This window comes from Anabrus simplex, chromosome 5, assembly GCF_040414725.1.
Source record: "Anabrus simplex isolate iqAnaSimp1 chromosome 5, ASM4041472v1, whole genome shotgun sequence".
NCBI lineage: Eukaryota > Metazoa > Arthropoda > Insecta > Orthoptera > Tettigoniidae > Anabrus > Anabrus simplex.
In genome coordinates, this window is record NC_090269.1 from 258,684,673 (window position 1) to 258,756,761 (window position 72,089).

Sequence of the window (72,089 nt, forward strand, 5' to 3'; positions counted from 1 at the left end):
GTGTAACATTCTGCATGTTTTAAGTAAGTCACCTGCCAAACTTATACAGCACTCGCGTTGATTTCGTAATTTGATCAAAGCAATCGTTCCTTGGCATTGTACTAAGACATTATCTGAAAATTACTAAAGTATAAAAACTAACCCAAAAATTGAGTTTCATTTACCCCAGGAATTCTTTGTAAACCATGTCTGTGTTATTACCCTTTGGGGCTAAGACGACCATGCGACATGAAACTATACATCTGAGAAACAGACTTCTCTCAAGACGAAGAAATAAATACATGTTTGTTTATTTTAAAAGAAATTCCAAATACCTATTCCCACACCGGTATTTAACATCTTCAGTATTTGAGATATACATACGTATCCCCATAAAAAGAATTCAACCCCTTCATCAGTCCTTCCCCCACGCTCACCCCCATGTAAGTGTATTTTGCGAAAACAAAAGTACATGTTTCTTTATTTTTAAAGGAGATTCTAAATACCAATTTTCACGTCTGTAACATCTTCAGTTTTTTTAGATATAAGTAACCTCGTAGAAAATAATTCAACTATTTTTCACCTCTTTTCACCCACTGTTAAGTGCCTTTACCGAAAACAAAAAGGTACAGGTTCCTGAATTTTTAAAGGACTTTCCAAATATCAAGTTTCTTGTCTCTAACATGTTAAGTTCTTGACATATAATGTAGATATACCGGTACTCATTTTAAAAATTCACCCGCTTTTCCCGTTCTTTTCAGCCCCTTAACTGGATTTTTCGAAATAAAAAAACGTGTTTCATTATTTTTAAAGGTGATTCCAAATACCAGTTTTGCTGTCTGTACGTCTGTAACCCCTTTAGTTTTTAAGGTAAATGTATACTCATAAGAATAATTTAACTTCTTCTTCTTGACTTGTTTCACCCCTCTCCCGCCTGAAGTGGACTTTCCGAAAACAAAAAATACGTTTTCCTTTATTTTGGAAGGCAATTCAAAATACCAACTTTCACGTCTGTAGCATCTTCAGTTTTTAAGATATAAGTATCCACATAAAAAATAATTCAACTATTTATCACTTCTTTTCACCCCTCGTTAAGTGCCTTCTCCGGAAACAAAAAGGTTCATGTTCCTGTATTTTTAGAGGACTTTCCAAATACCAAGTTTCTTGTCTATAACATGTTAAGTTTTTAACATAATGCGGATATACAGGTGTTCATTTTAAAAATTAACCCGCTTTTTTAATTCCTTTCAGCCCCTTAACTGAATTTCCCGAAAACAAAAAAATACATATTTCATTATTTTTAAAGGAGATTCCAAATACCAATTTTCATGTCTGTAACATCTTCAGTTTTTGAGATATAAGTATCTTCATGCAAAGAATTCTACTAATTTTTCAGTTCATTCAGCCCGCTTAAGTGGATTTTCCGAAGACAAAAGAACACGTGTTTCCTTACTTTGAAAGAAGATTCTAAATACAATTTTTCATGCCTCTAACATCTTCAGTTTTTGAGATATATGTATCGTCATAAAAAGAATTCAACTCCTATTTCATCCCAGCCCGTTAAGTTGATTCCTCTGCTCCAAAAGATGCGTGTTTCTGTATTTTTTAAGGGGATTCCAAATACAAATCTTCACGTGTGTAACCTTAAGTTATTGAGATATAAGTTTTTCCATAAAAAGAATTAAAGGTTTTCACTTTCTTTCACCCTCCCCCTTAAATGAATTTTCCTAAAACCGAAAATACTTGTTTCTTTATTTATAAAGGAGCTTCCAAATGCCAATCATCACGACTGTAACATCTTCAGTTTTGAGTTATATGTATCCTGATAAAAAGGAACTAAACTCCTTTTCCGCCGCCCCCGCCCGCAAGTTGATTCCCCCCCCCCCCACTGCGTGTTTATTTTTAAAGGAGATTCCAAATACCAATTTCTCCACGTCTCTAACCTTCAGCTTTGACATACAAGTTTCTCCAGAAAAAATATTCAATTTTTTTACTTCCTTTCACACTCCCCACTCAAGTGAATTTTCAAAAAACGAACAATACCCGTTTCTTTAAAAGAGCTTCCAAATACCAATTATCACGATGGTAACATCTTCAGTTTCTGAGATACCGTATATGTATCCCCGTAAAAAGAATTCATCTCCGTTTTCGTCCCCCTCCTACCAAGTTAATTCCCCCACCAAATGCGTGTTTCTTTTTTTAAGGAGATTCCAAATAACAGTTTTCTCGTTCGTAACATATTTGGATTTTTTGGTATGTATATACATTCTCATACAAATAATTCAACTAATTCTTCAATTCTCCCCCCACACCCGTTAAGGGTTTCTCCCGGAAACCAAAGAATACGTGTTTGCTTATTTTTAAAGAAGATTCCATATATTACAATTTTCACGTCTGCAACATGTTAAGCTTCTGAGATATACTGCAGATATGCTAATTTTAAAAATTCACCCCCTTTTCAGTTCCCCTTAAGTGGATTTTCCGAAAAAGTATTTATGTTTCTTTACTTTTACATGAAATTCCAAATACCAGTTTTCAAATCTGTAATATGTTACATGTCTGAGATAATTTGCACATATATATTTTTAAAAATTCACCCCGTTAGTCACTCCTGTTCACCCCCTATTCATCGGATTATCCACAAAAATACGTGTTTCTTTTATTTTCAAAGGGGATTCCAAATTTCAATTTTCATATCTGTAACTTCAGCAGTTTTTGAGATATAAGTCTCCACATGAAAGGTGTTTAACCCTTCTCCCCCCTTTTTCACCCCTCTTAATAGGATTTTCCGAAAACAAAAATATACGTGTTTCTTTATTTTTAAAAAGAGATTCCAAATACCAACTTTTACGTTTTTGAGATATAGATATCCTCATTTACCGAGTTCGATAGCTACAGTCGCTTAAGTGCGACCAGTATCCAGTATTCGGGAGATGGTGGATTCGAGCCCCACTGTCGGCAGCCCTGAAGATGGTTTTCCGTGGTTTCCCATTTTCACACCAGGCCAATGCTGGGGCTGTACCTTAATTAAGGCCACGGCCGCTTCCTTCCCACTCCTAGCCCCTTCCTGCCTCATCGTCGCCATAAGACCTATCTGTGTCGGCGCGACGTAAAGCAAATAACAAAAACAAGATATCCTCATTTAAAAATTCACCCCCCCCCCTTTTGACCCCTTTAGCGACCGAATAGACAAAATTCCTTCCTTAGCTTACACCTACATGTTAATATGAATTTATCCCCAAAATTTCATTTCTTTATGCCCAGTAGTTTTGGCTCGGCGATGATGAATCAGTCAATCAGTCAGTCAGGACAAGTTATTCTTGTATATAGATTTGGGTAGCCTTCCGTTCATAGATTAAGAACAAACAGTTGTGAAATGCACAAATATAAAGAGATTTACGTAATATTAAACTGGAGTTGGACATAAAAATTCATGATTCAAGACAACTATGGTGCATTTTCCACGTAAAAGTAAATATTGCAATGCCGACATGCACACGTTAAAATTACACCACAGACAGTATCCAAATATCACGCACCAAGGATTTGAAAATTATTTTTCATATTCTTTCTTACTTAATCAGCTTACTCTCCAGGGTTGGTTTTTCCCTCGGAGTCAGTGAGGGACCCCCCCCCCCTCCATCCCCTCAAGGGCATGTCCTGGAGCGTGAGACATTGGGTCGGGGGATACAACTGCGGAGGATGACCAGTACCTCGCTCAGGTGGCCTCACCTGCAATGCTGAACAGGGGCCTTGGTGGGGGGGGGTGAGAATATTGGAAGGGATAGACAAGGAAAAGGGAAGGAAGCGGCCGTGGCCTTACGTTAGGTACCATCCCGACATTTGCCTGGAGGAGAAGTGGGAAACTACGGGAAACCACTTCCAGGATGGCTGAGGTGGGAATCGAACCCACCTCTACTCAGTTGACCTCCAGAGGCTTAGTGGACCCCGTTCCAGCCTTCGTACCACTTTTCAAATTTCGTGGCAGAGCCGAGAATCGAAACCGGGCCTCCGGGGGTGGCAGCTAATCACACTAACCAGTACACCACAGAGGCGGACTATTTTTCTTATCTCCTGTAAAATTTAGTTCCCTTGACTCGGCCCTCTTTTGTCGACGATATTCTTCAATTCCGAATTTCATATGGTGGTTAGCGTTTTTCGCTGGCAACTGCTTGCAAGTCAAAGCATACGCTTCTTTACAGTGTTACTTAAGTGAAGTGGTATCTGAAGTGATTTCAAGATAACATTCCAGTAACTGATTAGTAGATAATGGTTATCCATTGACAAATTAAGTAAGTAGTATCTATACAAAGCGCAATGTATTACTGAACGTAACAGTATCAACCGAGCTCGATAGCTGCAGTCGCTTAAGTGCGGCCAGTATCCAGTATTCGGGAGACAGTAGGTTCGAACCCCACTGTCGGCAGCCCTGAAAATGGTTTTCCGTGGTTTCCCATTTTCACACCAGACAAATGCTGGGGCTGTACCTTAACTAAGGCCACGGCCGCTTCCTTCCCACTCCTAGACCTTTCCTGTCCCATCGTTGCCGTAAGACCTATCTGTGTCGGTGCGACGTAAAACAACTAGCTAGTTAACAGTACCAAGTGGAGCTCTGAAGGCTGTATGAATCACGCTTTCCTACACGACCCACTGATAACTAGTTACCTGTAATTTTACCTTGAATGGGAGAGTGTGGCCATCCTACCGCTTACCACTCACTATTGTCACTAGATCATGTATTCTTGTGATATATTCTTTGTTTTTTTTTTGTTTTTTGTTTTTTGCTATTTTGCTTTACGTCGCACCGACACAGATAGGTCTTATGGCGACGATGGAATAGGAAAGGCCTAGGAATTGGAAGGAAGCGGCCGTGGCCTTAATTAAGGTACAGCCCCGGCATTTGCCTGGTGTGAAAAAGGGAAACCACGGAAAACTATCTTCAGGGCTGCCGACAGTGGGGCTCGAACCGACTATCTCCCGATTACTGGATACTGACCGCACTTAAGCGACTGCAGCTATCGAGCTCAGTGTGATATATTGTGTTACTTTCCTGGCTCGCTCTCCAGAATCTTACAACGCACTTCTAGCGTTTGGGAATACAACCATGAAGGTCTTATTGGTCATTTAAATGAGTTGTTGTTGCTTTACACAACAACCTCAAGTAAAAGACAACTCATTTGCATGGCAAATTATACTTTCAAGATTGTATTACAAAATACAGAAGCGTGTTTAAGGAGAACGGACACCAGAAAATGGCCAAATTATCATTTTTTTCCATTTGATCAACAATGTGTGCAAGAAACATTCCTATTGAGCATACAGAACGTCATTTCTTTCTCTGTCTGTCTATTTTCTGTAATGTTTACGGTAGGGTCCGATTTCCGTCAGGTTGAGAATATTTCCGAAGTCTGGTTTATTATTTTAACTCCAGGATTAGGTGTTTGTGTTTATCTCAACATACCAACCACCACAAGAACACGCAGTAATGAACTTAACCCGTCCAGATAGATAGATAGATAGTTAGATAGATAGATGTCTTTATTGACGTAGTTAAGGCTGTTAGGCCTTCTCTTACACTAAACCTATTACTATAAATTGGAATCAAAATTAACACTACCGTAATTAATACTAAATAATGTACAGTCATACTCAATATATTTTGTAGGAGGAATAAAATTCCACCCCAGTGAGACATACAATACATGCTACTACTACTACTACTACTACTACTACTACTACTAATAATAATAATAATAATAATAATAATAATAATAGTAATCCCCCTGCAGTAGCTATTGTGCGGTTTTAGTAGCTCAGTGGTTGCTATTGACGGTCCTAAGGCCAGATAAAATAGGAGGGTTAATCTCCGACAGGCATGAAAGGTGGTTGACCACAGACAAATAGTACACAATGCAAATGTTTCCACGCATCCGGAATAACCAATGGGGATCCAAGATGATGGTGAGAAGTGCCCTACTGGCCAAAGACCTTTAGAAAGAAAGGAAAAAAAATACATTTTACGCCGAGGAAAGAAACCGACACATGGAATGCGAGATTTGCACACCCTGGAACTTTTGTGTGTGCCACACCCAAGCAGTAAAACGCCGCTATTATCGCTGCGCACTCTGCACTCCTATACGACCGTAATGAATTCGCTTCATTCATCCTGTATCCCACGGGCGAATATACTGACATGTTCCTGATCTACGGGGAAGCAAGAGAGAATTCGTTACTGGCATTATGTCTGTATCATGTATCTGGGCAGGCGATATCCCACTGCAAAGGCTTTCCGCAGTGTTGAAAGACGTTTATGAAAAACAGGGGTACCGGTAGTTCATACTATACCACCTGCCTGAGAGAAGACCGTAACGTTTGGTGAGAATGAGGAGGCTGGTCTGGAGACGGCTCGCAATAACCCACACGCAAGTGGACGGGGAAGTGGACAACAGGCTTCCGTACTTTGAATACAGCATACGTATAAATATCACTCCTACGATCTACAGCTAACCAGGAACTCTTCAAGTGGCATTTCAAAGCTCGAATGTATTTCTGTTAGTGGCTTGTAGAAAATTCGGTAAATGATGCAGCATTCCTGTCGAAAACTCTGTTCTCGGACGAATCGTGATTCCACAATAATGGTACCGTCAAAGGCCATAGTATGCACCATTGGAGTGTTAATAATCCCCAATGGGTGGGACAGGTAGCCTATTAAGAGCAATGGGGAGTGAATGGATGGTATCTTGGATGATCGCTTTATTGGGCCGTATATTTTTTAGCGCCATTTAGCAGGCGAGCGCCAATTTCTGCGCCATGAACTCGCACTTCTGCTGGAGGATGTGGTTTCAACAAGATGGAGCTGCATCATACAGGACATTAGCTGTTCGTAACTACCTGAAGGAGACACAACCAGGAAAATGGGTAGGGATATGAGGACCTGTCTCCTGGCCCACCAGGTCGCTAGATTTAACGCCATTGGACTTCCTCTCGTGTGGGCATTTGAAGCAAACCCTTGACACCCAGTAGCCAGAAAATCCCGAGCGCCCTTAACAACTCATCGCTGAAACCAGCAGATCAATAACACCGGCTGCGATACAGCGAAGTAAAATATCCCGTCTTCAGCCGACCCCGATGACACATCGGCCCTTCTTAGGGCCACGTACACATTCATTCACTGAAAATATGCATAAAAGAAGATATTTCACGTACACGAATAAACGGTAAAGACTAAGTACATCAAAAACAAAAGAGTAACCTGCCCCGTACTCAAATCTATCGTATGTGAGACTGGCGCATCATAGCGTTCGGCTGCTCTTACCGTCTACGATATACTGCTCGGCATAGAAATGCGCGTAGATTACAGCTCATGTGATAGTTTAACACGGTCGTCATATCCACTTCGTGCTTCATGCTTCACAGACGTTTCATTTACATACTATATCATTTAGAAAGTGCTGTCGTGGTTTCTGTTATTTAGTCATATTATGACCTATCAGAATCCCATTTTTTTGAAGGCCGTAGGTACAAAGATACCGGTATCCGTTTATATTTACTGGGCATATCGGAAGGACAGATGTTTTCAGGACGTGTATAAAAGTGCCGAAAGCGAAGCGAAAACAAGTTATTTCATTCCCTCTCCTCAGGCGAGGAGGGGCGGGCCATCAGCTCAACTAAGGAGCTCTTCGGCCGTGTTGAGGAAAAATTGTTACAGAGAAGAGAAAATGTAGGGGGTGTGTGTTGGACACACCAGAAGGGGAAAAAAGTGAATGAATCTGGCGTAAGGGCACCAGCACAACAAGTCGGAATCCAGGGCGGAACCCGCAAAGCACCCCGCACAGGCAAACCCCTACGAACAGCAGGGTAATAGGGGGACTATGAACTTTATTGAAAACTGATGTATCTCGGGCGCGCGTTACAGAGAATGACATTTATTTACAGACATGTACAGAATCGGATTACATATACTGTGTGGGGAGAAAGGGGGTGTAAGGTGAGGGGTAGGACTGAGAGAGAAGGTAGGAAATGGAGGTGGTAATGTTGGTAAGGGAGGTGGCAAGAAGGCGGAGGAGGTCCAGGGTCGGGAGGGGTGGTAGGAAGAAGTTAGGTTGAGGAGCTGGTAAGGGGACCGCTTGCGGTGGCGGCGTGGGTGGCGGGGCGGACGGTGGGCTATGAGAAGTGGTAAGAGGAGGTGAACGAGCGGGGCGGGGCAGGGAGCGAGAAGGCTCCACTCTATATGTTCGCCCGCGAAATCGGACGCCGGTGGCGATGAGGCGGTCGACGTCGGCTGTGGAGGAGACTTGGAGACGAACCATGAAGGTCGGGCCGCTGGAGTTAAAGATGCGGAGCGCTCGACGGGCTGGAACGCCGGCGGAGGTCAGTTCAGCCAGGATGTCATGCTCGGTGAGTGCTGAGTCCAGGCCACGGATGACACAGCTCGATGACGGAGGCCGGTCCGGAGCTGGTACGGAGCAGTCTGCAGTGGCGGGTGAGAGTGGCGGAGCTGCAATATTGGCATCAGTGAAGTGAGCAGGCGGCGGCTGGGAGTGAGCAGGGAGGGAGAGAACGGGGCCAGACATGATAGAAGAGGGGTGATAAGATGAAACAGTGCAGGTGGAAGTGGACGGAGCAGAAGGGACAGAAGTGGTGATGGTGGTGGTGGTAGTAGTAGTAAATGTGGGGGTGGAGTGGGTAACGATGGGAGGTATGGTAGGAGAGATGGGGAAGTCAGGAAGGGAAAGCATTTACTGGAGGAGATGCTCCGGAGTAGCGACGGCAGCGTAGTCTGCATCATATAGACGTATGCCATTTTCAATGATGCCGAGCGGTGGGCCTGGAAAGCGGAAGAAGGCGACGACATCCGGAGAAGGTTGTCCAGAGAGGCCATCCTGGAGGCGAAGAACTGCGTCCACATATGTTCCACTGAGGCGAATTTCCTCACGGATGGAAGTCGGAGAATAAGATGTGTCCTCGCCCTTGATGAGGCAAGAGTACATGGTGGAGAGGGGAGGGCGACAGCCAACTAGGCGTCTGCCCGTTTGATTATTCTTGGGCCGACTGAGCGGAGAAGAGCGCCACCCAGCCGAAAAAAGAGCGTGGAGATGTGAAAAAGAGTGGTCACCGAAGCCCTGTACGTAGTGTGACCGGGAGTGTAAAAAAAAAAAGTGCCGTTTGCAAGAAGCAGTATTATTTAGGGCAACTGATTCACCTAGTAAAGTGGTTAATGTTTATTAAGTACCTAAAATTTGAAAAATTTAAAAAATGTTAATCGAATGCCATCTGCAGACTTTTAATTATTAATTAAAATGTCATATGCTAATACGACTTACAGAACGGCTATCCCAGTCAAAGAAAGACTAGCAGTACCGGTAATATGAAGATTTCTTGCGACTGGTGACTCGAACTCTAGTCTCCAGCCTCACTAAGCAAGCCATCAGTACCATTACTCAAGAAGTATGTCAGTACTTTTGTAGAGGCCAGGAAAGAAGAAAGTAAAGACGACGTTTTATTGCGGCCTTCTTACACCGTAACTGCCAGCTTAGAAGCCACTTTTTCCATGGCATTGTTTTCAAGAAAGATTGCGATCCCACAGTAATTGATAATGATGCCTGTTATCTAAAGAGCTTAACAATTAGGTCATCGGCCCCTACCACAGCAATTCGTTCTTCCTATGAATTTGAACCAGATGCTGAATCTTATTTTCTTTCCACTCCATTCCTCAATCAAGACGAGCGATGAGTGCGCAGTGGAATGCTCGAAGTCCCGTCCACTGCTTGCGACACTGCGTGGCGTAACACGATTTTACGTTCCGTCAGAAAACCGACAGCAACATGGATAATGACGCATCTCGACGTGCGCGGGAGCATGTAACAGAACTCAGATCATATACACGCATTTGCTCTGCGGCGTGGCACACGGCACGGTATTTGGCACACGTGTGTACCAGAGTAGTGGTTTATCACGGGTTCGGCCATCACCACCACCACACACCCCTGGGAGAGGCCTCCGCCTCATGGAATGTGCTGACTAAGAGTGCATACTTAACCTCCCATGACCTTGTTTGGCGGACGACTTAAAAAGTAGGGCGGTTCGCTAAGAGTGCGCCTGAAACCTTACATGACGTTACGCTAGTTACGTATATAGGCCTAACCTCACGGACCCTGAGTTCGACCCTAGACCTAAGCGCGTTAACATTACAGAACCAAGTTCGGTGCCCAAGAGTGCAAGCTTAACCTAACAGCCAACGTGTTCGTGGGTAAGAGTGCAAGATTAACTTAACGAGCATGACGTGTTCAGGTTTAACTTCACAGATGCCGGCTTCGAGTTCAGGCTTAACCTTACAACGGCGTTAACTTTACAGACCGGAGTTTAATGCAAGAAAAATGCAAGCTGAACCTAACTGCCAACGTTATTATGACCAAGAATGCAAGCTTAACCGAACAGGCACGGATTCGACTCAATGTTTAACTTCACAGGCACCGGATTCGAACCTAAGCTTAACCTAACTGCTAACGTGATTATGGACAACAGTGCTATCTTAATCTAACAGGCACAGATTTGCCTAACAACGGCGTTGCAGACTCAAATTTGAGATTCGATCCCAGGCTTAAAGTAAGTAGACAATATGAGACATAGTCCAGGGTAACTTTAGGGGGGACTTCGATGCTGAGCTTGGTGGAAGCTCAACTTGAAACAAGATGGCGGTTACACATTATACTGATAGGACTTGGGATGTGGCGTAAGGCTTAATGCATGTGCTTTATTCATAGGGGCCGTGACGTTCGAACAGAACTCGGAACAAGATGGTGGCTACACATTGTACTGATAGGACTAGGGAGGTGGAGCAAGGCTTAATACACATGATTTATTCACAGAACATAACGTTGAAAGGCGACCTCTGTTCTTGGAGCTGAGCTACCGCATAATGGGGAAAAAGGGCTAAAGGGGAAAAAGGGTAAAGGGCAACAGTGCAAGAGGTAAAAAGGGCAAAACGGAAAAAGGGCAAGGAAGCTAAATGCCAAAACGGCTAAATGGCAAAAAAGCAAAATGGCTAAAGGGGGAAAGGGCAAAAGGCAAAAGGGCTAAATGGCTAAAGGGCAAAGGGGGTAAAGGGCAAAGAGCAAAGGGGGTAAAGAGCGAAATATCTAAAGGGTAAAAGGGCAAAATGGATAAATGGCAAAGGGGATAATCGGCTACAGGGCTAAAGGGCGAAAGAGCAAAAGGACAAAAGGGGTAAATGGCAAAAGCGCAAAAGGGAAAATGTTCAAAATAGCTAGAAGGCAAAGTGGCTAAAGGGAAAAGGGCAAATGGATTAAAGGGCTTAATGGAATTATCTATGGTCTAGGCTTAGACCTGAACTTGGAACAAGAAAGTGGCACGTGACTAGGGAGAAGGCGTAAGGCTTAGTACATGTACTTAATTCATAGGGACATAACTTTAGAAAGCTACTTCAAGGTCTTGAAGCTGAGCGCCTGCAGGGTAAATGACCGTAGCGTGTAAGCTGATGCGGAACGCGCTGTTGGTTTTAGTGTTTGGAACACTGAATTTTTGATTGTAACATTTCGAGCTTACAAGTTTGAACTCTAGAGACTTATAGCAGCTTACAATCTTGTTGGCATTACTTAGAGATAAAAACTTTGTGTTCAGAACCGAAAAACAATTTCGCGCTACACATGACAGGGAATGGAACCTAAGGGGGAATTGAACTCATCACTCTCCTCGTAGGACTGCTGTTATTATAGTAACTAAATCATTGAGCGTTACATTCAAAACACTCAATCTTCGAGCTACAAGAAATTTAACAATTCACCGATCTGACTAGGAATTGAAATCGTGGCTACTCTAGGTGGGCAGGAAACAAGCGTGACTGTGCGTTAAAAGCTTGTTCGTTTGATGGAAACACCTGGTTTTAGCGCTACAAAATTGAAAGTTAAAATTCCCCAACTGAACTAGGATTCGAACATGGAGCTCGCTTCGACTCAAAACTAAAGAAATAAAATTAATAATCCTCAACCCCACTAGGATTCGAACCTGGAGCTCGCTCGGACTCAAATGTGAAGTTCTATTCAAATATCTAACTCCGAAAATTCAAGCATCTAACTCTGAGCAAAGAAAAAATCGCCGGCTCGGGGGTTCGAACCTGGAGCTTACTTGGACTCAGAACTAAAGAAGTTAAGTGCATAAGAAGAAAATCGTTATAAATTCTCAACCCGACCTGGAATCAGTGGCAAGCTTTTCTTCCAGTGAAGACAGTGTGAACGTTTAGTGCAAAGTATGTTAACTGAATACGGAGAGAGAATGCAGCAAATAAAGTAAGATCGTGGCTGTACGAAAAAGTTGATTAGACTTAGAAGTACTTGCTGAGACACGAAATACAAAGTTCATTGTTTTGCATTTAGCCTAGTATGCACATGTCAGCAAAAAATAAATTGGTGGAACGAGCAAGTTGAGTAGACTTGGAAGTAACTCACTTGCTGAGACAGGGAATACAGAGTTTATTGTTTCAACATTCAGCTCTGAGCTGTATATTTGAACCCTGGGGGTTTGTAATTGCCTGCTGTAACGTTTACATCATTAGCACTTCACGTATGAGCTACGAGAAATTAAAAATGCCTCAGTCCGACTGGGAATCTAACAGGGCACACTTTCCCTTGGACTTCTTACTTCATAGTAACTAAATGATTGTGTGTTAAATAAAAAATACTCAACCTTCGAGCTACAAAAATTTAAAATTAAATCTCCGACCCGACTATGAATCGAACCGGTGGCTCGAAAATAATAATTTAGAATTTCCTACCCACGTGCCTACTGAATACTAAACATGCATACACAATGAAAAGATAATCTGGTGCCGGGATTTAGCCCCGCAGGATTTCGCGTCTTATCATAGTCATCCAATAACGAATGAATTTCCCGACCCAGCTGGGAATTACAATAATCTACGACGTGTTCTACACTCAGTTGTAAGAGACCAAAGCTGTAACTGTTGCAATGATTCCTGCTCAAACCCTAACAGTTCTGAAAGTAAAGTAAAGTAAACTCTTGTCATCCCGAAATGGTGCAGATCTTTTCAGACACACCCCCAATGGAGGTGAGCTGCATGTGCCATTTTAACCACATACCAGCCTTCCTGCCATTCCTAAATTTCTGGCAGTACTGGGAATTGAACCCGCGACCATGTGGACGGCAGCTAATAACATTAACCGTTACGCTGCGGAGGCGGACAACAGTTCTGATGATCCCTGCGCACATCTAGCTTGCGAGGCCCGAAGAATTCAGTAACACGAACCTTTCCCCTTTGCTTGTCAGCGTTATTATTGCGAGCCTTATGGTTAGAAACTACAGTACAGTAACCCCTTTGGTCTTAGACAACAGAGTGTGGAACACGTCTTAGATTTTTGTAATTCCCGGCTGGGTCGGTGATTGTATTGTTTATTTCGTGTTTCTGATAAGACGCGAACTCCCGCTTGGCTGAATTCCAGTATCAAATCGTTCTTTTTTATTTATTTTGTAAGTATGGTGAGTATTCGGTACGAAGGTGGGTTCATCATGTACATTATTATTATTATTTTGTGTGCGTGGGTTCGGCACTTAATACTTGAATGTCGGGCTTCTAACCCCAACTTGACAGGTTCTATTCTGGCTCAGGCCGATGGTATATGAAGGTGTTCAAATACGTCATCCTCGTGTTTGAATCAGGGATTGCAATTTCAGCACTTAGCAAATTAATTGCCGAGCTGAGTAGCTCAGACGCTTAAAGTGGTGGTCTTTCCTTTCTTACTGTGCATGTATGTTGACTATTCAGCATGAAAGCGGGTTACATCTACAAAATTATTATTACTATTATTATTATTATTATTATTATTATTATGATTATTATTATTACGGAGTTTCCATGGTTCACAGAGAAATAAGAAGCGCGTGGGCTGAATCGCTGGACAAGGAATTAATGATAGCATAATTTATCACAACAAATTTGGAAATGTTACTTCTTTCCTTTTCTAAAATAGAGAGACAGAGAATCTGAATGAATAACAAACAATATTAATGAGCTCGTCAGCTCATATCGGGGACTAGGAAGTCCGAACATCAGGTACAAAACTTGCCATAATTACAAGGTAGTTAATTTTACATAGAGAAGAGCTTAATTGCTCCAGAATGGTAGAGCCATCTAACAATAGGAGATGAAATTTCTTGGGAGTTTAAAAGTTCAAGTCAGTTTGTATAGATGGGCGTAGAGAAGGCACGAAGTTCTGATAGCCATGGAGGGCGTACCCCAGGAGAAGTTATTATTATTATTATTATTATTATTATTATTATTATTATTATTATTATTATTATTATTTGTCAACTTATGAAATGTTTCGGTGTATTTAGTAAGACGTAAAGCTATTATTATTATTATTATTATTATTATTATTATTATTATTATTATTATTATTATTATTATTATTATTATTATTATTATTATTATTATTATTATTATTATTATTATTATTATTATTATTCCCCCCTCGAACGGAAAGCGAACTTGAGGTGTTTCAATTAAACACATAAGCTTTTAATCTACAGTCATTTAGTTAGCATACTTGTTTGCTGCCCAAGTAAAGGAACCACCAGTTCGATTCCTAGTCGCGTCGGCGATTTTATTTCTAATTTCTTGAAGCTCCAAGGTTGATTATTTTATGAATTTAACGCATAATCATTTAGTCATTATGATAGTAAACAGCCTAAGGGAAAGAGAGCCCAGTTTGATTCCCAGTCGGACTGGGGATATTTTTATTTTTCGCAGCTCAAACGTTACGTGCTAAGTGATGTAAACATTACAGCAGGTAATTACAAGCCCCCAGGGTTCAAATCTACAGCTCAGAGCTGAATGCTGAGACTATAAACGCTATATTGCCGTCTCAGCAAGTGAGTTACTTCCAAGTCTACGCAACTTGCTCGTTCCACCAATTTACTTTTGCTGACATGTGCATAATAGGCTAAATGAAAAACAATGAACTTTGTATTTCGTGTCTCAGCAAATACTTCCAAGTCTAATCAACTTGTTCGTTACAGTCACGATCTTACTTTATTTGCTGCATTCTCTCTCCGTATTCAGTTAACGTACTTTGTACTAAACGTTCACACTGTCTTCACTGGAAGGAAAGCTCGCCGTCGATTCCAGGTCGGGTTGAGAATTTTTAACAATTTTTCTTATGCACTTAAGCTCTTTAGTTCTGAGTCCAAGTAAGTTCCAGGTTCGAACCCCCGAGCCGGCGATTTTTTCTTTGCTCAGAATTAGATTCTTAAATTTTCGGAGTAAGATATTTGAATAGAACTTCACATTTGAGTCCGAGTGAGCTCCAGTTTCGAATCCTAGTTGGGTTGAGGATGTTTAATTTTATTTATTTTTATGCACTTAAGCTCTTTAGTCCAAGTGAGCTCCAGGTTTGAATCCTAGTCCTGTCAGCGAATTTTAACTTTCATATTTTTAACGCTAAAACCAGGTGTTTCAATTCAACGCACACGTTTTTAACGTACAGTCACGCTTGTTTGCTGCCCACGTAGAGGAGCCACGGGTTCGATTCCTAGTCGGGTCGGAGATTTGTTAAATTTCTTGTAGCTCGAAGGTTGGGTGCTTTGAATTGAACGCACAATCATTTAGTTACTATAGTAGTCAGCAGTCCCACGGGAAGAGTGTCGAGTTCGACTCCAAGTCGGGCTAGGATTTGTTAATTTTTCACAGCTCGAACTGTAGGTGTTTTGAATTAAAACGCACCCTTTTAGTGTGTAGTAATTAACTTAGCATAATGCTCAGCAGTCGAAAGGGAAGAGCCATAGTTTCCATTCCCTGTCATGTGTAGCGCGAACTCCTTTTTCGGTTCTGAACACAAAGTTTAAATCTCCAAGCGATGTGAACAATAGTGTAAGCTACTATAAGTCTATAGAATTCAAATTTGTAAGCTAGAAAGGTTACACTCAAAAAATCAGCGTTCCAAACACAAAAAACAACAGCGCGTTACGCATCACCTCACACGCTAGGGTCTTTACTCTGCAGCCGTTCAGTTTCAAGACTTGAAGTAGCTTTCTGAAGTTATGTTCCTGTGAATAAAGCACATGTACTAAACCTTACACCATGTTCCTAGTCCCGTGTCACCAACTTGTTCCAAGTTCAACCCATAGCCCTAGACCGTAGCTCATTCGCTTTAGTCCTTTAATCCTTCTGCCCTTTTGCCCTATAACATTCTTGTCCTCTAGCCATGTTTCCCTTTTGTCATGTATCCCTTTTGCCCTTTCTCCCTTTAGCTCTTTTGTCCATTATGCGGTCGCTCAGCTCCAAGACTTAAGGTGGCCTTTCAACGTTATGCCCCTGTGAATAAAGCACATGTATTAATCCTTACGCCGTCTCCCTGGTCATATCGGTACAATGTGTAGCCTCCATCCTGTTTCAAGTTAAGCTTCCACCAAGCTCAGCATCAAAGCCCCCTAAAGTATCCCTGGACCATGTCTCATATTGTCCAGTTGGGTTAAGTCTGTGATCGAACTTCAAACTTGAGTCTGCCACAACCTTGTAAGGTTAAGTCTGGCGTCAAATCCGTGCCTGTTAGGTTAAGCTAGCACTCTTGTAAATAAACACGTTAGCAGTTAGGTTAAGCTAACGCCATCACAAGGTTAAGCCTAGAGTCGAATCCATTACCTGTGAGGTTAAAATTCGAATCAAATCCGTGCCTGTTAGGTTAAGCTTGCACTCTTGGCCACAATCACGTTGGCAGTTAGGTTCAGCTTGCACTTTTTGGCATCAAACTTGGATCTGTAAGGAGAAGCCTGGGATCTAAGCTGGGATCTGTGATGTTAAGCCTGCACACACCATACCTATTAGGTTAAGCTTGCACTCTTGGTCATCGAACTTAGGTCTCTAAGGTTAACGCCCTTAGGTCTAGGGTCGAACCCAGGGTCTGTAATGTTAGGCCTGCACACTTAGCTAGCGTAACGTTATGTAAGTTTAAAGGCGCACTCTTATCGAACCTCCCTACTTCTCAGACTGTCCGCCAAGTGAGGTTAAGCATGCATTCTTAGTCAACACATTCCGTGAGCGAAGGCCTCTCCCAGGGTCGTGTGGTGGCGGTGGCGGCCGAACCCGTGGAAAACCACTACTTATCAGCGGCAGCGGTGATTGGAAATTAGAAAAGCGCGGGCAATAAAATGTACAGACAACAAAAATTACCCGGGTTTGTGGGGATATCGCAGTGAGGGGTGAGGAATACATCAAAACTGAAGGAGAACCCTACAAATGGCAAGTTGTTTTATGTTCTCTGAGCGAATTTCGACAGGGAGGTAAAAGTTGACAGTTTATTAATTTAAGTGCTGTAATAATAGTTTTTTCAGATTTTGATTCACTACTATACAATAAAACTTTCACCAAAAGGAATACTATTACACACGTATTACAATTAAATAGTAGTGCAGTGTGATTACACAAAGTATTTGACTACACGCTAAGAAACTAAAAGACTGAAGACAATACCAGACTGATGAATGCGTGCGGCATACCCCAGTGTCTATGACCTTGGCGAAAGAGTATAATCCTGCTACCCTTCATCACAGCACACGCAGTCTCCACTACTTGCTGTGGCGCTATACAAATCCGTTAGCAGCGACGAACGATATTTTGTGCGAATTTCCGCTAATAATTTTGTTAATAACTAAGAAAATAAAGAAAAGAATTAGCTGATAAGATAACAGAGCTTGTACAAATTGCTTTTTTAATAATTCCTAAAATTCCTAGTTTCAGCCGGCAAAAATGGAATAAAAATTTAATGTTTCCTCCACAAAGTGGGAGAGGGTGAGTGACCTCTCCCCTAATCGCCTCTACTGTGTACCAGCCTTTGCGGGTCGGAAGGCAACAAAGGAGGTCAAACAGAAAAGGAAAAGGAGGAATCTGTCACGGGGAAGAGAATGCAATATCTAGCTAAGCCGTAGTATCGTGATGCAGGGGACTGTTCAGAAGATAAAATCCATCATTGACAAGAAATGAACACACACATACTGTATATATAATGAAAGTAGCAAATAAAAATATTTATTCTCTATCAGTTGAGCATACATAAAAAGCAATCAGTGAGTTTGCAATCTTTTCAGTTGGGCACACCAAGAAAGTCGAGGATGTCCTTGAGAGTGTAGTGGCTCAAGATAGGGTTCACCATTCCCTTTACCGTGTCCGCGATGAGAGTGCTCAGTTCTGCTTGGTGCCCCTTAATGAACTCCGGAGCCGACTCACTGATCAGGCTGTTCACTAGTTCACCCAGATCACCACCTCCCATTAGATTCTCGAAGTTGGACTGTGAACACAAGGGGAATTGTTACAATCACTCCGATAATAACATGTCGTTGATGAACAGAATCCATTTTTAAATGACTGTTCCTTTCTTAGAATGGTTACCACGTTCTTCAATAAAATAAGATAAAAAGGAAAGGAAACATTGGACATTGTTGAGATCTTCAACAAGGATGTAGCAAAGATCAACATAATATATTTCAGTTTCACACATTTTCTCCGCTGCTCGGAAAGACATAGGATCATAGATAATGTTCTTGGGCTTAGAAGACGAGAGAGACAGTACAGATTATTTTGCTGTCACCCTCTTAGTATCCTGTTACGACAAGCAGGTGTTACCAATAATGCCTGTATTTATTTATTATAATTATTTATTTCCCTCTAGATCTACAGTATTTTCTACCTTAATGATCCTTAATGGAGAGAAATAACATTGCTCAACCTAGGCGAACATCTTCAACTATACTCTACAATAGATGAAAATAATAATGGAATAGTGGGCCCTCTCTACAATGATCACTGTCGTGGTATTCACCCGCTATTCGACGATTACCAGAGATTCACGAGGCTGCTCACGAATATGGTAGGGGTTTACCAATAATGCATACTTTGACTTCACCCACGGGGGATATTGAGAATCCCTACAAATCAATCAATCACTACTGATCTGCATTTAGGGCAGTCGCTCAGGTGGCAGATTCCCTATCTGTTGTTTTCCTAGACTTTTCTTAAATGATTGCAAAGAAACTGGAAATTTATTGAACATCTGCCTTGGTAAGTTATTCCAATCCCTAACTCCCCTTCCTATAAACGAATATTTGCCCCAATTTGTCCTCTTGAATTCCAACTTTATCTTCATATTGTGATCTTTCCTACTTTTAAAGACACCATCCAAACTTATTCGTCTACTGATGTCCTCCCACGCCATCTCTCCACTGACAGCTCGGAACATACCACTTAGTCGAGCAGCTCGTCTCCTTTCTACCAAGTCTTCCCAGCCCAAACTTTGCAACTTTTTTGTAACGCTCCTCTTTTGTCGGAAATCGCCCAGAACAAATCGAGCTGCTTTTCTTTGGACTTTTTCCAGTTCCTGAATCAAGTAATCCTGGTAAGGGTCCCATACACTGGAACCATACTCAAGTTGAGGTCTCACCAGAGACAAATATGCTCTCTCCTTTAAATTCTTACTACAACCCCTAAATACTCTAATAAACATGTGCAGAGATCTGTACCCTTTATTTACAATCATATTTATGTGATTACCCCAATGAAGATATTTCCTTATATTTATACCTAGGTATTTACAATGATCCCCAAAGGGAACTTTCACCCCATCAACGCAGTAATTAAAACTGAGAGGACTTTTCCTATTTGTGAAACTCACAACCTGACTTTTATCCCCATTTATCATCATACTATTGATTGTATCCACAAATGCAATCCACGAATTGTTAAGATGAAAATCAGCTTGGAAAATATACATCGAAAAATTACGGAAAAGTTTATCCGAATCACACAAACTTCACTGATTCTTTCTAAACAGTAGTGTATTCTGTATTTAAAAATCAAAGCCATCTCCGTAAACGTCATGAAGGCCCGTAAAGGAATGGAAGTCAAAGGATTCCATTATCCACTGATAAATTGGTTTGCTATATTCCCGAATACATTTTCCCTCAGGAGTTAAACTGGAACTCTATTTTAGTGGGGACTGAGTGAAACTCATGGCCTTGTGCCTCTCCTGAATTAGAAATATCGACTGCTTGACCGCAAATCGAACACACAACCTTCCGAGTAAATCGAGCACGCTTCTACCATCTTTTGTTTACAATTATAAATTGTGAACATCTTCATCAGGGCTGGTGGTAGTTATTTTTGTTTTAAGAGGAAGTACAACTAGGTTTCCTGCTAGTCCAGTGAACATGAACAAAATACTTCAGATCTCAACATATTCAGAATATATAAAATAATTATAATCACTAAGGTCTATATTAATGGACGAGTAGACAATTATAGTCTATTACCTAGCTCCATATTTACCTTAATTTAATACAATAGCACCATAGCGGTCAGCTAGTGAAGGCAAATATAAAGTTAGATTTAAAAAGTACAAACCCACTATCCCTTACTACAAATCCAAATACGACCTTCAGGAAATTTAAATAATAGGGATAATGGTCGGAGATCGTGGTAGTACCTTGTCACTTTGTCGCCAGGTGAAAGCGCTTCCAACTTCCAATGAAGCTCATCCCCGAAATTACGACCCTAAAGGGTTGGGGTGACCCACCTAGAGGGTTACGCCCTCTCTCTGGCCGAGAGAAAAGTGTTAACCGGGACTATGCTCGAATGCAATGTGACTGTATGAAAATCAATTCGATGGCCCTGTATTACCATTGTGGTTTACAAAGGAAAAGTATTGTGCGTACAATCACAGCCCCAGGGACTCTGAACTTTGGAGCGTGGGTTGGCGACCACGGGGCCCTCAGCTGAGTCCTGGCATTGCTTCCACTTCCTTGTGCCAGGCTCCTCACTTTCATCTATCCTATCCGACCTTTCTTGGTCAACTCTTGTTCTTTTCCGACCCCGACGCTATTAGGTTTGCGAGGGCTAGGGAGTCTTTCGTTTCCACGCCCTTCGTGGCCCTTGCCTTTCTTTGATCGATATCTTCATTTATTCGAAATGTCGGATCCCTTCCATTTTTCCCTCTGATTAGTGTTATATAGAGGATGGTTGCCTAGTTATACTTCCTCTTAAAACAATAATCACCACCACCGTACAATCACAGATATAACTCAATCCTACACCAAACACTGGCGTATATATAACGAGAAAATGATTAGTTAACAACATTGATGATATACTTTGAAAACCATGTGTATGAATACTTATTTTACCCACTGTAAACCTTTAGACATTTCTAAAGATTTAACATGGAAATCGTATTATAATTATTTCATTTTGAGAAAGATGGTATCTTAATCATCTGTGAAGATTTACTTCAGGGTAGTGATCAGACTTCGCAATACGAGCACTGAGCGTGGGGTGTACAAATACTGTAAATTGGGTAAATGTACATGAAAATAACAGACATACAGGGTCGTGATAGAGTGGCATCATCACTGACCTCTCAAAAACACGGCAGTCCTTCTAATCCCAGTCAATGAATGTGGGATTTTTGCAATGAAAAGTTACATCCCTGTGGTTCAGTTCTCACGTAAAGTGGAGAAGATAGAGGTAATGCGGTGTTATCACGATAGAAACAGTCATGTTGAACTTCATGCTTGCTTACATGCCTGGTGATCAGCAGTGTCAAACCTTAAGGCAAGGAAAAAGCAAATATTTCAATTTTTACTATTGGTAAGGGTGACTTAGTGTTCATAATGATTTTTACAAGAGAGGCATCTCTTACGAGTTCCATTTACGTTACATGATTATTTTTACGACCAAATTATAACATTAGCTTCATAGCTCACCTTCTGAGAAATATGAGAAATTTCGACAGATTCTGTCTGGTGAGGAATATTTACAAGATGGCAATATCAAGATGACAATACCTCAGTCTACTATACATTTTTATACATTGGCAGCGGAAAGTTATTATGTTAAGATTCGGATGTATGTTTTTCGAGAATGGGGAAATTCCCTTCGTATCGGCTTGTGAATTAAAATTTGAATGTTGAATATAACCAAAAAATATGCCTCCCCTTCATATTTTATTATTTATTATTAGTTAGACCGTGGAGACCACGTCGTAACAAAGCATTATTCTGTGATATTTTGGATCTGAAAAAAAGATGTTCTAGCAGTAATAGCTCGATAAACTCCGTTCTTTACGTACCGCCATTCCTTTCACGGAGAAGTGCACCAGTAACTTGTCCAACTCGGCGGGGCTATCTTTGCTGCCACTCTGACTGCTGAGGTAAACAGTGCCACCAACATCGAAGCCATCAACAACCAATCTGTAGAAATAAATTTTAGGTGTGATACTGATATTGATTCAACAGCCCATGGTCAGCTTATAGGAACGGTAAAATTGATTTCAAGTATCCACAATGTATGTATACAAACTCCAATAATATCCAAAGATAATATGTCAGTACAATACCCTACTTTCTGATTGACTAATTACTTACTTACTTACTTATCTTGACAAGATTAAGCTAAATTCTAAATTCCCATAGAGGGAATTAGATATTTTTCACCAATAGAGCATGTCAAAAACATATCAGATGTAAGGCTTTTCAGGCATTTGCTGGTTAATAGAGCAAATGCCTGAAAAGCCTTACATCTGATATGTTTAAGATTAAGCTAGGTGACCTCCTCTTATATCTAATTCAATTCAACTTCAATTCAGTTTTTATTTATTGTCTATAGAACTTTTCAGTTGTCAAACAACGTCAAGCTAAACCCTATGTGCAGCAAAAAACATATTTTCTCATTTATATACAAATGAAAATGACACATTCTGATTTATATTTCATTTTGGGATTACAGACACCTGTTAATTAGAATATCTTTTAATGACATTTGATTTTTTTTTTTACCAGACAAAATGTTTATATTCTTAGGCAGTTTGTTATAGAGTATATAGGTTCATAGGTTGCATCAAGTTATTAATAAAGATATCACGTTAAATGAAATGTGTGCAAACTGTTAGCAATACACATAAATCACATGAAAATTTTACTTGAACTGCTAAACGTTGTGAAATGAGATCTTGACAGCACGGACAGAATTTCAGTACAGTACAGTATATATGAATATATTGAAATATTAGGGTTTTGATACCTCTGTATTGTTCATAATCTTACTATATATAAAAATGGATGTATGTATGTATGTCAATGACACATCTCCTCCTAAACCACTGGAGCAATTTCAATCAAATTTTGAACACTTATTATTTGCTATCCGGAGACGAGCACTGTGGGGGTAAGCCACCTATAGCCCCCTTAGGAGTGGGGGTTTAGGGGGTCAGGTAAAAAAATAATCGAAAGTATCGAATCCGTAGTTTTTGGGGTCGCTGAGGTGAATAGTGACACTCCCGATTTTTTAAAAGTCAAATTTCTGCTCCCATTTGGATGGGGGACGAGGGGGTCTGATGATGGATGTATGTGTGTAAATGACACATCTCCTCCTAAACCACTGGAGCAATTTCAATCAAATTTTGAACACATATTATTTCCTATCTGAAGACGAGCGCTGTGGGGATAAGCCACCTCTAGCCCCTTAGGGGTGGGGGTTTAGGGGGTTCAGGTAAAAACATAATCGAAAATAGTGTCGAATCCATAGTTTTTGGGGTCGCTGAGGTGAATAGTGGCACTCCCGATTTTAAAAAAATCAAATTTCTGCTCCCATTTGGGTGGGGAGCGAGGGGGGGACTGATGATTGATGTATGTGTGTAAATGGCACATCTCCTCCTAAACCACTGGAGCAATTTTAATCAAATTTTGAAACTTATTCTTTGCTATCTGGAGACGAGCACTGTGGGGGTAATCCACCTCTAGCCCCTTAGGGGTGGGGGTTAGAGGGGTCAGGTAAAAAAATAATCGAAAATAGTGTCGAATCCATAGTTTTTGGGGTCGCTAAGGTGAATAGTGACACTCCCGATTTTTTAAAAGTCAAATTTCTGCTCCCATTTGGGTGGGGGTGAGGGGGGACTGATATATAAAATTAAACGAAAATAGTGGCGAATACATAGTTTTCGGGGTCGTCGAAGTGAATTGTACACTCCGGATTTTTAGTATCAAAAGACAAACCACGTGGGGGTAAGACAGCCAAGGAAACCTTAGGGGCGGGGGGCAAGGGGGTCAGATATACAAATTAATGAAAATAGTGTCGAATCCATACTTTTCGGGGTCGCTGGGATGAATAGTGACACTCTGGGTTTTTTAAAGTCCAAGTTCAGCTCCCTTTGGGGGTGAGGGGGAGAGTGATATATAAAAATAAACGAAAATGGATGTATGTATGTGTGTAAATGACACATCTCCTCCTAAACCACTGGAGCAATTTCAATCAAATTTTGAACACTTATTATTTGCTATCCGGAGATGAGCACTGTGGGGGTAAGCCACCTATAGCCCCCTTAGGGGTGGGGGTTAGAGGGGTCAGGTAAAAAATAATCGAAAATAGTGTCGAATCCATAGTTTTTGGGGTCGCTGAAGTGAATAGTGACACTCCCGATTTTTTAAAAGTCAAATTTCTGCTCCCATTTGGGTGAAGGGCGAGGGGGGACTGATATATAAAATTAAACGAAAATAGTGTCGAATACATAGTTTTCGGGGTCGTCGAGGTGAATTGTACACTCCGGATTTTTAGTATCAGGAGAAAAACCACGTGGGGATAAGACAGCCCAGGAAACCTTAGGGGCGGGGGCAAGGGGGTCAGATATACAAATTAACGAAAATAGTGTCGAATCCATATTTTTCGGGGTCGCTGAGATGAATAGTGACACTCCGGGTTTTTTAAAGTCCAAGTTCAGCCCCTTTGGGGGTTGAGGGGGGGAGTGATATATAAAATTAAACGAAAATAGTGTCGAATACATAATTTTCGGGGTCACCGAGGGGGATTGTACACTTCGGATTTTTAGTGTCAGGAGATAAACCACGTGGGGGTAAGACAGCACAGGAATCCTTAGGGGCGGGGGGTGAGGGGGTCAGATATACAAATGAACGAAAATAGTGTCGAATCTATACTTTTCGGGGTCACTGGGATGAATAGTGACACTCCAGATTTTTAGTATCAGGAGACAAACCACGTGGGGGTAATACACCCCAAGAAACCTTAGTGGCAGGGTGGCAAGGGGGCTCCGATAAAAAAATCATCAAAAGTAGTGTTGAATCCATACTTTTCGTGGTCGCTAAGATATATAGTCACACTCCGGATTTTTTTAAGTCCAAGTTCAGCCCCCTAAGTGGTAGGGGGCGATGGGAGAGTGATATATGAAAATAATCGATAAGAGTGTCGAATCCATAGTTGTCTGGGTCGCTGAGATGAATAGTGAGACTCCGGATATTTTATAAATTCATCCCCCTTTGGGGTGGGAGGCGAGGGGGGAATGATATATAAAATTAATCGAAAATAGTGTCAAATACATAGTTTTCGATTTCGCCGAGTTGAATTGTACACTTCGAAATTTTAGTATCAGAAGACAAACCACGTGGGGGTAGGACACCCCAGGAACCCTTAGGGGCGGCGGGCGGGGGAGCTGAGATATAAAAATCATCGAAAGTAGTGTCGAATCCATACTTTTCGGGGTCGCTGAGATGAATAATGGCACTCCGGAATTTTTTTAAGTTCAGCCCCCTTCGTGGTGGGTGGCAATTGGAGAGTGATATATAAAAATAAACGAATATAATGTTGAATCCATAGTTCTCGGGGTCGCTGAGATGAATGGTGAGACCCCGGATATCTTACAAGTCCAAGTTCATCCCCCTTTCTGGTGGGGGGTGAGAGGGATTCAGATTTTAAAATAATCGAAAATAGTGTCGAAGCCATAGTTTTCGGGGTCGCTGAGATGAATAGTAACACTCCCGATTTTTAAACTCAAATTTAACCCCCTTTAGGGGGGGAGTGAGATATAATAAAAATCGAATATACTGCCTAATCGATATTTTTCCGGGTCGCTGAGTTGAATAGTAACATTCCGGATTTTTAAAGTCCAGCTTCAGCCCACTCTGGCATAGAGGGTGCGAAAGGGTGAAAAATAAATTGTCAAAAATGCTCCCCTTTGGCATAGAGGGTGAGAAAGGGTGAAAAAATAAATTGTCAAGAGTGCCCAAGGTAATAGACGTGTGTATGTTCCAGTATGACTTTCAAGTATGACTTACTACCTGGAAAACATATTGTGGGAGTAAGACGCCCCGAGAACCACTTCGGAAGCGGGTGAAATATGTAATCCATATTAATAAATAGAAGTCAGTTTGGGGCGATCTATATATATTGCACTATACATATATAAATTAAGGCTTAAAAATGAAAACAGACGTGAATTAATGAGACCATTCTAGGCATCCTAGAAACTTAAAACTGGTACCAGACAACCTGAAGACTTCAGGATTCCTAGAAAAATCTAAAATACTCAAAATTATCTGAGAGGGACACGTTGGGAGTTTCATATCTGCATAAGAACACAGTCGGTGATATTAATTCTGAACGATAACCTATAGATTTCATGGGCTTAAAAGTTTCCTGAATGTCCTAATGTTAACTCCCTCCCCCATATCAAGATGGCAGCATCATCTCCCAGACGAGTCAGAAAATAGAAATTTGACAAAATTATAGCTTTTTGCCTGTAACCGATGGAAAATTTACGAGATGTTTTAAAAAAATTTTTACCCCCCAAAAATATCGAAATATGGAGGCAATTTTAATGACGGTGCAGACCTTCCTTTCGAGGTATTTGGTGGCTAAACGGTAAGTCGTGTCACAAAACGGATGGCACAATCTCCGTTCAATTTGGAGTGATCTACAACTTTGGTCCTATGACTTTTTGTCGTATCTTTATCCTTTATGTTAAATTTGGCTCTATTTCTGGATTTACGTAAATTTTTCACTTTGTACACGTATAATTGATGCTTTGATTCACTTATAGGAAAGAGGGGATCATCAAATTCTACACGAATATTGGCCCACCAGCCAAATTCTATGTTTGAAGCTGTCGCATACGTATCTGAAAAGTAATTCACTGTGTGAAGACCTTACACAAATTTCACCCTATTCAACGTTTCTAAAATAATCTTGCCTTTAAATAGATGAGATACGAGGAAATATCATAGGGCCAGCCATTTAGATAGCTAACTGGGGCCAGAGTCGTCTTTTTGTACAATCCGTTTTTCAATATGAATGCACCGTTTAGCAGCAGTTATTCTGTAAATGAAGGTGAACATGCATATACTTCCGTATGTCTATCTACATTTATTAATTTAAGTCGATTTGAAACGATCTAGAAAGGGGTGTGTCTTACATTGTAATTAATACTTTACAAATCAATAGTGACTCTCAGCAGGAGGGCGTCTGCTGTTGTAATCAGTACTCCCCACATCGACTTTAACTAGCAATAGGAATGTGGTAGTTCTCCAACGCATGTGTACCATTGTAATGCGTAATTCCCTTCTTGATTTGACTAGCAGAAGGCAAGGGAGCGTGCATTTTTTTTAAACTCTTTTACCTGATTCTCTTTATCATTAGGTATAGGTGCCCCCGATTACAAACAAATTTACCCATCAAAATGTGACTGACGTTACGCATATTGAATTGCGGTAGACAGGTGGACCTGTCGTTATCATAACAACTCTGCAAATCGCACTTCACATTGGAAAAAACGTCTGCGGACCTCCCTATGCTTTTCTCGGATAAGGCCAAGAGACATGCAATTAAAAATTTTTTATTCACTTCATGTACAACAATTTACTTCGATATCCGTATACATTGTAGAATACCGTAGCGAAGCACGGGTACATTTGCTAGTAGAATCTAAAATACAATGCAATATGAAATTTTCGTCAGTCATATATGAACGTATATACAGTTAATAAAATATTTCGTTAGCACAAATGAGGAAATTTTTACTTATCATCTTATCAAAATGCATTTCAATAAATACCTTAGATACACGGCACAACATTTAAAACTGCAACAACAAATTAATATTTTCAATACCTAAATATTATGTTACGTCATAATGACCATTTTGCCATTAAGTACGTGATGTCTCAATAATCATTCCACCAAGTTTCATTCTAATCGGTCTAGTCAAAGCCAAACGGTTCCCTTGTAAGTCTACAACTCGTTTCCCAGAAAATGAACAAAATTACTTACGAGAAAGCTCCGTTGCCGAAAATCTCGAGGGAGCCCATTGCTAGGCCAGACATATTGTACTGCCCGCTGAGAGTAATACGCTCAAAACTCAGGTCGAAGTCGGCCTTCAGGTTCTCCAAGTCGTTAGCTATCTTCACTATTTTAAAGGTTGAGAGATTCTTTATCACGAGATCGTCCAAGCTAGCGGTTATTCTGGAACAGCAAAAAATACAAAATCAATCAAAAACAGGTTTTACTGAAATATTTTGGATCTAAAGACCTTTAAGACAGTGTATGATTCCAGCAAAGGATAGAAATCGTGGCTTAAAAGCTGAAACAGTGCTCACTCAGACTAATGAAACCAACTGAGGGACTGTCTGATATAAGAGGCACTGAATTGGTTATTAACGTACCTAATAAGTGACGTTTGCTTTAGTTTTATAATTGATAATTTGCCTGAACATTTCTTCCCACAAAAGAAATCGCAAAGGCTGTGTAGACGACACGGCCGAAAGTTTTAGGCGTGACAGCGTGTACGTGTCGAGTGTAGTGACATAAAGAATTTGTATCAAATGTAATAAATTTGTTCGTAAGTCACGAAAAGAACCTGAATGAAGCACAATGTTCGCGGCCACACTGGACAAACGAGATGTGCCGCAAGGTAGCGGCGCGGTTGACCTCACGTCAGCATCGGACATACTGTGGTCATATTTCTTTGAACGTATCTCTTAAACGGATGAAGATATCTGGATGATTCTTTCACCACCATATTTGGCTCAATAAAATCTAGCAATGTTCGACATTTCAGCGATAAATATATAATGGTAATGGTGACACAGAACTCAACGATCACTTTTAGCTCAAGATTCAAATTTCACGTAAAACTATAAACACAGTATTGGAACAACATCTTTGTGGAGTGTATGCCTATTCAGCTTTGAAATGTTACCTGAATAAACGGCACTGAGAGCGCGCTGGGACAGCGCATCGCAAGCGGGGGAGAGCAGTGAATGGGCGTGTTTCAAACGAGTGGGGCATCGAGTCAAGAACAGTCGCTACGGAACGATATGCCCTCCCCCAAACCCCATGACACTACAGCCCTTGAAGGGTCTTGGCCTGCCAAGCGACCGCTGCTCAGCCCGAAGGCCTGCAGATTACGAGGTGTCGTGTGGTCAGAACGACGAATCCTCTCGGCCGTTATTCTTGGATTTTTAGACCGGGGCCGCCATCTCACCGTCAGATAGCTCCTCAATTCTAATCACGTAGGCTGAGTGGACCTCGAACCAGCCCTCAGGTCCAGGTAAAGATCCCTGACCTGGCTGGGAATCGAACCCGGGGCCTCCGGGTAAGAAGCAGGCACGCTACCCATACACCACGGGGCCGTCTACGGAACGATATGAGAACAATTAAATCGACAGTCGCACAACCAACATTAGTTCAACAAAGTACATTTTACTGGAGAAGCATAAGACAATTTAGCTTCAAAATGGAGTGTCTTGAATTAGTTCCGTACTAAGCCCCGCTATCTGCTTATTTTCGGGAAAGGGATCAAGATGATACAGTTTAATGTTTCCGCTCAGCAATGTTTTAGATTATGTGGAGTCGTGTTGTTACTGAAATAAATAAATTTTTGGTACGAAATTTTACGTCGTTGGTTTATCTGTCTTACAAAAAAAAACATTTTCTTTTCTTAGCTACGTATTGAACGTTTCTTAACAATAGCCGTTCGCTAACTTGTAATTTTTACTGGAATATAATTGGAAAATTTGTATAATACGCTTAAATTAATGGAAGCAGTGAATCAGAAGTATGTAGAAAATAATTGTTTGGCAGGTTGGTGTTTCGATTATTCAGATTCCAAAGCCATACGACCAGAAAGCATTGTATCTACGCTAGCTCACCTTCAATGCATTCTGCATCAAAGATCTGAAGAAGAATAACTCAACATTTAATGCATAGGCCTACCACAAAGGTACTGTGCCTACAAGGAACCCAGTGAAGTTGGTTCTTTCCATTTTGATTACATCAAAACAGAGCTGCTAGAATGTGTTATGTCCGGCCCCATGCTAAATGGTTAGCATGTTGTCCTTTGATCACAGGAGTCCCGGATTCGATTCCCGGCAGGGTCGGGAATTTTAACCATAATTGGTTAATTCCCCTGGCACGGGGACTGGGTGTATGTGTCGTCTTCGTCATCATTTCAATCTCCTCATCACAACGTGCAGGTCGCCTACGGGTGTCAAATAAAAAGACCTGCGCCAGGCCTCTCCGGAGGACACACGCCATCATTATTATTACATTGTGTTTCCAATTAATGTCCTCCTCAGAATACGAATAACACAATTGTGAGAGTAAGTAACGGAGGGCTCAGAGATGTTTTCCAATACTATCCTATATTTGGATATTCGTTTTTCCCATGTGACCCTACATTTGCTGGTATCGAGAGGCTAATAGGAAGTAAGACCAGACCATATCGTGCGGGTACATCCATTTTAAATAAAAGGACTCGTGTTATTTTTGTGTCAAAGCACGCACGTACTGTTTAAGAATGCTGGACTGCCCTTAACTCCATTTTGATAAAAAGTGAACTCATGTTTTTTTTTCATCCATAGATTCAGTTACTTTAGGTTTATAATCACAGAACAGTATCCTGTTATAATGAGGTCTACTTTCGTTGCACGGCTCGTCAAAACACAGTATTAATAATCAGACCAGCCCGGCCGCACTGGGCTAGCCTCAACGGGTGCCGAGCTGAGCACCTCTGTTCTAGACCAACTGCATAAGATATTAAATTTGAATCATCAAAATAATCAGTAAAATCAAATTTTACAGACTCATCAGGATGAGCACCAACATCCAATATGATAGCGAACTAAGTAGCATTTGAGACCCTTCAATATAAGTCAAATGTTTGCACATATTTTTAACTTAATACTGAATTACACAAACAATTTTAACCAATTCATTACGCTTTTTGGAGACAGTTTATACAAGTTCAATATGCCTATGAAATAAATAATAAAGCATGTTGCTGTAAATAATGCCACAAAGACAGAGACCAAAATTTCGAACAGGGCTGTGTTGGGGGTTGCGACTGCGAGTTTTGGCGGAAAATACTTACCGCCTGATTGATATTGTCGAAATAAAATACAGTATCCAGTATGTAGTCATATAGGGTTTGAAATTTGAATGGTCAAATTTGATTTCTTCGTTCTAGGCAAATTTATATATCTTTAAGATGACGAGTTCCAAATCATTCTCCACTATTGGAGCAGTAGATTTGCATGACTGGTGCTCCGGAAGCGTGGAACACCCCTCGCACGTTCGGCCGTCTTAATTTTCAGACGCTCCCGATAAACCATCTGACGCTCGATATTGGTGGTTTTGGACTTTTTGGAATGTTGACAAGCTGCTCTGTTCTCTTGAATGTGTCTTCGATAATTGCCAAACCATGTACTGTCGATATGCCTCATATTTTGCGAAGGATTTTTTTCTCGCAATTCTCTTCGCCACAATTTTCTCAATATCTCTCGTTTGAATTTTTGCCGTATAGGTGCAGAACGCACCGAGACAAGTCAAACGACACCTTATGTGACGTGGTCCCACGCCGTACTCCAGAGCTATATTAACTGTTCGCTGTTTCAGTACCTCAAGATGGCAGTGCTATTGCACACCTAATGATCACTCTCTTGTTGATGAGTACATCGGTCCTTCCTCTTTAAAATGAGATACTGAACTCTGTCGTCACGCGTGCTGTCTAGCTCATTAAAATGTTAAAGCTTTCATGTTTCTGTAGCACTCACCGGAACAAGCACGATTCTCAAACTATTGACGTATTCCATGTCAAATTAAACTTGGATAAGAGCGACCCTTTGTTCGTTGTCAGCCAGAGATAAAAATGACGGGAGAAAAAAGAACACGGAGCAGGGTAGCATGCTGGCTCCTAATTTGAGTGTTTCAGGGAAGTGTTAGTTGATATGAACTTTGTGTGGGTGTTCCTTCATTGTATGCGATTTTCAAAAAATTGTTCTTTTTTCTAGCGATTTAACGTAGCACTAACACACAGGTTTTCACCTGCGCTGGGATGGGAAAGTGAAAGACACAGCCCCATCATTTTCCTAGTTTGAAAATAAAAACCACGGAAAACCTTCTTCAGTTGAGGTTTAAACCATTATATCCTGACTGCAAGCTTACAGACATCCGACCCGTGTCACTTAGCCAACCCGCTTCGTCAACCTGTACGGTATTCTGTTTTGAAGCTCGTACCTACATATTAATAAGATAGGTACGCTATTTACAATATTCCATGTATACACGTCGTTCTGGCTGCACTTTTAAAATATTGACCTGATACTTGTTTTTACCCGCGAAAGCATGAGGTCTTGTGTGGTCGCTGGTTGTTACACCGGACAGGACAAATAATAGCCTATGGCGGATTCAGTTCAGTTGTTGTCTGTCTGTTTGTTACAGCATCCCGGAAGAATGGTTTGGTGGATTTTCATGAAGTTTTGTATTTATGTTTAGAATAGGGGCTAACAGGATCCTAGCTCTAATTTGATCAAAAATTTCAGCAGGAGTGGAGTCTTCAGATGAGATCTTAAATATAAAAATCGATGTACTGTATCTCTTTTACGGTTGGCTTTACAGAAAAATTGGTTTTCACAAAATGCATTTAGAGTATTATTTTGTTTCATGTCTTTTACCAATAAAGTGAAAAATAAGGGAGATATCGGTAGTGGTTACGTGAAAAAGTTCCATAGCCAATAAAGTAATCTATTAGGATAATATAAAATGTACTTACTTGGCCAATTCTGTGTCTACGTTGAGGTCATAATGAGGCACTGTGAGAGGCTCCATGACTGGTACTCCAAGCTCTGGAATACCTTTTGGCATCAGCTGCCGTAGAGCCTCCAGGGCTGAGATGATGGCATTGTCAATGTCGTTCTTGGGGGCTGGTGGTGGCAGCCATATTCGGGGACGCACTGCACAGAAACAAAACATCAGTATTGAGTAATTTCATAGAGGGTATGCCTTTGTGCGAACAGTTATAGGCTATTAAAAGACACAACAAATTAACTGCGAAACTATACATTATGAATTTGAATCAAGTTTAGTTGTTTTAGAGAGTGAATAGAATTCTTCAGGAAATATTTCTAGCTTTGATCCATTATTGGACAAAAAGGCGTCATTGTGACTTTTAAAGATTCTAAGGAAGATTGTTTTCATTGGATGCAGTCGTCATGCATAGAGAAGATGCATACGTCTCCCTTATTGTTAGATAGCATATGTAGAAATGCATACCATGGCCGTAGTGAAGATACTCATGAAATGTTCATTTGTTAAACAATTCACCGATTGAACTATTATTATCTTAAAACCTATAACAATATAAAGGACATTAAACAAACAGCATCATTTATTGTGGATATGATATCGGCCTTTTGGGCTTATTCCGTGTCAAGAAAATAAGGTGAAATTGTTTACGTTTCGCAGAAAACTTTGCTCTGCGTCTTCAGAAGGAAATCTTGACTGTTCACGAGGAATACTTCTCTAATGATGGACATCTCTCTCTCTCTCTCTTCCTTTCTTCCTCTCCTTTTTCAATTATTGACATTTCTCTCGCTCTTTTTTCCTCTCTTTGCTCAATTATAGACATCTCTCTCCCTCTTTCTTCCTCTCTTTGCTCAATTATTGACATCTCTCTCGCTCTTTCTTCCTCTCTTTGCTCAATTATTGTCATCTCTCTCGCTCTTTCTTCCTCTCTTTGCTCAATTATTGACATCTCTTTCGCTCTTTCTTCCTCCCTTTGCTCAATTATTGACATTTCTTTCGCTCTTTCTTCCCCTCTTTGCTCAATTATTGACATCTCTCTCACTCTTTCTTCCTCTCTTGGTCAATTATTGACATTTCTCTCGCTCTTTCTTCCTCTCTTTGCTCAATTATTGACATCTCTCTCCCTCTTTCTTCCTCTCTTTGCTCAATTATTGTCATCTCTCTCGCTCTTTCTTCCTCTCTTTGCTCAATTATTGTCATCTCTCTCGCTCTTTCTTCCTCTCTTTGCTCAATTATTGACATCTCTCTCGCTCTTTCTGCCTCCCTTTGCTCAATTATTAACATCTCTTTCGCTCTTTCTTCCCCTCTTTGCTCAATTATTGACATCTCTCTCACTCTTTCTTCCTCTGTTGGTCAATTATTGACATTTCTCTCGCTCTTTCTTCCTCTCTTTGCTCAATTAATGACATCTCTCTCCCTCTTTCTTCCTCTCTTTGCTCAATTATTGTCATCTCTCTCGCTCTTTCTTCCTCTCTTTGCTCAATTATTGTCATCTCTCTCGCTCTTTCTTCCTCTCTTTGCTCAATTATTGACATCTCTCTCGCTCTTTCTGCCTCCCTTTGCTCAATTATTAACATCTCTTTCGCTCTTTCTTCCCCTCTTTGCTCAATTATTGACATCTCTCTCACTCTTTCTTCCTCTCTTGGTCAAATTGACATCTCTCTCGCTCTTTCTTCCCCTCTTTGCTCAATTATTGACATTTCTCTCCCTCTTTCTTCCTCTCTTTGCTCAATTATTGACATCTCTCTCGCTCTTTCTTCCTCTCTTTGCTCAATTATTGTCATCTCTCTCGCTCTTTCTTCCTCTCTTTGCTCAATTATTGACATCTCTTTCGCTCTTTCTTCCTCCCTTTGCTCAATTATTGACATTTCTTTCGCTCTTTCTTCCCCTCTTTGCTCAATTATTGACATCTCTCTCACTCTTCCTCTCTTGGTCAATTATTGACATCTCTCTCGCTCTTTCTTCCTCTCTTTGCTCAATTATTGACATTTCCCTCGGTCTTTCTTCCTCTCTTTGCTCAATTATTGACATCTCTTTCGTGCTTTCTTCTTCTCTTGGTCAATTATTGGAGAAGTCTTCCTCGTGAACAGTCGAGATTTTCTTCTGAATACAAGTTCTCTGCGAAACGTAAAGAATTTCACCTCATTTTCTTGACACGGCATAAGCCGTCTACAATTATGGGTCGCGAAAGCATCAATGGTAACAGCATAATTTATTTTTAACATTTCTTAATATTTTTTATAAATTTATCCAAAATATCCATGTTAACTTAGACCTGTGTTTTATTGGAAATATTTTAGATATGACTATGTTCAATCATTCAACAAGTCGTAAGTTACATTCTGTAACATCAGAGTCCCAGCATCCCAACAGGTAGCTAATTTCCTTCGATATAAATTGTTTGGATAATTATACTTCAAAACAAATTATGAGTGTGGGAGATTATTCTACCAGTGATGTATAATGGTCTGAGCGATAGTTTCCAAGATTGTTTCTTTATCGTTCTATTAAAACATGTTCGCTCAATTGTACTTTACTTTGAGCGAATACAGAAAATCACGTGGTTCGTCAACCTCAGCAGCGGAATTGGTTGGTCGTTGCTCTTCTGTTCATGATTGTACGTTCAATTCTGGCTGAGGTCAGTTGCAATGTAACAGGCTTCTGATACGTTAAGGAACTCATTGATGTCCTTTAAAAACTTTATGTATTGCTTTCTAAATCAATATCTCAGTCTACAATTTTTGAAGGGGTCAGCACATGTCCATACACGTACTTGCTTATGCTTTTAGATAGACAATATACCTCTATCGATGGCGAAGTTAAGCTTCAAGGCCCTCTCTTACACTTAACCACTTGAAGAATATACATCTCCATAACTTATAATTATGAATACAAATAACATAAATAATATTAACAGCAATAATAATAGTAACTTAAGTCGGCCAATACTTAAATGGCCTAATACAGTAATCCATTCAGTCATTTCTTCAACAATTATCCAGCAAGTCAGCAGGATGTACTCAGCAAGTTTTCACTATAAGCCACTTCAAATTTGTGATGAGACGGAACATCTGTAATGTTCTCAGGTAGAGAAGTCCATGACCTGGACGCAGAGACTATGAAGTCAACAGCTATGGCAAGAGATGAGCCAGATCGTGTATTGTGGTCATGATAGGACGAGAAATAAGAAAATGTTGAATAAAGATAGTTGGGAGTATTAGCGGGAAGTATTTTGTGTAGAAGTGATACTATCATGTTAGTGTTGAGGTTGAAATTTTTAATACTCGTGAACTCGCCAGAAGAAGAAATGAACACCAATTAGTAAAGAAATCTCTTGCCATGGAAAAGCCAAAGAGAGGAAGAGGGCGTTCTAAGGCAATATGGAAACAAACTGCTGAGGCTGCCTTAAGGAAAAGTGAAGTGCCAGTAGATCTGGTAAAAGAACATCGGACGCACTCTCTCCGAGTCAGACATCGAACCAGCCCTCAGGTCCAGAAGAAATCCTGACCAGACCACGAATCTAACCCAGGGCCTCGATCTAAGAGGCAGACACATAATAATAATAATAATAATAATAATAATAATAATAATAATAATAATAATAATAATAATAATAATCATGTATAGTTTCAGTTTTAAATTTTTACCGGAAGCCAATTTAAGCTGCCTGAGAGTCAATTTCCCCATCGATGGTATCTTTACCTTGTCGTGGTGGTGGGGCTTGTGTGGTCAAAAGATCCTGAGAGCTATGCCGGCGGTAGCTTAGCTACTGGTAGGGCCTCCCTTGCCGGACAGGTCGAAGGTGATGATCCAGACTAAAAGGGATACCCTGGTCCTCCAGGTTGGGGGTTGGGCATAGGGTTGACAACTCTATCCCATTAAAAAAAATAAACTGTTGAGAAGCCGCAAAGAGTAAGAACAAACCGGACGGATAAAATTGACAAACGACCTAGGCGAGGAAATGGTTATGGGTTGGTATTAGCGACTTGGAATAAGAAAGCGATGGATAGAAGATGTGGAGGCTGATCTACGTACCATGGGAGTCCGGAGATGGAGGACCAAGGCAATCGACAGAGAGCTTTGGAAGAAGATTGTTGCGGAGACCAAGGTTCTGCAAGGACCGTAGCGTCAAGGAGTAAGTAAGTAAGAGAGTCAATTTCGATGTTCACATAAACGCTGAATGTGTCATCACATTATATGTTTCCCATACCGGCATTATTACGACATAGAACTTTGTCAAGATCGCGAAAGAACCGTTGAAACATTGAATAGCTTCACTAGATCTAATGAATGTCCATCACTTTTTAAAAGTGTGTACCTTTCAGACTACCCGCACTGTTTCAGTAAGGTAGCTCGTCACGTGTAAGTCCGACCTTGTGTCATGAGTATCTTGGGAGACATATGGTTTCGGTTATAGACGTCATCTCAACTGTTTCTCCCATTTCAAGAACCTGGCAAATTCTGATTTAAAACCTTCACTACACTATATTATTGTCCATGTTAATGACATTTACAAACATGCAGGAATATACTCCAAAATAACGAAGTATGAATAGTTAACCAACGCAGCAACAACATAAGATGATTGGCCGCGGTGTTCTATGCAGTTTTAATGCGGAAACAACAACAATGACTGGAAGAAAAGCCACTTTGTTAAAAGCCCGCTTAGACTCAAACTAGAGTAATAGTTCATAAAATCAATACCTCCAATAAATGTACTGTCAATCATCAGGCTTGAAAATGGTTCGGAGACTTGTTTCTCAGGTGGATAGTCGTCATCCTTCTTCGACGGATAAGTTTTTCGCCAACAATACAAAGATCGTTTGAAACAATTGTAACAAAAACGAACGTAATTCCACAGAAGCATTGCTATAAAACTATTAACTATTGAACTATAATTTGGCGTCGGATTGAAACACGGCTTCTCTCGTCCACCAAAATAAGAACGATTCCGCACTGCAGGGAACGTAATTTCATCTTCTTGGCCTCGGAATTTTACCTACTGACGAGAAACGCTCGATTTCATGCACAGTAAATGACTGTAGTAAGTTATATTGATCTTCGTCACGTGGCATTCAGAAAGAGAAGAAGAGTGGGGATTGACATTACACGAGGTCATTCCTCAGTCGTCCAATCATTTGACCGAAAAAATACTTCAAGTACATGGCGATCAATATATTGTACATCGGGTGTCCCAGATAATGTGCTTTGTTCTTATGGTATCCATGCAGTATTGTAGTTTGTCCAAGAAGTCGCTTGAACAAAATAATGGGCAATTGATTCAAATAGAATATTTAAAATCCCATTTTTAAAAAAATAATAAATCATAGATATATTTTTCCCCGTGTGTAACTAAACAAAGTGCAAGGACACTTTACGTATTACGAAACTTAAATGTTCTTACAATTTTAGTAAGCATCAATAAAACAGTAATAAATTCTGTAATTTGTCGTTTTTGCTCGAAGTGTAATTTAAAATGTTTAAAAATCTACCGATGTGAGTAGGCCGAGTCCGAATCGAACCCGCAAACTTTGGTTCCGAGTTACTCAGCCACAAAAAGGAAAAATATCCAAACCCCATGGCGCTACAGTCCTTGGTCTAGCAAACAATCGCTGATCTGCCCAAAGGTTTGCAGATTACTAGTCTATGTGACGCGTGGTCAGCGTAACGAACCATCTTGGCCGTTATCCTTGACTTTCTAGATCGGGAACCACTCATTCCGGCAATAGGAATACCGACCTCGGTGTTGAAGTTGGTTAGTTCTCTTCCTTCCGTTTCCTAGATAGGAGCTTCGATCCCACTGAGGTCAGTGGTAAAAAATCGAAATGGCGTATGGCTGTTAGTGCCGGGAGTGTCTGATGACATGTTCGTCCCGCCAGGTCCAGATCATTTGATTTGACACCCGCAGGCGACCTGCGCGTCGTGATGAGGATGAAATGATGATGAAGACAACACATACACCCAGCCCCATGCCAACGAAATTAACCAATGATGCTTAAAATTTCCAACCCTGCCTGGAATCGAACCCGGGACCCCTGTGACCGAAGGCCAGCACGCTAACCATTTAGCCACGGAGCCGGACCGGTCAATGGTGTTAGAGGAACTTTAAAATAGGACAACTTCAATCCGTTAAGGAACTACTAGAGACAAAATTTTGACACCCCTGTCGTCTCTCAAAACGTACAGCAATTGACGGGACGTTAAACAAATATCGTTTAGATCGGATGCCCTTTATTTACTCGACCACGGGCTATTTAGAAGGCGGAACACGCTTCAAAACAATAAACCAACTTAATATCCTGTAGTATGTTAGTTCATTCTCTAATGATTAAATTTTAATCGGTTAAGTTTCAGAGGGAGATAAAGGAGTGGTCCCACTTGCAGAGTGTCAGCATATTCGCGTTAGAGTCTCCTAAGGTTGTCCTAATCTCCGGTGAAAAAGACCGAAAATTTGACTAGAGGCAGTAAGTGTCGTCACTGGCTCCACACCAAAGTAGACGAATAAGTTTGAGTGGCGTGTATAAAAGTAGGAAAGATCACAATATGAAGATAAAGTTGGAATTCAAGAGGACAAACTGGGGCACATATTAATTTATAGGAAGGGGAGTTAGGGATTGGAATAACTTACCAAGGGAGACGTTCAATAAATTTCCAATTTCTTTGAAATCATTTAGGAAAAGGCTAGGAAAACAACAGATAGGGAATCTGCCACCTGGGCGACTGCCCTAAATGCAGATCAGTATTGATTGATTGAAAGTGGCGTGGTTCGAGTCCCAGCCAATGGAATTTTTAAATTAATCGTTACTTCCTTGTGGTTTGGATTCCACGTAAGGCTCGAGGTTCCGTAGCTATGATCAAGATACTGTCAGCCACGTACATCTACAAGCTTGCCTTGAAAATGCGACACGAACATGAAACTTCCAGACATCTGCGTTGACAGATTTCGCAGGGATACTTGACACAAACGATAATCACGTCAAGTATTCAAAGATGTTGAAACGGTTGTCTGTGAGACAATCGGCAGTTTAATAAGCGGTTTGTTATAAATGCAGGTAACGATGTACCAGCGCACTTCGCCAGCCATGCCGGAGACATCTTAACTTGTTAGAATCTTAGTACTTTCAGAGGATAAGTTCTCTTTGTGCTGCCATTATGTCTGTAAAGTCTTCAGCCTGAAGGCTAGTAGGATCTCCAAATAGCACCACGAAAAGTTATGCGGTTAGCTATAGGGAAGCCGCAAAATCTGATGGCGGCGCAGTCATGCGGTATAGAAGGCATGTTGAACACTGGGGTAGTTTGCCATTGCTTTCCTCACTGGGCCAGAAAGTGCTATCGTAGCTCGACCACCCCTATGAGTGGGACCTTTCATAACACTCAGCTTTGCTAATCGTGCTCTGAATGCCATTACTCAGCACCAGCCGTACTTCAGAAGCTTAAACTCTAGCACAGTTATAAATGAGTGAGACTTCGGTGTAAGCTACATTTTGTTCCGGTATTTGCCAAGCAACAAATCCAAAAAATACAGCATCCGTCAGGAAATAAACAGGCAGTTAAATAAGGTATAAGAGGAGTTTTTCCACGGCGCGGAAATTGAATGCAAGATGTGAAATGATTTAACAATATTCGTGATGTCTTGGTTGTCAATTCATACCTCAATAGTTCGGCATTGATATTTTCATCGTTATTTTCCTATAAGGGAATGTTAATGGTGACTTTTCCTTTAGGGGGGAAAGAAATTATTTTATCATGCCCTCTTAAGATTAATCGAAGGGGAAGAAGGAAGTATGAAGCTGTCAGTAAAAGAGACCATAAAAGAACACGAAGGCGGAGCATTTTGTAGGTGAAAGCTATGATTGCGGAGTCAGAAGGAAACAAAAGACCACCAAGGAAATATAAAGAGGAAACTTGTCAAAATGAAGTGAAAGTAGCATCAGGCTCTGCTTGGGACCCGTCGTCACGTCGCCACGATCAGAAGTTGTGATCTTTAGCAAGGAAGACAACTTATACAAAGGTTGTATTATGAAAGTGCTCGGGAACAAAAATCACTAGCTAAGGAACAGCTTCATAATTAACGTAATATTTGGTTGTGGTATATCTTTACAATATTTTTCTGGAGTGAGCGAGTATTTGTAATTAGGAGCTGCGTAGCAGAGGCTGTAAAACTGTACTCCATTCACCCACAAGAACATGGCATCGATTTCCACTTGCGAAGAAGCGCATGGCCCTATGGTTCACTCAGCCTAAACAAAAAATGATTACCAGCAAAGGTAGTCGGGCATAGAGCTAATCAGTCCATTTCGAGGTTACGGATAGAGGAAGTCTTTAACCTTCCACTCCTTCAAGTGCCTTCATGACATGTACAGAAAAAACGCCTTTGCTTTGCTTTGCTTTGAATATTTGTAATTCTTCTGCATGAAAGCAGCTGCTGGGTTCGGAATAGTGTTGTTCTCTCTGCGTATTCATGGAACTGAAATTAAAACATTCTTCTGAAGAAGAGAGGTCTTCACGACGCTTCAAAACTGTTAGGCAATTTATCTTGCAAACCCGTAAGGAGTAAGTTAAATTTCTTTATGCTTGTGTAACCTGCCCTGGAAAATTCCTTGGCATGACATGACAAGGCAACCGTTTTAGAGTAAACGGAAACAAAGTATGTTTACAAGAACAAAACTAATTTATATTCCAATGAGTTAAATATAATTTCACAATTCTCATTGTTTCTTTGTTTCTAAAACAGTTTACCCTCTAGTTGGCTTTTTCCCCCGGGCTCAGCGAGGGATCCCTCCTCTTATCCCTCAAGAGCAGTGTCCAAGAGAATGAGACTTTGGGTCGGGGGATGAAACCGGGAAAGAGGACCAATACCTCTACCAGGCGGCCTCACCTGCTATGCTGAACAGGGGCCTTGTGGGGGATGCAGAAGACCAGCTGGGAGAATGGGGGATGGGAAGATTGGAAGGGATAGACAAGAAAGAGGGAAGGAAGCGTCCATGGCCTTAAGTTAGGTACCATCCCGCCATTTGCCTGGAGGAGAACTGGGAAACCACGGAAAACCACTTCGAGGATGGCTGAGGTGGGAACTGAATTCCTCTCTACTCAGTTGACCTTCCAAGGCTGTGTTCCAACCCTCGTACCACTTATCAAATTTGTGGCAGACCCGGGAATCGAACCCGGACCCCTGGGGATGGCAGCTAATTACACTAACTACTGCACCACAGAGGCGGACTCACACTTCTCATACTTACCTGAAATATTATTCATTGGCTACACGGCTAGTGTCATTAATATATAATATTATAGGTGTGAATACTATGTCAAAGAATGGATGAATGAAACGACTGCTACCGAGCGGAGTCACGTAGCCGTCAGCTTGCATTCGAGAACTAGTGGGTTCGAACTCCACAGTCTGTAACCCTGAAGATGGCTTCCGTTGTTTCCCGTTTTCACACCAATCAAATGCTTGGTCCGTAGCTTAATCAAGGCCATGGACGCTTCCTTCCTACTAGCCCTTTCCTGTCCCGTCGTCGCTATGAGACCTATCTGTGCCGGCGCAACGTAAAGAAAATTTTAAAAAAAGGTCTGCTTTGCAAGTATCGCTTGTAAGTTGATCCGGTTCACATCGAAGAAGTGTCTATTTATCTAATTTGATAATCCGTTTTCCGGTAATGGAAATTGTGAGGAAACTGATAAACAGACTTTAATGAGTGATCCTTCATTTTAAAGTATACCATCCAATGGTCCTCGGGAAAAATTGTAGTTATACAAGATTGCCCATTTTCGCATTTTCTTCCAGTAGTTTCAGGAACCTCTCCTAGGTACCGTGGTGCTCAACTGGTTACCGTGTGGCAGCAGGTATAGTTCCAAGTTTCTCCGCTTCGTATCGTGTGGCAGCAGGTATCAGCGCTACTATTCAAGGTCTATATACACACGAATGTTACTTATGGAGCTGCTATTTTTGGATTCCATGTGGGCGATCCCTACAGCATATAGGCGAGTTTTGGATTTTAAAAATGTATTTAAGAACACAAAATCTGTTACGTAGGTAGTTCCCTTCCCCGCCCCTTCTCTATTGTAATTTCGTTTCGGTGTTTTCCAAATCCGTACGTTCCTCATCACCGGATGTTTCATTCCAGGCTTGTGCCAATGTCATACTTCCATATGTCTGTACACATGGTATGTTGTTTGACTCCCTCTCAGACTGATTCTGATGGTTCCGTCAGCTTCCGCTTTAACGCTAGCGCTGTACCGCATCCCGTGAGCCATCTGGTGACGAATGATCGTACCACTTCCACTTCTATTATAACGTCTAAATTCAAACCTCAATCTTTGAGAAGTCTTCCTCGTGAACAGTCGAGATTTTCTTCTGAAGACGCAGAGCAAAGTTCTCTGCGAAACGTAAAGAATTGCACCTTACATTCTTGACACGGCATAAGCCCGAAAACCTATATCATGTCTATAAATACGGGCCGTGAAAGCAATGGAAACATACAAAGGTAAGCTGACCTTATTGCTCTTGGCCTGAACCCTCTTAAACCCCAGGATTTTTGTTGCCTTGTACTTTGCCTCTTCACACTGTATGTTCCACTTTAAATTGTCACAGATAGTTATGCCAATTAGTTTGAAAGTGGTGCACTGAGGAATGATATGTTTCCCTAGTTTACAACTATTCGTGATGGGATTTCTGGACCTACTCATTCACAAATATGTGCACTTATTTACATTTACATTCAGGCTATTTACACCACACCACATCGACAGATTCTCCATATCAGATTGTACAGCAAGGGCGACATCCTTATTTCTTACACACCTGTACAGCACAGTATCGTCGGCATATTGAGCCATTGGTGATAAGATACAACCTGAGAGATCGAGAATATAGACAGTGAAGGGGAGATGCCCGATCACAGAACCTTATATTATTCCAGATGTTTGCTAGTTGCTTTACGTCGCACCGACACAGGTAGGTCGTATGGCGACAATGTGATAAGAAAGGCCTAGGAGTTTGAAGGAAGCGGCCATGACCTTAATTAAAGTACAGCCCCAGCATTTGCCTGATGTGAAAATGGGAAACCACGGAAAATCATCTTCATGGCTGCCGACAGTCGGATTCGAACCCACTATCTCCAGGATGCAAGCTCACAGCCGCCTACCCCTGACCGCACGGCCAACTCGCCCGGTACTCCAGATGTTACTTGAACAGCCGGTGATCGAGCGCTTCAGTACACCACACACTGCGTCCGACCCTTCAGGAAGGATCTTATCTATGTCAATAAATTGCCTCCTATGCCGAACTGCTGTAGTTTCAACATGGTGCACAGCTATCGGTTGCAGGTCATTTTGAACGTAATGTATATTGTTACTTAAACTATTACTCCTATGTCATCTAAAAATAATGATAATAATGATAATGATAACCGTCCTTTGAGTTCCAAGTTACTTATGTCTTTAATATAGATAAGGAAAATAATATGACCTAACACAGAACCTTGTGGGACACCACATGTAAGCAGAAGTTTATCACTTTCTATTTCACTCAATGTTGTTCTCCATGTTTTGTAACGTTAGTCCACGCAGTGAGTTTTTCCGTAGAATAAATATGTTTTGATGATGCAGATTCTTTATATTCTTTACCGATCAAATAATAAACTATAAACATTCTACTGAACATTTAATTAAAATGATCCGTATGTCTATTATATTTCTATTGAATAATTCATTTTAGAAACATATCTACAATAATTAAAAAAAGAGAGACACAGAATGTGTGTGTGCGATGCCTAGCCAAATTTATGGCACGCAGAGATGTGAAGTTTTCAACGTATGCGTATTCTTAAAGTAGATTAATCTTTCTACACAACTTTCATTAATTATTCATATCATTTTGATCGTCGTAATTATTTATTTCCGTATTTTATATTTACCCGATATTAATTTAGTTCACTTAAGATGTTAGGGAATACGAGGATTTCGCGAAATCAGCAATAAAACGTGAATCGTATTTTCCTTCAACTAACTCAATCACATACTTTATTTAGAGGAAACATATAGTGCATAAGATAAATAATAATAAACAAGGAACAGCAATACGTACATCAATCGTTAAGGTTACATTTTAAATCCATGGCATAGGAAGCTATTTTCGTTCAGACCGTGATATTCGGAAGTGTTTGCATGTGTATATGTGCGCGATGCCCAGCCAAATCTACGGTACACAGAAATCTGAAATTTTTGCCGAATACTACTGAAGCCAATTTAGTTTCCCGTTTGATTGAGTTTCGCTATGTGCATCAACAAAGCACAACGACAATCGCTTCAAGTTGTAGGATTCCGTCTTCGGAAACGGTGCTTCTCCTATGGTCATCTTTACGTGGGTTGTTCAAGCGTTGAAAAGGCAAACACACTATACATCTTAGCTCCAAATGGAAGGACACTTGATATAGTGTACCTGGAAGCTCCATAAGGAAAGTTTGTTTTTGATATAATATAGTATTTGATATTGTTTAAATATTATTTGTACTATCCACCAACCCGGTATCTTAAGCACTGAAAGTAACACTATTATTAAAAATAAAATGTGTTTCAGGGAATTTATGTTAAAAAAACTGTGATAATAAATATATTTTTTATTTATTTTATTATTTATTTATTTATTTATTTTATTTATTTATTTTATTTATATATTTTATTTATTTTAAATAAATGGTTTAAAACATGTAACGATTGAATTAATAAACGCGGGGGGAACGGCAAGTACATGCTAGTTTTAAATAAAATGGTACGGAATTCCTCCTATACGATGATAGTGAGTGTCTAAATGGAATATATAATAATCATAGTTGTATGGTGTACCTATACGTAGTAAGAAATGCACATCCATGTACCATTAAAAACTGATTCTTGGCTCTACAGGAAAGTTTTGAAAATGGACATACGCCATTTTGCTTCTCAGGTACGGATATTATTGCCTATGAATTTCAAAACTTCTTTTGGCAGACTTTAAAGAGCTGCTAACTTCACGTTGTATATGAGAACTCGCTCAGTCAATAGAGTATGGAATTTCAGAATTCGTAAAGTGAAAGGTTACAAAACCGTGGCCTGCAATCGGTGTAAGATCTCCACTTCCATTCAAAATATCAAAACAGAACATCATAGCTTATGTGAAGCATTCCCACAAGCAAATACAATTTGTTCTGTACTTAGAAGGGAACGAAGTAGCACCAATTTTCTCCAGCCTTTCAAGCAAGGGTACCTTGATGGAAGCTAAATACGTTAAAAAATATCTTGAAGTATTCGTACTCCGGTGGTTTTACGTGATGTAGATTTTTTTCAAAACTGTATTTAATTCTGATTATTGTGCTAAGGAGGGCAGTGACACAGTAGTGAACCATGTAGGAGCGCACTGTTAAGTTCTATAACATTTACTTCCAATACGTTCATATCAATAAACGGTGGTATAGTGAATCCGAAGCATTTAGTTCACAATATTTATTATAACCTTTCTAGAGAAAGTTCAACCCACGGACGCATTAAATGTTTGAAAATAATAGCATTCTACTACTTTCTTCCTCCTGTACACCTGGAGTGCACGTAAAATACTGCTAAGCCCATGGACCTAACAGTTTTGATGGATATTCTGTTATGTGAGCCCTTGTATTTTAATGAAAAGCATTAAAGGATTTCAGTCCTATAGCCATCACAATCTACACTGTAACCATTGCTATGAGAGACTCCACTCCTGTGTTCTATAAAATCGCTCACTGTCCAAAGAAAAATAAAAGAAAGAAAGGCAGAAATAAACTGCCCACGTTTGTGTGTTAACTTGTGATTGCCGAAGTTATTGCAGCGTTGTCTGTGTTTTATTGTTGCTATTCCTGAAATAGTTTTAAAATGGACTAGCTTGTTTTGGAATCGTAGTCTTCAATTTGATAAGCCGTTTCCGGGTATTGGAAATTGTGAGAAAACGGCAGAATAGACTTCAGTGAGCGAGCGCCTGGTATCGTTGCTACTAGTGCTATACGGGAAGAAGCTTCAGTTTCAAAGAAAAGCGTGTTAGATCCTGTGAAGACGGTAACGTGAACTTACTGCGGGCTGTGGTTTGAAGTTTTCCTGGTATAAATTTACGGGGTTACCTTCACCATATTAAATCTAATGTGCAAATGAATATAATATCATATCTACTAGGAGGCGTCTTCGTGGACACGGCCGATCATGCACTTGAGAGGAATTGAGTGCAGAGCCCGGCAATAATTATGTCGCGATGACCGACGGCAGTTTCGCCCAGGTACGTCGGAACCATGATTTCTTTCTTTTAATTTTTATTTATTTTATTTTATTTTATTTTATTGCCTCTTGTCTATAAATACTTTCCTGCACGGGAGGTATTGAAATATGAAACTACGGCCAAGTGCTTTCTGCCAGATTTGATCTTATCAGAATGTGTTGACAGTTTGAGAGTGGAAACTACAGTAATCGTACTGATAACGTGCTTATGTTCATTGATTGCACTGCCCAAAATATATCGCGAATAAAATACTTCGCCTTACCGGTTAACGATAACCAATATTGTGTAAAAGATACACACCACATAAGGGATTAACTCTTAGGACTATAATTGTGGGTAGGTATATCGATCCGTGATAGTGTTACACAAAATAATTATTACCTGCTTGAGGACGGGAGAACACTGCAGCATTTGATGCTGCAACCGCCAATACGACAAAAATGGCTGTGTACACTCCTCTCATGGTTGATCTGAGGAACAAAAAAACAATCATTTTTATGAATAAATAAAAACAGGTTTCATTTGGTTTCAGTTTTCAATAATAATAATAATAATAATAATAATAATAATAATAATAATAATAATAATAATAATAATAATAATAATAATAATACGAGGGTCAAGTCATAAGTCATGGTATTTTTTTTCGCGAACAGGAGACAACTAGAAAAATCTAAGATAGCCATTTGGAAATATAGGGCATGTACTTATGCATAGCGCCTGAAGACAAATTCTGACTTCAGGAGATTCTCGTAGGAAAGTGACAAAACACAGGCCACTGGTAAACATTGCTTTATTATGGTATAGACATCAAATACACAAGACTACGTACAAAGGACAGGTCTCCACTAAATACAGAGGTTCGAAATAATCACCCACATCTTTGTCCATGGACACTGGACGGCCAGGGCGAGGCAAATTGGCAGTTGATACTCTACCCAACCAGCCTTCGGGCTGAGGACTAAACATACATATACTCTACCCCGTTTGAACGTCTCCACCCACCTTGCTACTGTTCGATAGGGCATGGCATCCACACATAATGCTTCCCGCAGCTCTGCATGGCATTGGCGTCCATTTCTGCCACGGAGAACTGCTATTTTAATATACGATCGTTGCTCCTGCTTGTTGACTTCCATTTTGTGACGCTCTCACTCACACACTGAAATTGGGGGCATGGTTAGACTGTTGTTTAGATACTCCATCTAGTGGCATCATACGCAAGTACATATCGTACGTTTCCAAATGCATATCTTAGATTTTCCGTATTGTCTCCTCTTCGCGAGAAAAAAATAGTTGTCGTGACTTATAACTCGACCTACGTAATAATAATAACAATAATAATAATAATAATAATAATAATAATAATAATAATAATAATAATAATAATAATAATAATTGTACAGCTTGGTACACTTATACGCCGCACATTCGAATTTTCCGCCTTAAAGTACTCCTCTACAGTTGAAACTCTGAACTTTGAAACTGAATTAATTCAACCGTTTATCTGAAGATGTCACCGTGTTAATTTCGAGTTGTTTTTGTTTACTAATTATCAAGAAGTGTGGACATTCTCTCACAGATGTCTCTACCAAAAACTATGATCATGCACCCTGGTGCGAAGTGAAGGAACTTTTCTTGAAGATATTTTATACTCATAAGTTTTCCTGTTACTAAATGTTGTTCTTTCATTTGTGGGTTGGCAATATTAATCTTTCTTTCCGCCAGTTTTGAAATTAGCCAATCGTAAATTTCTGTCATTAATTTTTAGCCAATGGCGTCTTTCTTCCCCATTCTTGATGTGTGACTGTAAGCTATCCAACAAACGACAGTGGGTGTGTCAATCATTCATGAGAGGTCTCGAATCTTCCCCGAGAGTATAAAAACTGCTGATTTTCCTGGTTCTCCGCCACTCGTACAACATCTTGCTTAGTGTATGGAAGTATAGCAGGGGGCGGAAAGCGCCTCTTTCATCCGCCAGCAGCTCTTCTACAAGGTAATGGCCTTTTAACATCTTTAATTCTTGCTAGCTCAGCAGTGTAGCCCTCGGGGAAGGTCTGAATCCTTTTCATGTAAACCTACCTTTCTAAAAATGTAACTTAGTGCCGGCTTATGTAAAACCTTCTTATTACTTTAACTTTAAATCGGGGATAGAGAGTGCTTTACCCTCTCGAGCTCCCCTTCATCTTGAGTTGAGGTGACTACGTTTTCATATCTGATGTTCTAACTCTTTATGTCTTAAAATTTTCTTATACGAGCCACCACCATAGCTTGGCAATAGCCCCTGTGTCAGCGGCCTAGTGCCCCTTAGGTTTTATAAGGTTTCATGTAGGAGCGCAAGCAACGCCTCCATTCATATTGGTATTTTGGGCCATTTAATTAACCTATTATTTTTCGTTTAAGGCCCTGTAGGCTGGGTACAAGATACCCCTGTTTAATTCTTGTAAGTTGTGCCTCGATGGCAAGTTACTGTAAAGTTTGGTATTGCCTTTAAGAGGCTTGAAAAATTGAGAGGGGCTCAGCTCTTTCTTGTGTTTGAAAGGTGCCTCTAGGAGGCTTGACATTACTAGATGGTAGCAAGTGCTCCATGTAATGAGGGGTTTTCTGCCCTTTGGTAATTTGTGGTTGTGAGCTGAGAGCTCAGAGATTGTAAAAGGTGGGGCTTGAAGCCCAGATCATTAATTTGTCCCTAAATCCTTGCTTTTCTGGTCTTGTACCTGTTTATTGGATAGCTGTTGACTTGTTGTACTCGTTAAGTTTTCAAATTCTATTGTTAAATGTTGTTGTCTATTGAAAATATAACCTTTATTTAAATTTTAAATTCATCTTTCGGACTTGTAGTTAGAACCATTCCAGCCCGCACCTTGTTTCACCTCTGCTGTTCCACAGATACCTCGGAACAATAATAATAATAATAATAATAATAATAATAATAATAATAATAATAATAATAATAATAATTAGAGGGCCCGTGCTGCTCCGCAGCATTTTTTAGAAATAGATCAGATATAAAATTGGTCCATACGCTGCCCGGGTACTATTTTGAACTTTTAGAATTTGTATTACCCGTTAATTATGTGTGAAGTGTATTCTTGTAATTTCTTTATCGTGACGTTGACTGACAATTTACGATTATTTTTTTTACAATTTCTTGTACTGTATATCGCACCAACACAGATAGATCTTATGGCAACGATGGGATAGGAAAGGGATAGGAGTGGGAAGAAAGCGGCCGTGGCCTTAAATAAGGTACAGGTCCAGCATTTGTCAGGTGTGAAAATTGAAAACCATGGAAAACCACCTTTAGAGCGGTCCATCGCTATTTTAAAAATAGAAAAAAGAATAGTAAGAACATGCAAAATAAGAAGTACCAAAAATAAGGAGAATGGCGTATCATCCCAAATGCAGCAGTGTATCAGGAAACAGAACATATAACGGATTACATAAGAAAGAAGAGAATACCATTCTTTGGTCATCTGTTGAGAACATCTCAAGACATATTAATACGCAGAATTTTCGAGAAGCTTTGGAGGCAAAAAAAACTTGTCTGGATAAAAGAAGTAAAAGAAGACATGAAAGAATTAGACATAACACTGGAGGATTTAAAAAGTAAATCAAAGTAAATAAATTGAATAATAGTAAAATTAGATTCCTACCAAAAATTGATAGCGTTTACTAGTGCTTTTTCTAAAATTCAATATCCTTGTGGTCACATACAGTACGTGTGCTGATGTCCTTAAGAAATAAATGTAAATAATGTTTTTTTTTTTGTTTTGTTTTTTTATGAACCAGACATCAAGAGTTCAGGGTTCAGAAAGCCAGTGCCTTAACCGTCGTAGCCACTCAGCCCGGCATCATCATCATCATCATCATCATCATCACTGTAGGATCAACTAGTTCATCTCCTATCATTGGGACAATCGTTCCATCGGCTATAGTCAGACACATAAGAGCGCAAGCCTCAAGATCGTATTATTATGTATTGATGATGATGATAATAATAATAATAATAATAATAATAATAATAATAATAATAATAATAACAATAATAATAATAATAATAATAATAATAATAATATTAATGTCCACCTGCGTAGTGTAATGGTTAGCATGGCCGCCCATATGACAGTTTGCAGGGGGGCCTAGACCTGGGGGTACGTAGTATTTTTAATTTTTTCTTTTGCTATTGGCTTTACGTCGCACCGACACAGATAGGTCTTATGGCGACGATGGAATAGGAAAGGCCTAGGAGTTGGAAGGACGCGGCCTTGGCCTTAATTAAGGTACAGCCGCAGCATTTGCCTGGTGTGAAAATGGCAAACCATGGAAAACCATCTTCAGGGCTGCCGACAGTGGGATTCAAACCCACTATCTCCCGGATGGAAGCTGACAGCCGCGCGCCTCTAACCGCACGGCCAACTCGCCCGGTATTTTTAATATTTTGGAAATAATAATTTCGTGTGGCTATTTCTAGCCGAGTGCAGCCCTTGTAAGGCAGACCCTCCGATGAGGGTGGGCTGCATCTGCCATGTGTAGGTAACTGCGTGTTATTGTGGTGGACGACAGTGTTATGTGTGGAGTGTGAATTGCAGGGATGTTGGACACAGCACAAAACCCAGCCCCCGGGCCACTGGAATTAACCAATGAAGGTTAAAATCCCCGACCCGGCCGGGAATCGAACCCGGGACCCTCTGAACCGAAGGCCAGTACGCTGACCATTCAGCCAACGAGTCGGACCAATTCCTGAGAGCTTGGGGGGAGGGTGCACCTTGCCCCCGTGTATAGTGCCCTTGTTGGTTAGCGCTAATAGTTGCCATCCTCGTAGGCGCGGGCTCGATTTCCAGTACAGCCAGAAACTCAGCTTCTTGTTCTATCAACTCTTGAACACTAACAATAAGCAAAAGCTGATTGGCAGGAAAACTGGTATGTGGTTAAATAGGTGCCTGAATAGAACTACATCAGCTCGGGACGAGGATATGAATGTATCTATAATAATAATAATAATAATAATAATAATAATAATAATAGGCACCTTCTAGACTACTTTCGTGTCAGTTTCCATGTTCCGTTTACTGGATCTCTTTCGGGCGATCTATGGCTGAGGTTTTAATTCATTTTAATTATTTTGTAATATTAACACCAAAAGTCACACCAGAGATCTTCTATATGCCGACATTGTACGTCATGGAGTGTCGAATGAACTTCTTCCTGCCTTTCAAAAATCCGACTGCCTCTTCCAGGTTTTACCCGACACTCTACCATTGATTCATAGAGGAAGCTAATTGTTCACATAAACCAAACTTGATTTTGACCATCAAAGTCCATGTCTCAGTTATTTATTCAGGAGTTTTTCAATATCTTTAACGAAAAGAAGTGAAAGCTTGTCTTTTGGCATCGTGATAGTAGCCACAGAACCCTCAGTATTCGAACCAAAGGGACGTCACTTTTCATTTCAAAAAATCATATGCTTCGCCTGGGATTCTAATTGCTGTCGCCTTAATGAGATGTCAGTAACAATGTAAAACACACACACACACGTGCGCGCGCGAGCGCGATTTCTCCCTCTTATATATTTACATACAGACTGACTAACGTTGTGTTAGGTATAGAGACTCACCTACTGCTGCTCGAAGAATAGATCTGTCCGAAGTCGGGTAGTGTTATATAGACCGCGTTCAATCAAGGACATGAAATGCTCCTTGCTCAAGTACGTACTCCAGTTTTTAGTTGTAGTCATGGTTCAAGTATTGATATCAATACTATCAATCAATACTGATCTGCATTTAGGGCAGTCGCCCAGGTGGCAGATTCCCTATCTGTTGCTTTCCTAGCCTTTTCCTAAATCATTTCAAAGAAATTGGAAATTTATTGAACATCTCCCTTGGTAAGTTACTCCAATCCCTAACTCCCCTTCCTATAAATGAATATTTACCTCAGTTTGTCCTCTTGAATTCCAACTTTATCTTCATATTGTGATCTTTCCTACTTTTATAAACGCCACTCAAACTTATTCGTCTACTAATGTCATTCCACGCCATCTCTCCGCTGACAGCTCGGAACATACCACTTAGTCGAGCAGCTCTTCTTCTTTCTCTCAATTCTCAAGCTGAGTTCTATTAATAATCCATCTTTATTCCAGCTCTGGAACTTTGGACTGTTAGATCGGCAGGTTAGTACTGTTCATTAAAAGCAAAAAAAGAAAAAAGTGTGGTTTTTCATTTGATCAAATATTTCATATTAAAGCATTGCTTTTAATCGCGCCATTCCTATTGACGTCACTGTAATGATCTATGTTCATTTCAGTTGGCAAAATCACTAAGACACTCTTTCTGAGGATATAAAAAGGCAGGTGGAGAGTGTATCTGCCATTATAATGAAAACTCCCCAACCTGATTTGGCTGATGGTAGGCAAGCGGGCCTACCATTACAATGAAAATTTCCTAACCCAGTCTTCGTATGAGAAAAATCGTTTGGTGAATTTCCCGTCGCGTCTCTAGGGTAGCGTTAAGAGCTATGCAATTTAATACAATCTTGCTCACAACGTGTACACTACCTAATCTAGAATTCTGTATACAATGTACAATTCCGCAGCGAAGCACGAGTACATCAGTTAGCTCTTTGTATAACTCGAATCCAATGCCTTTTGTGAGGTTATGGAGACTATTTCACGATCTCGAAGTTCTTAAATTTTCATTGGATCGAGAAGGCCGTTCCGCTGATTGGTAACCTGATTGACATTGGTAGTAATGTTGAGGGAACAAAGACGTGCTGTTATTTTATCAGATGGTGTCCGATTTGCAAATATATAGGCGTTGGCAGCTTTAATTAACGTATTACAGGCGTTAATATGTCCGATACCTAGAATGTGGCCCCCAAACCAGTGGGTCCATCAGAATTAACGATCGTGTCCTGCAGAAGACCATGCATTTTAAATACTTAGGGTGTGAAGAGTTACCTTATACTGTGATACCACTTCCGATACCCGCGAGGGGTTAAACGCAGCTTGGTTAAAATGGAGACAGACATAAACTTCCACTGACTACCACTGATATTTCTCTTTTTTCACTCTATCAGAAAAGGGTATATTAAATCGCTACTGGGGGCACCGCTGACGTCGACCCGGCTGGCGACGGACTGCGCTAACGTTAGCCTTGCTGGCGACGGTCGCGAACAATGCTACCCTTTAAATTAGTATGCAAATAACTTCCTTCTTTCTCCTTGAACAAGCCAGGTCATGCAGAGAAATCTCATCCTGGTACATTGAACTGTATCCACATGCAGCTACTTGGATAGAAAGTCGCGGACGGCGCATTGTATAAAAACTCGGTCGCAGAAGGGAGTGTCATGAATCACCCACTACCCCAGGGTCACCAGGCCGGGAGGAGGGACGCCGGCCCACCAAGAGTGGGCCGCCCAGCCGCAACCCAGGACTGCTCCCAGGACAGCAGCCGACCGACGATCCGCCAGGAGAGGACCTCACAGGGTAGCGGCAATCAGGTGAGATCGAAACGTCCCCCTCAACAGCTCTTGCAGTGTTTCCTCTGTTTGAGGTGGGGCCACCGGCAGGAGAGGTGCGGGCCTCCAAGTGAGGTGCAACCGCTGTGGTGGTGATCACCACTACACGACCTGCGCAACACTTAAGGAGGCGCCGGTGTGCACCAATTGTGCGGTGGGCCACCCGGCCTCCCATCGCAGTTGCCCTGTTTACCGGGCCATAGCACGGGCAGAGAGGAAGGAGGCCCGGCGTCATGACCCACCCCCTTCCAGGAGGCCCCCGCCTCGGCGGGCTTGGCCTCATTCTCCGGGATCGGAGACTGGGTATGAGGGATCCCAAGGAGGTGGCGCTGTGCGGCGGGCCCTAGTGTTACTTGACGCATGGCTCCGCAACCGGCAAGACCGGCGCTAGTCACGGCAGTGCCCAGACGGACTGATCCCCTGGCAGATGGAATGGCGAGACTACGGTTCATGGTTTGGTGCATGATACCTCTTCTCAACTAACACTACCACTGGACTTTTCCAGCCCACATCCTTGCATGTGATATTACAAGATGTCAGGTTTTACATGTAGGCGCTTTCTCTTTTCTGCCTATGTGGTTTTTCCCTGACCCTTCAATACCACACTAGTGTTGGCTACTGAATGTATGATTCGAAGCAGTGTATCGATTCATCCAAGTGTCCGAGTGAATCGATTCACAGGAACGGCGAGCTCACGGCACATGATTCAGCTTACTCCCAGCGGACAGTGCTGAGTGGCGCACTCACTGGACGTTGACGGGGAGCCGAGCTTCCGCTGCAGCGAGACAGTGAATCAGTGAATCATGGCACATCGAAAGAATCGTGAACGACCGCGGCTCAGTGAGACACATGATACACACGGCTCCTTATCGGCTCACTGGACACGCGGCGAGCCGAGCTTCCGCTGCAGCGAGACATACAGTGAGCCATGGCACATCGAAAGAATCGTGAACGACCGCGGCTCAGTGAAACACAAGATACACACGGCTCGTTGGCTCACTGCAGCGAGACATACAGTGAGCCATGCTACACTGAAATAATCGTATGCTATAATGGACTCTCGAGCTCAGCTCATTTGAAAATAATACCCATTTGCATTCACTGTCCTCTTCTTACAGGGAGGTTTAAATAATAGATGGATTTATTTACAGTGTTAAAAAGGTAGTCACAACATAATTCTGAAGTAGCTAGTAAGTAGGTAGGCTATTAGGTTATACTGTTTATTAGTTTAATGAATCTTAGTATTATAACTTAGTTGACATTTGACAATTAAACTCGACTCTAGCCTGCCCTATGACTATGAGTCATGCTCATGACCACTCAAACGTCCCTGTTTTATATTGGGAAGAATGGCTCAGTATTCTCTCAGTTCATATGTCACATCGTTGCACAAGACTTCAATCATATGTGGACAGACGCAATAACAGTATGTTGAATCAGAAAACCAGCGGGCTACTGTACATCTCGGGTAGCCTATACAAAATATGACTATGAAAAAAAAATCCTCAGCTGATAGAAAAATATTTTTAAAAAATGACTGAGCGAGTTGTCGTGCGGTTAATATCGTGTGGCTATGCGCTTGCATTCGGGGGATGGTGGGTTGGAATCCCACCGTCGGCAGCCGTTAAGATGGTTTTTCCGTAGTTTCCCCATTTTCTCACCAGGAAATGCTGGGACTGTACCTTAATTCAGGTCATGGCTGCTACCTTCCTAATCCTAACCTTTCCCACCCTGCGTCACCGGAAACCTTCGATGTATTAGAGTAACTAGCATTTTTTCTAAGAAAGGAGTTCATAGTATGAAGACCAGATGGCAGCTGCGAACGCAGATTTCTGAACATTGACCATAAAATAATCCAGGTCGGTTTATAAAAAAACTTGTTTGGTTTAATCGTATTAGAGTAACTAGCATTTTTTCTAAGAAAGGAGTTCAGAGTATGAAGACCAGATGGCAGCTGCGAGCACTGAATGCTGTTGCTGCTGTCTTACCAGCACATACTACACAGATGCAGTAGGAGCGGTGACCAATGAGCCGTGAATCGGATCACTGTATCGATTCAGTAACGTGAACGCAATCAAATGAATCGATTCAGTAAAATGAATCGAATGTCCCATCACTATACCACACTTCAACACCACCTTACCAACACAAACTCTTGCCGTGTAGCGAGTCTAACTCGGAAACCGGCAGATACTCCTTGTATCACTTCCCATTCTTCCCTGCTATCTCTTTCTTCTTTAGAATTAATAGCATGTCGGAGGCCCCTCCCCCCCTCGAAGAAAAAAGGAGTGTCATGCATTCTCTAGCAATGGCTCGAAGTATTATCAACGCTACCCCATCTGCTGGCTACTGGTGGGCTGCCACCTATGATGAGGCAGTACACTTCATAATAGAGTACGTCGAAGCAGAGAACTCTATACACTTGACACTGCATGCCTCACGCATCTTTCTCCACGAGGGGGAAGAAGTGGAGTCGCACTTTCCTTCCCACCTGGATACACTCCTGGACGTAGATACCCTGGAATCTACTGATTTCTTCGACGAGGCGTATCAGAAGTTATCGGACATCGACCATTACCCAACAGCTCATGGTTCTGGGTACAATTTCGTTGGCATCCATCGCTGGTGGTTTACGGTGGCACTCTGTTAACCCAACAACGCTGCCCCGCCGACCGGAAGAAATACGAGGTCTCCAACCTACATCGATGGAGGAGCAGACAACAGAGTACTGTGCTTGGCTGTATTGCCCTTTACCACATTCCTGAGAAACATTTGAATGCTCGTCAGGTAAGCCGTAGGATCTAGGCGTGGCTAGCGGTCAAGAGGTATTTGATTTCCGACCTTAAGGTGACTATGAATAACATAAGGGAGTGGGATACTCAAATTAATAGATTTAATTTACAGATATTCAATAAGTGCGGGAATGTTATTCATCAGGTACGAAAGGAACGTGACATTAAAGACTATATACGCATTTTTCACTCCGATGACAAATTTTCGTTAATATCACGGTTAGATGCATTTCTCCAGGACAAGGCACCAGTAGGGATTCGTAAGTTTTGTAATACTTGCTGTCGCTACCATACTCCTGGAAAATGTTCCCGGAAATTTTTTCTTTACAGGGTGATAATACTGTCACCGTATCGGACAAGCCAGGAAGAATGCATAGTATAGTAATACATACTGGTTTTGAATCGTATATTGATGAGACGAAGCAGCATGTCCCTTCGGGATACGTCTGGTATGCACTTCTTAATGGGGAGGTGATACATAAAGACTTACAAACTCTGAACACGGTTAATGATGTAGCCGCCGCATTTGCTGAGTCTATTTTCATGAAAAACCAAAAGTCAATCGTAAGACAAATACATCGAGTTTTATGATTTAGGCCCCTTCTGGAGAATTGTTTGGGCAACTTATAGCTAAGATCCTACTCGACCCTATTCTAAACTGAAATACCAAGTTTCATTAAAGTCCACAGATCCATTTTCCCGTGATGTTGTTATGGACACGGACAAATATTAAACTAACTTCGACATAAGTCATTACAATGTTGTCAGCATTCTTGTTAGAATACAATATTAACCGACTGGAACGTCGCGGTTGAAGCCTTTATGGCACAGGCGGCAGCGCGCCGGACTCCCATCGCTGGGTTAGGTCCTAATAACATATTTGACAACTTCATTTTAAGCCCTCCAATAAACTACCATTTCACCCGGCGAGAATAACGATATTTATAGACTAGATTATAGCGCCTTATTCCCCAACTTTACATACCGATTTTCATTAAATTATGTTCCCCCATTTTCTCATGGCTCGGTGTTGACATGAATTAAGCAACAAAAGTCTAAATTCATGAATCTCTGTTATCATAGCCGGTACGGTAAAACTGAATAAGACATCAACGATCGAGAATTGCATTCTCTATAACTTTTGTTATGTAGTATTTATTGATAGACATAGATATTTGAGACTTAAATTTTAGGCCTTCCCCTAACTCACCATTTCATTTAGCGTGAATAAAATTATGTGTAGCCTAAACTGTAGAGACTTATTCCTCTACTTTACCTACCGATTTTAATTAAATTCTGTTCAGCAATTTTCTCGTGATACGCGTACATACATACATACATACATACATACATACATACATACATACGTACATTGCAAATTATAAACTTCATATTGGGTGGGGTCCGTATTGAACTACGTATAAGCTCATGAGAGAACTGTCTCATAGAAGACCACCTTCTCGACACACTTTGTGATGTATTAAAAATCAATATCGAAGTAACATGTTAAAATATCGGGGCATGTTTCGCCTATTATATATTAGGCATCTTCAGCCGCCTTATCCTTAACGTTAAAATTAAAGTTGTAGACTAGACTTGAGACTAAAATTAAAATGCTACATAAAGTGGGTTATGACATTAAAAGAACTATTATAATAACACACTTATTTAGATAAAATGAGCACTTGAGTGAGATTGACATTTGTGTTGTGTCATTACAACATCGTAGTGGTTAAAATAACGTTGGTCGTGTGTGACAGTTGATATTTGATAGCACTCAAGTACACTTGTATTCTTAAAATTTGTATCTTCCTAGGATAAAAGTGCTGCTGCTGATTAAAGCCGTAGTGGAGCAAAGTGTGGATGATAGTGGACTATTTTCCCGCCATAACCGGATTTTCGTTTGCACCTAGGCTGTCAGAAGAGAAGTATGGATGACAGTGGACTATTCTCCCACGATAACCGGATTTTTTTTTTTTTGCACTAAAACATATCCAGCCACAGGAAGAACTTTCTCTTGAAGTCGCCTCTTCTGCTCTAGCCATATAGGGCTGCTGTCTTCAAGATGCACACAAATCAAGTCCAGCTACAATGACTCATAAATTCACGATTTTAAATTGCCATCACGGCCTTAATCAGCAGCAGCACTTTTATCCTAGGAAGATACAAATTTTAAGAATACAACTACAAGTGTACCTGAGTGCTATCAAATATCAACTGTCACACACGACCAGCGTTATTTTACCCACTACGATGTTGTAATGACACAACACAAATGTCATCTCACTCAAGTGCTCATTTTGTCTAAACAAGTGCGTTCTTATAATATTTATTTTAATGCCATAAGCCACTTTATTTAGCATTTTAAGTTTAGCCTTTAGTCTAGTCTGCCAATTTAATTTTAATGTTAAGGACAAGACGGCTGAAGATTCCTAATATATAATAGGCGAAACATGCCCCGATATTTTAACATGTAACTTCGATTTTGATGTTTAATAAATCACAAAGTGTATCGAGTAGGTGGTCTTTTATGAGACAGTTCTTTCATGAACTTTTACATACATTCAGACATGACGAAAACTTAAAACTGTATTTCCTTTTCATTGTGGACATGTGCGATGCATAAACACCATTATTTTTTTAATTCTGAGCAATGTACAGAAAAAGCTCGTATTTTATAGCTATATAGATTACGGTAAGACACTAAATTTTCAAACCCGTACTAGTAGATACTTTATTTCAACAATACCTACCACCTAATAAGTACTTTATGTGAAGGCTTGCGGCCGTGACCCCGATACAGCCCCATTCCCGTCCGACTGCTTTCTTAAATCTTGTTCCCTGCCATATCAAGTTTATGGTGCGTAGGGAATCCTTCATTTTCCAAACCTAGTTCTTTCGTCCCTGAATATAATTCACGGTTAACTGCCGATAAGATGCATAGTTCGTGAGAACTGATAATAATCGGAGAAAGGCAGTGGAAAGTTTGACACCTATCGAGCAATGAGATAACACAAAGCATGAAACTGGGGCGTGTAATAACTTCCAAGGCGAGATATCACCTCTAGAATGGTTTCAAACGAACACCTGAGAGCTGAACTCTGTGAAGAGTAGGTAAACATTGGATAATGTTCATACTGGTATACAATAGATTAAGCACACGCCCATTCGCTACTATCTAGGACAGGTGTTTTGTTTACCTGGCACGTGCCGGGCTTCCTGTAGTTAGTGTGTGAAAAACTTAACTGCGACACCCTTCTGATTACTTATAACTAGAGCCGGGATGTTTATGCAGTAATCGGTTAGAATGCAAACTTACTGCAGCGAGTGACAAGTAGAGTCTACCTGCACGACGGTAATGCTATGAGGTTTGCATAAACATTAGGGGTTCGGCCCATTAGAAGCCCTATAATTTATGTTACTCCCACTACATTACGTTAGAGCGGACTAGTCAACATTTCCTACTAATGCGAACCTCTACTGTTCATGCAAACCTCTTAGCATTACCGTCGTGCAGGTAGACTATACTTATTACACGCTTCAGTAAGTTTGTATTCTAACCTATTACTGCATAAATATCCGGGCCTTACTTATAATCCACAAAATTTTATTTCCGATTTCAAACTCTCTCTAGAGGGCGTCGAAGGATGGAGCAACGGCCCTGTCTTGCAAGAAAAGATATTAGACAAAATTATTGACATCATATACCTGGAAATAATCTTATCGCTATATTCAGGGCGTATAATCTTCATAATCCGGCCGTTCAGTAGTCCGGTACTTCGAGTAATCTGGCCTTTTTATTATCCGCCCGGCGTACTACGTTGAAACATCCGGATATGAACTGCGACTCATAGTAGTATGACCTTTGAAAAAGAAAGGATTTCAGCAGAATATACAGTATTTCACTGGCTGAATAGTTAACAGTCGTTGCACTGTTATCGATTTTTATCGCTCTTCGTATTCAAATATTGCATTGTGGCTACAGTCGTGAACAAAGGCTATAGTATAGTCAAGAAAATAAAAATAAGATGATACCTGTATTCTGATCATTTGTAGTTCTGAGTACGTGGTTTAAGAATCCGTAATTTATAATTCGCACCCTCGATCCTTCAGTATTTAAAAGTGGTTAGCTAATAATCATACTCCTGTGTCCCTATAATTGCAATTCAAGTCCCCGGCGTAGTTTTGACTGAAGTTTTTTGAGAAATTATTGTAGACATGTTTATCCTCTGTTCTGCGGAGTAGAGAAAATATTAGTAATCCACCCGCTGTGGTAATCATTTTTTTTTTTGCTAAGGGCTTTACGTCGCACCGACACAGATAGGTCTCATGGCGACGATGGGAGAGGAAAGGCCTAGGAGTTGGAAGGAAGCGGCCGTGGCCTTAATTAAGGTACAGCCCCAGCATTTGCCTGGTGTGAAAATGGGAAACTACGGAAAACCATCTTCAGGGCTGCCGATAGTGGGATTCGAACCTACTATCTCCCGGATGCAAGCTCACAGCAGCGCGCCTCTACGCACACGGCCAACTCGCCCGGTGTGGTAATCATTAAACCACATTTCAGTTGAGAATTGCAGTGTAGATACGGTATATTAGATAGTGTCTTGCCTGCTATATCCGTATGTATCTTTGTGTACGGTAACCCTTTCGATACTTCAGCATTTAACCAAACGGCAGTTTCCATTTCTATAATAGTTGGGCCCACGAGAGTTGAAGTCTGGCGTTTAGCGCCACCGGCAATAAAAAAGTTGACCAACGCTGCTCGAAAATGCTCTGTTGCTATGACAACGATAACAGAGATGTCACATTTAAGGAAGTTATCGCCACGTGGGTTGGCTTGCTCTCAGTCGCTTTTGTGATATCGCCCAAGAAATTCCTAAGAAGAAGGTTTTGTGATATTATTCAAAGTAGTACTGTGTTAGCTGTGATAATTGTTGCTGGTTTATGTAATAATTTAAGTGTTTGTTTCCTGAATATTATTTTCGTTGTTAGTTTATTGTTTTTTTGTAAGTTAATCAGTGGCTAGTTGTACAGTTCTAGTCTCTATTTAACATGTGAATTTGTTGACGTTATTGTCACTTTAATGAATATGAAATCTCATATTTATAGGCAATGACGTGTTATATCTTAAATGCCGGAATTATTAGCAGGAGTTGAGGAACGGGTCAAAGTTTATTGAATAGCATTAGGCCAACATAGTTGATTAAATAATCAGCCTGTATGAAAGGGTCATATGCCGCAGATTGAGATAATTATGACAACTCAGCGTACTTCGTAGTTACTACTTTCGCCGCCCAAATGTCACACTTCAATTCTCGTCGGCCCAACTACAGAGCATAGTAGGATAAAATAGTACTAATAAAAATTCTGTCTATGCATTTAACTTTGTTGGTAGTCTTCGAGAAGTTCTTGCGAATTCCAAACTTTATTTGAAATTTTTATTTCTGCTTGTGTTTAGAAATTAACTATTGTAATTAGGGTACGTCTGAACGTAGTTTAAAATTATTGTAGTGTATTGCAGTATCTTATTAGAAATTAGCGAGCTTATTTTATTACTGTGAAATATTTGTGACCGAGCTCGATAGCTGCAGTCGATTAAGTGCGGCCAGTATCCAGTATTCGGGAGATAGTGGGTTCGAACCCCACTGTCGGCAGCCCTGAAAATGGTTTTCCGTGGTTTCCCATTTTCACACCATGCAAATGCTGGGGCTGTACCTTAATTAAGGCCAAAGCCGCTTCCTTCCCACTCCTAGCCCTTTCCTGTCCCATCGTCGCCGTAAGACCTATCTGTGTCGGTGCGACGTAAAACAACTAGCAAAAATGAATATTTGTGTAGTAGAAGTAGGTATCTATAGAAAGTCTCGTACCAGAATTCTGTTGATGTAATTAAGATAGGCTTAAGTGCAGTCTAGAATTGTGTAATTCATATGTATTCCTATCAGCATTCAGTATTCAGTGCAACTAAGCAGTATTGTAGTACATTAATTACCTCATTGTCATGTGATCTTTGTCTACTATCCTAGACAACATTTCTCTCCTTTCATTTTTTTGTGCACAGAATAAGTTATTTTTTTCCATTATTCCGTAAAGAATGGCTAAGGATTGCAAGTTCAGGAGTATTAAGTACGAGGGCAGATCAGAAAATAAGTTGCACTTCCCAGTTATGGCCATTTATTACACCACCTATAACGACATACACTGTAACGTCACTTTTCCACATAGTTTCCAAGAGACTCCAAATATTTTTGCGAACGCACAACCAACTTGTCGATGCCGGATGCATAGAAATTTCCTCCAGCGTTCTGCGACCACTCGGAGACAGCGGCCTTCACCTCCTCATTGGTCTAGAAACGTCGACCACCGAGCTCCATCTTGAGCTTACCGAACAGATGAAAGTCACATGGCGCTAGGTCGGGACTGTAGGGTGGATGTTGCCAGACCTCCGACTTGAAAGGCTGCAGCAGTTCTATCATTTGGCGGGCCTTGGGAGGTGTTATGTTATCGTGCAACAAAATCACACCGGCGCTCAATTTCTCCCGGCGCTTCTCTTTAATCGCTTTACGTAACCGGTGCAACGTTTGACAATACGACGCCACGTTGATCGTCGTTCTTTTCGGCATGAATTCCACGTGTAGCAAACCCACCATATCAAAGAACACCGTCGCCATAACCTTACCGGCTGAAGATTGAACCTTGGCCTTCTTTCGGTGTGGTGATGAGGGGTGCACCCATTCCATTGATGTTCGCTTCGTTTCGGGGGTGAAGTGGTGGACCCACGTTTCGTCGCCTGTGACGATTCGCCGCAGAAACCCGTTGCCGTCTGCGGCATAGCGTTGCAGAAATGCCAGGGAGGATTGGAAACGTTGTCCCTTGTGCTAATCGGTGAGAAGACGTGGGACCCATCTTTGATACAGCTTACGATATCCAAGGTCCTCGTGAACAATGGCGAACACACCGTCATACGACATGTTCAGCTGCGTCGCGATTTCTCTCAGTTTAATGCGCTGGTTCTGTCTAATGATCGCATTCACACTGTTGACCTTTGCACGGGTCCTGGACGTTGCGGTAGTGATGGGCAGTCTGAGACGAGGTCTCGAGATTTCTCGGGATTTCTCGAGACTAGCGCAGGCATTATTTCTCGCGAGAAATTTCGAGAAATCTCGAGAGCGTTGTCCCCACAATGTGCGGCGAGCAGCGTGTCGTAGGCCTGCACGTAGTCGGAGCTGAATGTTGTTTGATCCGAATATGCGAATAGCCAACCACGGGCCTTCTCATTTTCGTAAATACGTGTCAACAATCGACTAGGGCGTTCGTTTATACCGAGGTCTATTTTGACGAAGTATAACATAATTATAAAGGATACGTATTCGGGCATTGTATGCACTGGTAGGTACACGAATGAGTGGATTAAGTACAGAACCTGACGGCTACTGTAGGTATACGTAACTGGATACTAGAGGCGTGCATTATTCGAACTCGAGACGAGGCAAGACGCGCCTTGCTGCATATGCAACCACCATTACTCATGAGTGGAATGTGCAATCTAAATTGCTATAGAGTATTCGCGTCATAATTAGGTAGGTATTTCGATATATGACGGTGCAATGTGAACTGTGTCCAATTGTACGCGACAACTTGAAGACGATGTCCGAAACGCAACGTAAGTCGTGGATGTCGGTTATTTTTAAGAGATGTCACATAGCAAGCCCACTGTGTTGCTTATTCAAAAGAAGTAAAATACATCGGCAGAAATACTTCTGGGATGATCCGGCACTTACAAACGCATAATATCAATGAAGACCGGGCGAGTTGGCCGTGCGCGTAGAGGCGCGCAGCTGTGAGCTTGCATCAGGGAGATAGTAAGTTCGAATCCCACTATCGGCAGGCCTGAAGATGGTTTTCCGTGGTTTCCCATTTTCACGCCAGGCAAATGCTGGGGCTGTACCTTAAGGCCACGGCCGCTTCCTTCCAACTCCTAGGTCTTTCCTATCCCATCGTCGCCATAAGATCTATCTGTGTCGGTGCGACGTAAAGCCCCTAGCAAAAAAAAAAAAAGAAATCAATGAAGAGGATTCGTCACAGAACACCTCCGGCCCGGTCTGAATCACAAGAAACTACCCTGCCGACAACGATTGTGAGGCATGCAGGTAGGATTACATCCTAATAACAATTATTAACAAATTATAGGGGTTATTCAGCTAAGACGTCCACCTGACATAACTCGTGAACAGTTTAAGATACTGGCATTCTGTATTCACTTTCGTTAATGGTAAGGAGCTCATAGTTCAACAGGCAGTGCTTTCATAGGATTTTAACAAAATTTATCGTCACACACGTTTCCATGTGAGAACTGCTGATAATAACTATGAAGCTTACGCTCGTAGTTACTGGGACGACGCACAGCTCGCAGCACACGAGAATCGGTCTCGAGAGCGTTGCCCATCACCCCTGTTACACGTTCCACTCATGTGTAATGGGGGTTGCATATGTAGCAAAGCACATCTTCCCCGTCTCAGGTTCGAATAATGCACGCCTCTAGTATCCAAGTAGGTGTACATCCTATCTACAGTTATTCACAAAAGATGTCCACCCCAAATAAGTCGTGAACAGTTTAAGATACTGACATTCTGTTTCCACTTTAGTTAATGGTATTAAGGGGTTCAAAGTTGAACATGCAGTACTTTTCCAGGCGTTTGACAAAATGTGTTGGCTCACACGTTTTCATAAGAGAACGTTATTTCACGCAATAACTGCCAATTATATACTGTCAAGTTTACAGTCGTACTTACTGGTACGTCGCACAGCTTGCGCTACAGGAGGATGGTCTCGGGATTCTCGCGAGAGTCTCGAGTCTGCGACGTCAGTCTCGAGAGTCTCGAGCGAGAGCGTTGCCCATCACTACGTTGCGGGCCTGCCTTCGCGATGGTTTTCCGTGATATCCGTGCGTCCGGCTTCGAATTGCTGACACCACTTAACTATACCTTGCCAAGAAATGGCACGCTCCCCATACACAGCACTAATTTCACTATGAATGTCCGTGCAATTCTTCCTTTTGGCTCATATGAATCATATGAATATGATTGTCGCACGCACCTCATATTTGGAGTGAACGTCCAGTTGACGCGCCATTGCATTTGGCCGCTATTCACGCAATACTGGACGAGACACCACAGCGACCTGTCTAACAGACGTGAGGGCAGTGTCTGTCCCTTTCTCCGTTGTGTCCACGTTTGCGACACACAGCGCGCTGCTGCGGCGTGTTAGTGCAACTAACCTTTTGATCCACCTACCTATTTTACCCAGACGATGTGTGATAAAACATCAAGCATACTGATGAAAAATTGCTGGAAAACATGCAAATTATAGTGTCCAAAGTGCAACAGTGTCTGATTTGTGTGAAGAAGAATTTGATGCATTTTTAAGTCTGTTTGATATTATCTGCTGTTCAGAAGAATAACCACATACCTACAAAGGAGATGTTTGATGCAGAATTTTCAGGGATGCGGTAAAAGGCTACAATGAGCTTCGACAGTTTTGACTTTCTTTGTGAATGTTAAACATTTTGATGACCAGACAACAAAGCTTCTGAGGAGAGAAGTAGACAAATTTGCTCCAATAAGAGAGATTTGGGAACAATTGATATCTGCCTGAAGGGAATCTTACAAGCCTGGATCATTCCTTAAAATTGATGAGCAACTTCTTGCTTTCCGAGAGCAGTGCCCTTTCAAAATGTACATTTTGATGCCATACCATCAGAAATATGGCATCAAAATGTTATGGTATGTGAGGTTCGAACCTCAATGTCGGCAGCCCTGAAAATGCTTTTCCGTGGTTTCCCATTTTCACACCAGGCAAATGCTGGGGCTGTACCTTAATTAAGGCCATGGCCGCTTCCTTCCCACTCCTAGCCCTTTCCTGTCCCATCGTCGCCATAAGACCTATCTGTGTCGGTGCGACGTAAAGCAACTAGCAAAAAAAAAAAAAACAGATTTCTTTGTGAAAACCTTAACAAAGAGTGTCCATGGAAGCAATCACAACATAACAATGGACAATTGGTTAATAACTGTTCCCTTGGCAACAGACCTATTGAAACCACCATATAACTTGACAATACTAGGCACTATTCGTAAGAATAAACAAGAAATTCCACCTGCATTACTGAATCATGTAGCAAGAAAAGTACGCACATCTATGTTTCGTTTTGACCAAGAAGAAACACTTCTGTTGTACAAAACCAAGCCAAACAATGTGGTCTTAATTCTTTCGACCACTCATGAAAGAGGAGAGATCAATCCAACATTGAAGAAGCCGATTATGATTGACGATTTATAACGACACAAAAGGTGGTGTGAACACACTAGACCGTTTGAACAATCAATGAATTGTAGTAGAAAGACAAGAAGATGGCGTCTTTGTGTCTGTTTTGGTATGTTGAACATTATTCTAAGAACTCTTATGTGATTTATATTCATAATAAGTTCAACAATAAAGAAATGCCTTGACTAGGAGGCAATTTGCAAAAGAGCTGCAATATGAACTTATGAAGCCATGGGTAACACATCGCCCTGTAATGCGCAACTTTCCGCACATGCTGCACTCGTCTATGGCAGAAATGCTTCACATGAATATGCCTACAGATGAAGCAGAAGGTCATGAATCAAGAAAATGCAAGATATGTGCCTTTTACCCAAGCAAAAACCGGAGGATGATGAAAGTGTATTGTAGCAATTGTTCCAGAACTATATGCGGGGAACATCAAGCAAGATGCTGTTAGGAATGCAACAATAGATGATGAATGTGGTCAGAATGTTTGTATATATTGACAAGACTCTATGAAAGAAATTTATCATATAAAATACATAAATATGTAGCAAAGGTCAAAAAATGTCGATTCTGCATGGTCCTAGGTGACCCATTCACGAAGAATAAGAATAAGAATAAGAATAAGAAATTTTTATATAGCAATAAATTTGTTCATCAAAATGACTGTGTTAGATTTAACATTCCTGAGAAGAGAAGTAGAAGACGCAATTAAACATCTGAAGAATCATAAAGCATCAGGAAGTGATGGCATCACTGGGCAAATGATTAAGGAAATGGGAGAAGCAGTATGTTTAATGCACTTCATCAATCAATCAATCACTACAGATCTGCATTTAGGGCAGTCGCCCAGGTGGCAGATTCCCTATCTGTTGTTTTCCTAGACTTTTCTTAAATGATCGCAAAGAAATTGGAAAATGATTGAACATTTCCCTTGGTAAGTAATTCCAATCCCTAACTCCCCTTCATATAAAAGAATATTTGCCCCAATTTGTCCTCTTGAATTCCAACTTTATCTTCATATTATGATCTTTCCTACTTTTAAAGACACCACTCAAACTTATTCGTCTACTGACGCCCTCCTACGCCATCTCTCCACTGACAGGTCGGAACATACCACTTAATCGACAGCTCATCTCCTTTCTCCCAAGTCTTCCCAGCCCAAACTGCGCAACATTTTTGTAACGCTACTCTTTTGTCGGAAATCACCCAGAACAAATCGAGCTGTTTTTCTTTGGATTTTTTCCAGTTCTTGAATCAAGTAATCCTGGTGAGGGTCCCATACACTGGAACCATACTCTAGTTGGGGTCTTACCAGAGACTTATATGCCCTCTCCTTTACATCTTTACTACAACCCCTAAATACCCTCATAACCATGTGCAGAGATCTGTACCCTTTATTAACAATCATATTTGTGTGATTACCCCAATGAAGGTCTTTTCTTATATTAACACCTAGGTACTTACAATGATCCCCAAAAGAAACTTTAACCCCATCAACGTAGTAATTAAAACTGAGAGGACTTTTCCTATTTGTGAAACTCACAACCTGACTTTTAACCCCGTTTATCATCATATCATTGCCCACCGTCCAGCTCACAACACTATCGAGGTCACCCTGCAGCCGCTCACAATCTTGTAACTTATTTATTACTCTGTACAGAATAACATCATCTGCAAACAGCGTTATCTCTGATTCCACTTCTTTACACATATCATTGATATATATAAGAAAATATAAAAGTCCAACAATACTACCTTGAGGAATTCCCCTCTTAATTATTACAGGGTCAGATAAAACTTCACCTACTCTAATTCTCTGAGTTCCATTTTCTAGAAATATAGCCACCCATTCAGTCACTCTTTTTTCTAGTCCAATAGCACTCATTTTTGCCAGTAGTCTTCCATGATCTACCCTATCAAATGCCTTAGATAGGTCAATTGCAATACAGTCCATTTGGCCTCCTGAATCCAGGATATCTGCTATATCTTGCTGAAATCCTACAAGACCTTTCCTAAACCCAAACTGCCTTCTGTCAAACCAGTTATTAATTTCACAAACATGTCTAAAATAATCAGAAAGAATGCTTTCCCAAAGCTTACATGCAATGTATGTCAAACTGACTGGCCTGTAATTTTCAGCTTTATATTATCACCCTTTCCTTTATACACAGGAGCTACTATAGCAACTATAGCTACTCTCCTTCAACCAAACAATAATCAAATAAGTATTTCAGATATGGTACTATAGCCCAACCCATTGCCTTTAGAATATCCCCAGAAATCTTATCAATTCCAGCTGCTTTTCTAGTTTTCAACTTTTGTATCTTAATGTAAATGTCACTGTTATCATAGGTAAATTTTAATACTTCTTTAGTATTACTCATCTCCCCTATCTGGACATTATCCTTGTAACCAACAATCTTTACATACTGCTGACTGAATACTTCTGCCTTTTGAAGATCCTCGCGTACACACTCCCCTTGTTCATTAATGATTCCTGGAATATCCTTCTTTGAACCTGTTACTGCCTTAAAATATCTATACATACCCTTCCATTTTTCACTAAAATTTGTATGACCACCAATTATGCTTGCCATCATGTTATCCTTAGCTGACTTCTTTGCTAGATTCAATTTCCTAGTAAGTTCCTTCAATTTCTCCTTACTTCCACAACCATTTCTAATTATTTTGTTCCAGCCTGCACCTCCTTCTTAATCTCTTTACTTCTCTGTTATAATATAGTGGATCTTTACCATTCCTTACCACCTTTAAAGGTACAAACCTATCTTCACATTCCTCAACAATTGCTTTAAACCCATTCCAGAGTCTGTTTACATTTTTATTTACCATTTTCCAGCAATCATAGTTACTTTTTAAAAACTCCCTCATGCCTGTTTTGTCAGCCATATGGTACTGCCTAATAGTACTAATAATCTCTTCCTTTCTTTCACATTTATTTTTAACTATGACAAAAACAGCTTTGTGATCGCTAATACCATCTATTACTTTGTTTTCTCTATAGAGCTCGTCTGGTTTTATCAGCACCACATCCAAAATATTTTTCCCTCTAGTTGGTTCCATCACTTTCTGAATCAGCTGCCCGTCCCATATTAACTTATTTGCCATTTGTTGTTCATGCTTCCTGTCGTTCACATTACCTTCCCAAATGACATTTGGTAAATTGAGATCACCTGCTACTATCACATTCCTTTCCATATCATTTCCAACATAGCTGATTATCTTGTCAAATAATTCTGAATCAGCATCAGCACTACCCTTTCCCGGTCTGTACACTCCAAATATATCAAGTTGCCTATTATCTTTAGAGATGAGCCTTACACCTAGAATTTCATGTTTTTCATCCTTAACTTTTTCGTAGCTTACAAATTCTTCTTTCACCAGAATGAATACTCCCCCCTCCTACCATTCCTATCCTATCTCTATGATACACACTCCAGTTCCGTGAGAATATTTCTGCATCCATTATATCACTTCTCAGCCATGATTCAACTCCTATTACAATATCTGGTAAGTATATATCTATTAAATTACTTAATTAGATTCCTTTGTTTACAATGCTTGTACAGTTGAGCACTAACATTTTCATGTTATCCCTACTTGATTTCCAGTTCCCTGTTCTCTTCACAGCACTCCCTAGGCCATCTGTAACATCTGTAACAAGATACGGGACAGTAGTGTATGGCCAAAAGACTGGCTCATTTCCATCTCCATTCCACTTCACACAAAGGGATCAACAAGGAACTGTGCGAATTATTGAACCATCTCACTAATATCACATGCAAGTGAAATATTATTGCATATCATAAATGAACATTTGAAGCCTTACGTTAGATATCAGCTTCCATCAGAACAGGCTGGCTTTGTCGAGGGAAGAGGAACTAGAGAACAGATTCTAAATATTCATCAGTTGGTTGAAAAGGTACATGAATTTAACATTCCTTTGTTTCTGTGTTTCATTGTCTACCAAAAGGCTTTTGATTGTGTTCTATGGTCGAAGTTGTTGTGTGTTCTAGAGGAAATGAAAATTCCATCTCATCTCGTTTCACTTACAAAAGCCTTATACGACAACAACTTGGCCAAAGTCAGAGTTGATGGTGATCTATCATCAAGTTTCAAAGTCTCCAAAGGTGTGAGACAAGGATGCATCTTATCAACTCAATTGTTTAACATCTATGGTGAATATATCATGAGGCATGCCCTCAACAGTTGGGAAGGAGGATTTTTGATTGGTGGGAAGAGA

The 72,089-nt window shown here is 40.8% G+C and overlaps 1 protein-coding gene across 1 annotated transcript; it reads right to left on the minus strand.

The window, feature by feature from the left end:
* Positions 1-18,012: 18,012 nt before the first annotated feature.
* On the minus strand, positions 18,013-47,664 carry LOC136874819 (uncharacterized). Its single transcript, XM_067148497.2, has 5 exons — positions 47,580-47,664; positions 32,889-33,069; positions 28,109-28,300; positions 22,128-22,248; positions 18,013-18,296 (listed from the first exon to the last, which is right to left on the minus strand). The coding sequence occupies exons 1-5, from the start codon at positions 47,659-47,661 to the stop codon at positions 18,093-18,095; spliced, it is 780 nt and encodes a 259-aa protein (XP_067004598.2). The 5' UTR covers positions 47,662-47,664; the 3' UTR covers positions 18,013-18,092.
* Positions 47,665-72,089: the final 24,425 nt, after the last annotated feature.

What these genes read in the sequence shown, in the direction of transcription:
- LOC136874819 (XM_067148497.2), bottom strand. Translation starts at nt 47,661, where the DNA reads ATGAGAGGAGTGTACACAGCCATTTTTGTCGTATTGGCGGTTGCAGCA. An exon ending in GTTCTCCCGTCCTCAAGCAG is followed by an intron (nt 33,070 to 47,579) that starts GTAATAATTATT and finishes GTTTCTGTGCAG; the next exon opens with TGCGTCCCCGAATATGGCTG. An exon ending in GTAGACACAGAATTGGCCAA is followed by an intron (nt 28,301 to 32,888) that starts GTAAGTACATTT and finishes TTGCTGTTCCAG; the next exon opens with AATAACCGCTAGCTTGGACG.